Genomic DNA, 72,089 nt, shown 5'->3' on the forward strand with positions numbered 1-72,089 from the left:
TGAGTTTGAACTTTTGAACCTGCTGAATGCTTTCACTATTGCAAAACTCGTTTTTCTGCAGAACAGCATTAAAGCAACTGTAATGCCCCAAACAAGCTTATATGAGAAAGTTGATTTCTAATCCAAAAGTTATCCAAAGAAAATCAAAAGGCCTCAAATCCAAAAAAGTGCAGGCAAATGTCAACCTGAGGAGTTATTCTGATAAAAATCATCATTTTCAGAAGGTCTATGCTGCTTGCTAGTAGATTTCTTGTGCAGAATTGCAATTTTTGTAATTTCGTGAGTGCGAGAGTGTTGCTGCCCGCCGCACCTACATGTTCGCAATTGCGAACTTACACTGCACGCCGCAAAATTGTATCACCAAGAAAAAAAATCCGCTGCGTGCGAATTTGCGGATTTTCGGTAAATTCGCGAGCGTTCGCGGATTGCGAATTTACCGAAAATCCGCAAAATCCGCGAGCGGAGCGGATTTTCCACCCATGCTTACTCCTCAGGTTGTCATTTGCTTGTAGTTTTTGGAGCATGGACCACTTACTGTTTCTGAATCTATGTACCTTGTTGTTTGAGGGTGGCCTGACCATGTGGGCGGCTTGGTGGCAGCCATTTTGTCGAGACAAGCATTGTCCTTTTGCCATAGGAATGTATTGTCTGTTTCCTCTTTCTTTTCATGTTTTTGGGGGTGGCCAGGCCATGTGGGGGCGGCCATTTTAATTCCTGGTACTAGTAGCAGCCTCTGTGTTTTTGCCATAGGCCTCCAAGCTTGTGGCCTACTGTGCCAGTAGGTAGGCCCAAGGGTACTACTAGAGTCCTCCTCATCATGGGTGCATGAAAGTTGTTCAACTGTTATAGGGGTGTTTAAGTTGTAAGTGTAACATCATGTAGGTCATGGATGGCTTTGGATTAAATAGCAAAATGTGTTTTTGGTGTTGAATTGCAGGACTTGGGTGTGTGTTGAATAATATGGCTTTTTCCTGCGCACTAGGTAACTCTAGAATTCAGCTCACGTAGTTTTGGTAAGTTTGTACAGTGCTACAACGCGACCTTACAGTTTTTGTCTTCTTCGCGTGCTCAATGTGCGTGCTCGGGCGCGCGATCACGACATTTTGTTCAGTTCGCGCCACCGAACACTCCGAATTTGCATTCTCGCGAGCAATATCTCTCGAGTTGCCTAAAACGTTCCTGAAAATGTGGATGCTGTTCATTTTGCTAAAAGAAACTCCTCAGGTTGTCATTTGCTTGTAGTTTTTGGAGCATGGACCACTTACTGTTTCTGTCCTCTATGTATCTTGTTGTTTGAGGGTGGCCTGACCATGTGGGCGGCTTGGTGGCGGCCATTTTGTCAAGCCAAGCATTGTCCTTTTGACATAGGAATGTATTGTCTGTCTTCTCTTTCTTTTCATGTTTTTGAGGGTGGCACTGGCCAGGCCATGTGGGGGCGGCCATTTTGTGTGACCTTCCATCCTGGTTTAGTATTTTTTCTGCAGGCCTACAAAGTTGTGTGATTTTTTTCTGCCAGTAGGCGGCCTCGAGTCCCAGAGATAGTCAGCGGGAATGCTTGATGTAGCGGTTTCAAATTTGTCTGTTGAATTTAACATCATTTAGGGCATGGGTGGCAATGCACTGAATTTTCAAATGTGGTATTTGGGGTGTAGTTAAGTGTTTGGGGGAAAACTCCAAATGCCTTTGTTGTTTGTGTTGTTGTGTAGCTTTCAAACTTTAAAGCCATGGGGATTTTCTTTTTTGCATTAAGCTGTGATGTAGGCATCCTCATTTTTCTGGCCATATAGGGAGGGATATAGGCCTGCTTGAGTTTATTTTTTTGTGGCCTTTACCCATATACCTGTGATGAGTGCCCATGTGGAGCTGTGGTGGTAGTAGTAGTGTGCTGTTTTGTTTTTGACAAATTGGCCTGTGTCTTGCCATTGTTCCTGTTGGCTTACTACTATTCACATCCCCCATTGCTATCTGCTGCAGGTCACTGATGCTGCATCCATCCAAAATGATGCACAAATTAAGGATAAACAAGTTCCACTTCCACTACATTTGCATTTTAATTCTTTGCTATTCTTACTCTTACTGGATGTACTAATACTTCTAGTAGTAATTAAAGCAAAAAAAAATCCATATTCGACTGATGTTGTTCTGCCTTCTTTGATTGTAGGTGCACAAAAGACTGAAGAGGAGGTGTCTGTCATCATTCATCGCCTGTTCTACTGCCAGACGGACGTCCTTCTGTACTACGTCACGTGTGGTGTGAGTGACCAACCTGACCAGACATCATTCTCAGCAACTTGTGCAACTGAGTGCTGCTGCTGACATCTGAAGAAGATGGGCCCAAAGAAAGCAGGTACCAGGTCCTCCAAGACCAAGAAAGTTGCTGAGAAGAAGTAAGAACAGAAGAAGGAAGTGACACTTAAGTCTGGTGTTGACCTGAAAACCTTTTTTGGGAAAAAAATGTACGCCTGCAGCAGCAGTGACCGGGGTCCGAGCTGGGGCCAGCACCTCCACATCAGTGGGTCCAAGCTACCACCCCAGGCCCAAGCAGATGAGTGGGGAAGAGGTACCCAGCCTAATGGTGGAAAGCAGTGATACTGAGCCTGACCTGAACTTATCTCAATCTCAAAGTAGTACACATTCCACGCAAGAGGGAACACAGCAGAAAAGTGGTGAACAACAACCAGCGCCCTCAATAGTAGATGTTCAACAACCATCGCCCGCAATAGTAGATGCTCAACGAAAAGAACAACCACAACCACCGCCTGTAATAGAAGTTGTTCCACAACCACCGCCCGCAATAGTACATGTTCAACAAAAACAGCTACCACAACCACCGCCTGCAATAGTTGTTCAAGAACCACCACCGGCAATAGAAGTTGTTGTTCCTCCCGAAGTCGGGGCAGTTCAGGAAATTGAGCCTGATGCAGAGCAAGAAGAGGCAGCACCTCCTGCAGGAGATCTATTGTTTTCCAAATCCCCACCAAGGAAAAGAAGGGTTAGTCCATTGAGTTCTTCGCCAAGCATCCCTTCTGATGATCTTGACCTCAATTGGGAGCCAGAACATTCTGAGCATGACAGGGAGATACATCCCAAGAAGGCCAGGCTAGGGAAAAGGAAGGTTCCAGGAAGCCTACCACTTACGGAGTGCAATGTTCAGCAGCCAGATAATGGTGATGGTGATGATGAGTCAGACCCAGTCATTACAAGCATTACTCCTGGCCCTGAGCACATGGAGACCAACATTTTAACCCTATCAAGAATGGCTGCAACTAGGGATGTAGTAGCACGCATACCACCAACACAGGCCACACCAAAACTACCTCCAGCTTCCATTTTTACATTTGCACAAAGCCGGCAGCGTCCTACATCCAGCACAAGTTCCACCTCAGCAGAAGTAGGTAGTGGTACTACTGCGCAGCCACATAGTGAAGTTCACCACACAACCTCCAGTTCATCCGCCATTGGAAGTGGCACCTCTAGCAGGAGACAAAAGTTAAGCTCCCCAGTGTGGGACTTCTTTACAGTTAGCGCAAATGAGGACAACAATGCTATATGCTCCATTTGTCATTCCTCTGTTAGTCGTGGTAAGCTTGGTACAAACTATGGTACCGGAGGCCAAATGACCCATATGAAAATACACCACCCAATCCAGTGGGAGGACCACCTACGTATCATAAAAGCAGGAACCATTAATGTTGGTGGGGAAGCAGTAGAAGGTCCACAAGTAACCGGACAGGAAGAAGAGGGAGACATTCTATCTGGTAGTGGTACACTAAGTACCCCTGTCCCACTCCCCAGCACTGCAGTGGTAGAACCCAGAACCTCCGGATCAGCAACATCTCTCTGGCACCAGAGTAAGAGTAGTAACCCGGACACACCAAGGAGTACGGGTGCGAAGTCTGCGACACGAAGTACTGCTTCGGGCATATCTGAAAGAAATACCAAGCAGCGTTCCATTCTTAGCATGTTTCGGCAGGAGGGAAAGTACGAGCGCAACCACCCAATAGCACGTTTGTATAATGCTAAGCTTGCTAAAATGTTAGCTCTGGACCTTCGCCCTTTTTCTTTTGTTGAAGGGATGGGTTTCCTGGAATTTGTGACAACCCTCTGCCTAAAATGGAATGTTCCCAGCCGCTACTATTTTGCCAGAGTTGCTGTTCCAGCACTACACCACGACGTGCTGGAATTGCTTGGAAAAGCCTTGCAGCAGAGTGCTGTGCATAGTATCCACCTGACAACAGAAATGTGGAGCAGTTGCCAAGCCACAAATTACATGTGCATCACTGCACACTGGATCTCTTTTTCAGGTGTTAGAGACAAGATATCTACAGGCATTGACACTACTGAGATTTTTAATGATACTCGCAAACATGCTACTGTAGCCATGTTTGCTATGGAGAAATCGCATACTGCTGCAAACATTTTGGATGAGTTCAACAGCAAGGTCTTTGAATGGCTGCAACCAAGAGGCCTCAATATGGGTTTTGTTGCCACCGACAATGGCAGTAATGTAGTTAAGGCCATGGAAGATGGTCGCTATTTCAGGGTCCCGTGTTTGGCACACTGCATTAACATTGTGGTTCAAGACTTTCTGAAAAATGAAAGCAAAGTCAGCAACTTACTGACCATTTGCAGAAGAATCTGCACGCATTTCAATCATTCTTTTAAAGCCCGGAAGCAGCTACGGGTCATTCAACGTGAGTGTAACATGCCAGTCAAAGCACTCATCCAGGAGGTACCAACACGATGGAACTCTACGTATTACATGCTCGAACGACTATTTGAGCAGTACATACCACTTTATGCTTATGTCATGACAAGAAGATCAGGGGATCCTACTGTTAAAGCCATGACCGCTGAGATGTGGCAATGGGACCTCATTAAATGCCTGACTGAGATGCTACTTCCTTTTGAGGTCTTCACACGTGCAGTCAGCAGGCAGGACTGTACTCTGAGCCAAGCAATCCCATTGTTGTACATGCTTGAGCAAGAGCTGAAGGAGGTGTCTGAAACATACGAAGGTGTGGAAGGAAAATGTGTAGCATATAATTTTGCGAAGTCCTTAGCAAGCCGCTTATCTGAGAATAAAAGGATTTAAAGTAAGATTTTGTCACATCAACATTACATTACTGCCACAATTTTGGATCCACGGTACAAATTATTTGTGAACAGTAATGCAGTAATTCCTTTTTCAGAAGGAGAAGTACAAAACTGTAATAGCCAAGGAAGCCACTGATTTAGAAAACGAACGGCTCTCAATTAGAGGCCTGCCAGTGCCAGCCCAGGACAGTGCAAGTACTAATGAGCATCCTACAGAGTAAAGTTCTTCTTCACAGCATGCAAGCAGTGCGTTTGCTTCCCAGCAGTCACCAACACAAACAATAACAGCAACCGCACCAACAGGATCTGATTGATCAGACACAAGCAAAAAAATAGCTGCTTGGTTTCTACATAAAGGGATGGAGAAGTCCGTTGCTGTCGCAAAGCAAAAAGAGGACGAGCAAACCAGAGCACCAATGAACATTGAGCGGATGGTCCAGGCCTATCTGGATGACACAACAGAGGTGTTCATGGAGCAAAGCCCATTGGTGTATTGGTATAGGACAAGAAGCCAATGGCCAGTGCTCAGCAGGCTGGCGATAAAGTATCTAGCTTGCCCTGTTGCAAGTGTCTCTTCTGAGCGTGTGCTCAGTGCTGCTGGTGCCATTGTGACTGTGAGAAGGACCAGTCTCTTGCCCAAAAGCGTGGAGAGGTTAACCATGATAAAAATGAATCAGCACTTGATAACACCAGACTACAAACTCCAGAGCCTGAAGAGGAGAGCGAGTCGGAAGAAATAAGTAGTGGGTTACAGGACCTACTTTTGTCAGAAGAACCACCAGGGTTTGAGGACGAGCTCCTCTTCCCTGACAACTAGGCTTGGAAATGGTTACATTCTCCCTTCCTTTATTTCTCCCTTCCTTATTTGTGTGTATCTGTCTCTCTGACTCAAACTTGAAAACCAACACCATCTTCCTTTCTCTTTTAAGTACCTATTGGAGTTGCACATCTGGGCATTTACTGTGCACTCCACTCATCAGAGTACTGCTCCATCTTCCTGACTCACCCTAAATGCATTTCCATCTTGCCATTCTTTGGATGGAGATGGACAATAGTGCAATAATGTAGCCTCTAACAGTCCCTCCATAACAAGTGAAACGTACGTGACTACAGCCATCTTCTGTTTTGTTTCCAATCTGAAATGCATCCCTGTCTTAAGGCTACACCTCTGTCTGCAGGCATATACAACTCTTCAATGTCGGAACTTGAGCAGGGTTCCAAAATTAAAGTAAACTCGTCCTCACTTTCAGAAGGCTCTGCTGCATCTGTGATCTGACAGCCACAAAGAAGAGAAAGACAGGTATATGAAATAAATGATGCCATACATTGCATTGGCTGCTTGCTGACTCAGAGCAAATGTGCCTGAAGTAGAAGTATACTAGTAGTTTCAAAGTGCTTGTGTCCCAAGTGACGGTCAATGTTTCCATGTTGTTTAATAATATCTATCCAATTGTACTCCTACTACTGCAGGTGCAGTCTGGACTTAATCGTAGTCACTCACTACAGACTTAGTCGCTGTTTTTGGTCTGTTGGAGAACACATACACATGCCACACCGGATGATGATGATGATGACCACCATACCATCTTTGCACGCTGTCAGTCACTTTGATCAGAGATGATTGATGGAATATGTTCAGGAAGTGGAATACAAGGTAAACACACAACCAATCAACAAGTAGCACAGCAGACCTAGGCTACATGTGTGTGCAGTGGTGGAATGGAATAGTGGTATGATTGACTGACATTGGTGCATTGATTTACATTAATCACTTGTTTTGGAAATACTAGGTTGATGTATGTGCCTTTTGTCTGAAACTCTGAAAAATGTAGGTAAATTGAGTTTGGGCCATAGACTCACGTCCCGGTGTTGTGGTGTGGCCCTGTAACTGTTCCTTGCTGGCTCCTATCTTGTTGTTCTTTTCGATGATTGCTGTGCAACTAGAAGAGTAGAGTTAATCAATGTCTCAAGCAGCCTCAGTCTGAAAATTTTCTCGCTCACGAGTCTTGTCTTTTTTGCACTACACCGTAATTGATTTTTATGTTTTCATTCTGTTAACTTATTTTGTAATACCCCATTTCTTCTTTCATCAACACTTACAGGCCGGCCTTTCACCCAGCGCTATTATACGTGGAGCAACAACTCACACTTACCTTACCAATCCTCCTCATCATCATCCTGCTAGAGGCGCCCAAGAATGATATCATCAATCAATCAGTCACAGCAGTGTCCATGGAAGGGAGGAAAAAATGAATGACGAGATACAACTACACATTTGGCCCTGGATAATACATTAACTTTAGTATCATTTTCATATTTTTCTTTGATTCCTTTTTCCTCTTCATTTATTTTATGCTTGTGCTTGGTAATTGATTGTTCACTTAAACTATATAAATTTTGTTTGCTAGCTTTCAGCCCGCTACATCAGGTATTACGGTTTCTCAGAGGGCATACAGCCTAGGCAAAAGTCATATCATATCATAAGAAGTACTTCCTTTGAATTGTGTAGTAGTAGTTAAGTAATTACCACTTATTATTAACCATCAAGTTAATAATAAACCTTCATCGTGCATCCATTTTGTTGTTCTTAATTGACTTTACATTTATTGGGGAATTGTGGATCAGCAATCATTGTCTTCATTGTTTTGCTTTTGTTCTCTCCATGCGTACTGTTTTTCTTTGTCAAACCTTTCCCCTAACCCCCGTTCCCATCCATTCATCCAACCCTAACCCTCTTCCCCCGGGCTGTGTGGTTTTATACTGAGGTGTGACGTTACTACATTAAATCTACACCAACAATTGATCACTCGCTTGCTGGGGCAGATGTGGTGAAACCATCAAACCAACACTAATGAAATCAAATGTCAACGAGGCAGGGCAAGGATCTTCTTCTGCTTGCCCACCCAAGCTCACTTTATGTAATAGTGTACAAGGCAATTAATTTCCCAAAGTGACCCAACGAATAAATGTAAATCATTGCTGGCATTGTTTGAATTTAAGTTTAGAGCATTTAGGTTTACGGTTTGTATTGTGTTTTAATGAACTACAGTTATCTTCTTCTAGTTTTTCAGTCCCCGACACCATTGATTTCTTTGAGTTCGTTTACCAGTTGCAATATTGTTTGTATTTTTTGTCCGTATTATGTACTGTAATTTTCTACTTCTCTCACATTCTTTCTCAGGCAAATGACTGTCTCTTTGTTTTTGTTTTCCAATGCTAGTGCCAGTGTCTAGGAGTCTAGTCTACTACAACCACGGCATATTCTCCGTTGTCTTTGGAAACCATGCAGCCCTTGCGGTGCCAAACGTAATCATCATCAATCACAGGTAAGAAGAGAAGTTTGCTGGGAGGTATAATGGAGGAGAGGCTGGTAGTACTAATAGGACAAATATAACTGAGTGAGGGGCACAGCATCTATCTGTTTGCATGTAACACATGTGGTCAATTAATAAAGTATTTCAATCAAACACTGGCCGCTGTCCTGCATCTAGAGTAAACCTTGTGACGTACAACAGTAACCCCACCACAAAACAACATCATATCATATGTGTAAGTTGAAAATAAATACCATTTATTCATGTATAAAAATAAATATCCTCCTATCCCACCCCTATCCCCACCCTAACCCCAACCAATGACCAAGTCCAAAGAATATCCCACAAAAATAACCCCAACACCCAATTCCCACCCACCAACAAAAGTATTAAAAAAGGGGCAAATCAACAGGGTCCGGGTCCATTACAGTTGGCAGGCTTTAAGGTGTTTGTCCACAATGATCTTTACGCACTCCTCTGATTGGTCCTCCAGCTTGGCCACCCGGAGGAGAAGTTTTTGCCGAAATGCACGGCACCTACATTTGCATCCATGCTGTGTAGGGGTGGCAGATGTTAAATGCCGGCGGTGAGCGGCTGCCTGGCCGTGGCGCCGTACTCCTGCAGGTGGAGCCTTGCTGGGGCCAGACGTATTGGAAGAGGCAGCAGCTGCTGCCTCCGCCTCTTCCTCCTCCTCCTCAGCCTCAGCCACCAGCTTGCGGTACTCCTCCACAATGGCCTTCAGTTTCCTTTGCCGGGCACTGGCTGCCAACTCCTTCCGCGATGGTTTTGAGGAAGGAGTATGAGTATCTATAAAAAAAGAAACAGAATTGTAACTGAAACTCTTCATAATTAATTCAACAGTACATTGTGGCATAGTAGCACTACCAAGCACAGTACATACAATTGGTGTCAACTTTTAGTATCTATCTAATCTGTCCTCCTGCTTCCCCTGCCTGTAGCATTTGTTGAAGTTTCTTCGGCCAATTATACTTGCCCTAGTACTGGGTGGCCTTGAGTACACATAAGAACAAAAGTCTTTTTTGTATCTCCGTTTATTTTTTCAAAGTAAGACTCTGCTTCCAGGAACAGTCTTCACCTATGATGAATACAAATACATTTAGGGGGCATCCACCCATTAAAAGTAAATGTCTTATCATTCTTTATTATCAGCTTAGCTGGTTTCACTTTCACCAGCAACCACCCATGCGTCCACTCCTTCCTTGCCTTGGGTTTCACTGACACAAACTCCGCTCATGATTCTTGCTATCCACTGTATCCATGCACCCATATTCTTTTGCCCAACCAGGCCTGCATTTTCTTTGACCTTTCAGTTCTACCCATCCTTTAACAACCCATGCATCCGATTCATATCAGCCATGTGAACGAACCTTCCAAAGTATCCTTCTATGGTAGTTAGTCTTATTATTACATCTCTTTAGTCCTTCCTCCTTCCACCCTAGTTCACTTCTTTCCCTTTTTGTTCAACACATCCCTCAAGGTCATCTGATCTGACTTTTAGTCTTCTCCATAAGTTTCACAGCTGAGTTGGAGTCTGATGGAAGAGGCCTTGTTTACTCAACTCAAACTGGCAATGCTACAAAGGGTGTCTTCTTCAACCATTGTATATTGTCCAGTACAACTTCAAATTCATACTTTTTTGATAAGTCTCATAGCACAGTGATGAAAATTGTCCCCCTTCCACCTAGTAATGCAAATAAGTAATGAATATAACTTACCACCGCCCACCGCAGAACTTTCCTCCCCCACTGATGCTCCTGCAGGTGCCCCAGCCTCTGTCCCCTCCTGGATGGCAATCGCGTCGCCGCTGCCCCCGTCAGATGAGAAGACAGGAAGATTGCCTTCTACGAAACAAGGGATTTGCAGAGCTTTCGAAAGATGCATGTGTAACCACTAACAGTATACGTTCAACGGTGAGAGGTCTCCCACAATTCACACGTTTCTCTATCGTGCACTAGATGTACAAAATGTACAGTATTTAATCTTCTTCATTTTGCATGGTGGAGCAGGATGTTTTTCATGGAAATACTTACAAGTTGCAACAATACAAAGCTTGTTATTAAAAAAAATAAGATTTTGAACTTGCACATAGACTCTGTGGTATATTTTCAGTGTCTGGGGTGTTGTGGACTGAAACGAGTGAGTGAGCGAAAGGGTCTTCTTCTGTTCTGGCCTGGGTTGTGTAAAATCATTGGGGATATATATCTAACTATCTTCGTGTGGGGGTGGGGAGTGGGACACATGACTATGACCGAGACACTTAGGTAGGTAGACTAGACGGTCATTGGATTATGTGTTCTTCTGACTGAGTTCTGTGACCAGGGTGTAAGGTCCAACCTCCCTATCACCAACATCAACAACATCCTATTTTCTTGTGCATAGTTCTGTATGTGATTGTGTATGTGCAGAGAATAATAACCACAACAGTAGTAGAAGTATACTAACTGAACAAAAATTAGTAGGCAACATCTGGTTGTGCATTTTTGTTGGTGGGAATTGACAAAGACTGGAGATTACAGAGGACAACGCAAAAGACAGGAGTGGACCCAGTGGCTACTGCTATTCTATCACAGCTTTATTCAAAAGAATACCTTAACTAAAGAGTGGTCAACAGGGCAAGCTTAGCTACACACAGTCTAATAGTAGTAGCACAGAGAGTCTTGGGGCAGAGGCAGTTTGAAGGAACTGAAAGTCAGAGATGGCATTGGATAGTTACCAAAAATTTGAAAAACAAATTTAAGACCAAAGAAGGTTTTGCTAACATTGAATTAGGAAGGAGGATTAATAGGTTGGAAAAAATAAGATGCGTTAAAAAGTTAGGGAAATATAATTGTTAATAATATAGGCACTGTAGGACTTACTGGGGCCAGCAGCAGGATCCTCGGTAGAGGAGCGCTCCTGTGGTTGTCCCGCCAACTCGGACCCTGTCTTCTTGCCCTTGGGTGGTGCTGATCATGTAAGAAATAATAAAGAAAGAGAAACATAAAGTGCTGTGAAACAAAGACCTCATTCAAAAATCCTCTCAAACATTTTAGGGAACAACAATTCCAATAAAATTGACTTCGAAATGACTACTGGCTTGCAAGATCCACAGACCGTCTACTTATAGAACACTGATCAAATGTGCCATAAACATTCTGATTGCAGAAAACTAACAAAGCCAGTACCACCTGACCTACACCACCTATTCAAGAATCCAGATGGGCCAATTGCTCAGTAAATCGGCATTTAAATTTTATTTTTGCTCGCAAACATGCATAGATGATGAGATGGAGGACACATGCATAAATTTGTACATACACATAATTGTTGGTTGCTTGCGTCAGAACTGCTACTGACTCACCTGACCATGCTATTGCTCTTCTAACCCTACCACTCAGTAAACAAACTCAAACCGGTTCTATGGAGGGGTGGGATAAACAAGAACTAAAAATATGAACTAATACTATCCATCCACCACTATTTCACTTAAGGACAATGTAAGGACTAGACTCTAGCAATAGCATCAACTAACTTCAGTTCTCTAAAAACTCTAACATCAATAATCAGCAGCTCAAGCTAGTGCTAAGTTACAAACTAGTAAGAGAAGTGGCAAGCAGCACCTGTGTCATACAATAACAGAAGAATTTGAGACGGAATTGATCTGCAAAGTAACTAAGCGCACCAGTAACCGTGTTACTTATTCGACCAAAGAATTATACACAATACTTATACTACTATAATATATATTAAATTATTAATATTACTAGCTCCTCACCAAGCCCCACGACATCAACACCTATCAGGTCCAACAGGTCCTGCTCCCTGTCCAGAATGTATGCCCACCAGTGGGCCAGCTATTGGTGGGTGTGCCGGATTTTCGAGCGCCGGTATACTGCCCGGCGCACCTTCGCCCACCGGCGGTGACGCTCCTCTAGAAGGTAACCGACCCTGGCCTGCCGCCTGCTGCCAAGGTCAAGGGGAGGTGGCCTTGGATGAAAATAAACCAGGACGGCCGCCTCCCCGAAAAGATTCCGGGCTGCACCGCTGCAGGTCGCATTCTGCCCTTTGAGCCGGTTCTGCTGCTCCCCTTTGCCGTTGTTCTGGGGTGGAGGTGGAGGTGGAAAAGAAAAGTTAGAACAAAAGGAAAAAAAGTTAGGGGGAGAAGTAGGAGCTTAAATAAAGAAGTAAAATAAAACAGTAGAAAAGCTAAAAAAAGGTGGAAAAGTAGAAATAAAATGCAAAATATAAACTTAGGGACAGAGAGAGATAGATGAGAAGTAAAAAAAGTAAGAAAAACTGTGAAAATAGGTAAAGATTGAACAGATATAAGGTGGATAGAAAACTAGGCCCAGAACCATAGCATAGAGTGTGAAAAACAAGATGGCCGCGCCCATCGCGACCACGTGGGTAAGTTCACGCGAGATTTCACACGAACAAGCACTTTGTCAGTGTGAACAAGTAGTTGTGTTCCCGAACAGAACGTGCACCGCGCGTACGCGTGATTCACGACCCGGAAGAGGAAGTAGGGGACGCGGGCGGGCGGGACAATTAAAAAAACAAGATGGCCGCGCCCATAGCCCACCACATGGGTAAGGTCGCACGCTACAATCCCCCGAACACGCAGACAGCGCCCCGAACTCGCACTACGCGCTCCCGAGCAAGAAAAATGGCTCGCGACCGGGACCAGCAAGCTACTACGCAAGCTTGCGAAGCCCGCGTAGTGCGAGAACGGCTTCGCGCAGCTTCGTGTACCGCGACTACGCGTACTACGCTCACCATGGTGCTGAATGGATCAGTAGAGGAGTGCAAGGAGAGGGACAGCATGTTTGCTGGAAGTGTATAGATACTGACTGGGGAACTGAAGGTGTGAAAGACAAGTGTGTAGGTGGATAGAGGACTGCATGCATAGTGGATAGGCATTTGAAGCAGCCCATGTGCTAAGGTTTGGCTCAGAGCATGAGTACTTGGGTACTGTCTGAATGATTAGTGTACTGCAAGGAGAGTGCCTGAGTGAATTCATAAGTGTGTGCCTTTTGGCACAGTGAATGGATTAGTACATGGTGCTGAATGGGTCACTAGAGGAGTCCAAGGGGAGTGCCAGGGTGTTTGCTGGAGTGTGTAGATACTGACTGGGGAATTAAAGGTGTGAAAGACAAGTGTGTAGGTGGTATAGGACTGCATGCATAGTGGATAGGGGTTTGAAGAAGCCCATGTGCTAAGGCCTGGCTCACAGCATGAGTACTTGGATACTGACTGAATGATTAGAGTACTGCAAGGAGAGTGCCTGGGTGAATTTATAAGTGGTTGGGTTTTGGCACAGTGAATGGATTAGTACATGGTGCTGAAAGGGTCACTACAGGAGTCACAGGGAAGTGACAGGGTGTCTGCTGGAAGTGTATGGATACTGACTGGATAATTGAAGGTGTGAAAGACAATTGTGTAGGTGGTTAGAAGACAGCATGCATAGTGGATAGGGGTTCGAAGCAGTCCATGTGCTAAGGCCTGGCTCACTGCTTGAGTACTTGGAAACTGACTGACTGATTAGAGTACTGCAAGGAGAGTGCCTGGGTGAATTTATAAGGGGTTGGGTTTTGGTGCGGTGAATGTATTAGTACATGGTGCTGAATGGGTCACTGGAGGAGTGCAAGGGGAGTGAAAGGGTGTGGCTGGAGTGTATAGATACTGACTGTGAAATTGAAGGTGTGAAAGACAAGTGTGTAGGTGGTGAGAAGGCAGCATGCAGAGTGGATAGGGGTTTGAAGAAGTCCATGTGCTAAGTCCTGGCTCACTGCATGAGTACTTGGATACTGACTGAATGATAAGAGTACTGTAAGGAGAGTGCTTGGGTGAATTTATAAGTGTTTGAGTTTTGGAATAGAAAATGGAAGGGTACATGGTGCTCAATGGATCAGTAGAGGAGTGCGAGGGGAGTGACAGGGTGTTTGCTGGACTGTATAGATACTGACTTGGGAATTGAAGGTGTGAAAGACAAGTGTGTAGGTGGTTAGAGGACAGCATGCATAGTGGATAGGCGCTTGAATCAATCCATGTGCTAAGGCCTGGCTCATGGCATGAGTACTTGGGTACTGACTAAATGAATAGAGTACTGTAGGGAGAGTGCCTGAGTGAATTTATAAGTGTTTGGGTTTTGGCGCAGTGAATGGATTAGTACATGGTGCTGAATGGGCCACTAGAGGAGTGCAAGGGAAGTGACAGGGTGTTTGCTGGAGTGTGTAGATACTGACTGGGGAATTGAAGGTGTGAAAGACGAGTGTGTAGGTGGTTAGAAGGCAGCATGCATTGTGGATAGTGGTTTGAAGCAGCCCATGTGCTAAGGCCTGGCTCACAGCATAGATTACTTAGAAACTGACTGAATGATTAGAGTACTGTAAGGAGAGTGCCTGGGTGAATTTATAAGGGGTTGGGTTTTGGCGCAGTGAATGTATTAGTACATGGTGCTGAATAGGTCACTGGAGGAGTGCAAGGGGAGTGACAGGGTGTTTGCTGGAGTGTATAGATACTGACTGGGGAATTGAAGGTGTGAAAGACAAGTGTGTAGGTGGTTAGAGGACTGCATGCATAGTGGATAGGGCTTTCAAGCAGCCCATGTGCTGAGTCCTGGCTCACTGCATGAGTACGTGGATACTGACTGAATGATTAGAGTAATGCAAGGAGAGTGCCTGGGTGAATTTATAAGGGGGTGGGTTTTGGCGCAGTGAATGGATTAGTACATGGTGCTGAAAGGGTCACTACAGGAGTTACAGGGAAGTGACAGGGTGTCTGCTGGAAGTGTATGGATACTGACTGGATAATAGAAGGTGTGAAAGACAATTGTGTAGGTGGTTAGAAGACAGCATGCATAGTGGATAGGGGTTCGAAGCAGTCCATGTGCTAAGGCATGGCTTACTGCATGAGTACTTAGAAACTGACTGAATGATTAGAGTACTGTAAGGAGAGTGCCTGGGTGAATTTATAAGGGGTTGGGTTTTGGCGCAGTGAATGTATTAGTACATGGTGCTGAATGGGCCACTGGGGGAGTGCAAGGGGAGTGTCAGGGTGTTTGCTGGAGTATATAGATACTGACTGGGGAATTGAAGGTGGGAAAGACAAGTGTGTAGGTGGTGAGAAGGTAGCATGCAGAGTGGATAGGGGTTTGAAGCAGTCCATGTAACTCTTCAACATCGTGAAAGAGCTCTCCAACCCCAACGCCGGAAACAACGACATCACCCCATCGCAAGAACTCTGCAACTCCCTCGCCTCCTACTTCCACAACAAGATCGCGGACATACACAACAGCTTCAACACCCAACCGACGAACGCCACGTCCAACTCGACCGAACCACCGCCCCCCACCACCACCCTCCGCGCCTGGACTCCGATCTGCACCGAAGAAACCGTCCGCATGATGAACTCCATCCACTCCGGATCTCCGACCGACCCCTGCCCTCACCACGTCTTCAACAAGGCCGACGCCGTCATCGCACCCCACCTGCGGGGCATCATCAACACCTCCTTCACCACCGCCACCTTCCCTGAGAGCTGGAAGCATGCCGAACTCAGCGCTCTACTCAAGAAACGAACAGCGGACCCCACCGAACTCAAGAATCACCGCCCCATCTCGCTGCTCCCGTTCCCAGCCAAAGTCATCGAGAAGATCGTCAACAAGCAGCTGGCCGCCTTCCTCGAGACGAACGGATCCCTCGACCCCTCACAGTCTGGCTTCCGAGCCAACCACAGCACCGAGACCGCCCTCATCGCTGCCACCGATGACATTCGAACCCTGATGGACAACGGAGAAACAGCGGCCCTCATCCTACTAGACCTCTCCGCGGCCTTCGACACCGTCTGCCACCGCACCGTAGTGCAGCGCCTCAGCAACGTCGGAATCCAGGAGAAGGTGCTGGAATGGATCATCTCCTTCCTCGACGGAAGAACACAGAGAGTCCATCTACCACCGTACAAGTCAGAGGCCACCGAAGTCATCTGCGGCGTCCCTCAAGGATCCTCGCTGAGCCCAACCCTCTTCAACGTCTACATGAGCCCCCTCGCGGCCATCGCACGCCAACACAACCTCAACATAATCTCCTACGCCGACGACACCCAGCTTATCCTCTCCCTGACCAACGACCCCGCCGCCGCCAGAGCCAACCTTCACGAAGGAATGAAAGAGGTAGCCGAGTGGATGTCGACCAGCCGCCTGAAGCTGAACTCGGACAAGACGGAAGTCCTCATCCTGGGATACTCGCCCTCCGCCTGGGATGACTCCTGGTGGCCCCCCGCCCTGGGCACCGCACCCAAACCGACAGACCACGCACGCAACCTGGGCTTCATCCTGGACTCCTCCCTCTCCATGACCAAGCAAGTCAACACCGTCTCCTCGTCATGCTTCAACACCCTGCGCATGCTACGGAAGATCTTCCGGTGGATCCCCACCGAGACCAGGAAGACTGTCACCCAGGCACTCGTCACCAGCCGTCTGGACTACGGCAACGCCCTCAACGCCGGAACCACCGGCAAGCTCCAGAAGAGACTCCAACGGATCCAGAACGCCTCAGCCAGACTCATCCTCGACATCCCACGACACAGCCACATCTCCGGACACCTTAAAGACCTGCACTGGCTCCCGGTCAACAAGAGAATCACCTTCCGTCTCCTTACCCACGCACACAAAGCTCTTCACGACCAAGGCCCGAGCTACCTCAACAACCGCATCAACTTCTACGCTCCCAAACGACACCTCCGATCAGCCAGTCACGCCCTCGCCGCCGTCCCCCGCATCCGAAGAACGACAACAGGAGGAAGGTCCTTCTCCTACCTGGCCGCCAAGACCTGGAACTCCCTCCCGACTGACCTGCGCCTGACCCAAGACCACCTCGCCTTCAGGAAGAAGCTCAAGACCTAGCTGTTCGGGTAGCAGCAGCACCCCCCCCCCTAGCGCCTTGAGACCCTCCGGGTAAGTAGAGCGCTCTATAAATGCCTATGATTGATTGATTGATGTGCTAAGGCCTGGGTCGCTGCATGAGCACTTGGGTACTGACTAAATAAATAGAGTACTGTAAGGAGAGTGCCTGAGTGAATTTATAAGTGTTTGGGTTTAGGCGCAGTGAATGGATTAGTACATGGTGCTGAATGGGTCACTAGAGGAGTGCAAGGGAAGTGACAGGGTGTTTGCTGTAGTGTGTAGATACTGACTGGGGAATTGAAGGTGTGAAAGACAAGTGTGTAGGTGGTTAGAGGACTGCATGCATGGTGGATAGGGCTTTCAAGCAGCCCAAGTGCTGAGTCCTGGCTCACTGTATGAGTACTTGGATACTGACTGAATGATTAGAGGACTGCAGGGAGAGTGCCTGGGTAAATTTATAAGGGGTTGGGTTTTGGCGCAGTGAATGGATTAGTACATGGTGCTGAATGGGTCACTACAGGAGTGCAAAAGGAGTGCTGGAAGTGTATGGATACTGACTGGAGAATTGAAGATGTGAAAGACAAGTATGTAGGTGGTTGGAGGGCTGCATGAATAGTGGATAGGCGTTTGAAGCAGCCCATGTGCTAAGGCCTGGCTCACTGTATGAGTACTTGGGTACTGACTAAATGAATAGAGTTCTGTAAGGAGAGTACCTGGGTGAATTTATAAGTGTTTGAGATTTGGAACAGAAAATGTATTAGTACATGGTGCTGAATGGATCAGTAGAGGAGTGCGAGGAGAGTGACAGCGTGATTGCTGGAAGTGTATAGATACCGACTGGGGAATTGAAGGTGTGAAAGACAAGTGTGTAGGTGGATAAAGGACTGCATGCATAGTGGATAGGCGTTTGAAGCAGTCCATGTGCGAATGTTTGGCTCAGAGCATGAGTACTTGGGTACTGTCTGCAAGATTAGAATACTGCAAGGAGAGTGCCTGAGTGAATTTATAAGTGTTTGGGTTTTGGCGCAGTGAATGGATTAGAACATGGTGCTGAATGGGTCACTAGAGGAGTGCAAGGGGAGTGACAGGGTGTTTACTGGAGTGTGTAGATACTGAAGGTGTGAAAGACAAGTGTGTAGGTGGTTAGAGGACTGCATGCATAGTGGATAGGGGTTTGAAGCAGCCCATGTGCTAAGGCCTGGATCACAGCATGAGTACTTGGATACTGACTGAATGATTAGAGTACTGCAAGGAGAGTGCCAGGATTAATTTATAAGTGGTTGGGTTTTGGCGCAGTGAATGGATTAGTACATGGTGCTGAATGGGTCACTGGAGGAGTGCAAGGGGAGTGACAGGGTGTTTGCCGGAGTTTTTGTATACTGAATGGGGAATTGAAGGTGTGAACGACAAGTGTGTAGGTGGTTAGAGGGCTGCATGAATAGTGTATAGGCGTTTGAAGCAGTCCATGTGCTAAGGCCTGGCTCACTGTATGAGTACTTGGGTACTGACTAAATGAATAGAGTTCTGTAAGGAGAGTACCTGGGTGAATTTATAAGTGTTTGAGATTTGGAACAGAAAATGTATTAGTACATGGTGCTGAATGGATCAGTAGAGGAGTGCGAGGAGAGTGACAGCGTGATTGCTGGAAGTGTATAGATACCGACTGGGGAATTGAAGGTGTGAAAGACAAGTGTGTAGGTGGATAAAGGACTGCATGCATAGTGGATAGGCGTTTGAAGCAGTCCATGTGCGAATGTTTGGCTCAGAGCATGAGTACTTGGGTACTGTCTGCAAGATTAGAATACTGCAAGGAGAGTGCCTGAGTGAATTTATAAGTGTTTGGGTTTTGGCGCAGTGAATGGATTAGAACATGGTGCTGAATGGGTCACTAGAGGAGTGAAAGGGGAGTGACAGGGTGTTTACTGGAGTGTGTAGATACTGAAGGTGTGAAAGACAAGTGTGTAGGTGGTTAGAGGACTGCATGCATAGTGGATATGGGTTTGAAGCAGCCCATGTGCTAAGGCCTGGATCACAGCATGAGTACTTGGATACTGACTGAATGATTAGAGTACTGCAAGGAGAGTGCCAGGATTAATTTATAAGTGGTTGGGTTTTGGCGCAGTGAATGGATTAGTACATGGTGCTGAATGGGTCACTGGAGGAGTGCAAGGGGAGTGACAGGGTGTTTGCCGGAGTTTTTGTATACTGAATGGGGAATTGAAGGTGTGAACGACAAGTGTGTAGGTTGTTAGAGGGCTGCATGAATAGTGGATAGGCGTTTGAAGCAGTCCATGTGCTAAGGCCTGGCTCACTGCATGAGTACTTGGGTACTGACTAAATGAATAGAGTTCTGTAAGGAGAGTGCCTGGGTGAATTTATAAGTGTTTGAGTTTTGGAACAGAAAATGTATTAGTACATGGTGCTGAATGGATCAGTAGAGAAGTGCGAGGAGAGTGACAGCGTGCTTGCTGGAAGTGTATAGATACTGACTGGGGAATTGAAGGTGTGAAAGACAAGTGTGTAGGTGGATAGAGGACTGAATGCATAGTGGATAGGCGTTTGAAGCAGTCCATGTGCTAAGGTTTGGCTCAGAGCTTGAGTACTTGGGTACTATCTGAATGATTAGAGTACTACAAGGAGAGTGCCTGAGTGAATTTATAAGTGTTTCGGTTTTGGCGCAGTGAATGAATTAGTACATGGTGCTGAATGGGCCACTAGAGGAGTGCAAGGGGAGTGACAGGGTGTTTGCTGGAGTGTGTAGATACTGACTGGGGAATTGAAGGTGTGAAAGACAAGTGTGTAGGTGGTTAGAGGACTGCATGCATAGTGGATAGGGGTTTGAAGCAGCCCATGTGCTAAGACCTGGCTCACAGCATGAGTACTTGGATACTGACCAAATGATTAGAGTACTGCAAGGAGAGTGCCTGGCTGAATGTATAAGTGGTTGGGGTTTGGCACAGTGAATGGATTAGTACATGGACTGAATGGGTCACTAAAGGAGTGCAATGGGAGTGACAGGATGTCTGCTGGAAGTGTATGGATACTGACTGGAGAATTAAAGGGGTTTGAAGCAGTCTATGTGCTAAGGCCTGAGTCACTGGATAAGTTCTTGGGTACCGACTGAATGATTAGAGTACTGCAAGGAGAGTGCCTGGGTGATTTTATAAGTGTTTGGGTTTTGGTACAGTGAATGGATTAGTACATGGTGCTGAATGGGTCATTAGAGCTGTGCAAGGGGAGTAACAAAGTGTTTGCTGAAAGTGTATGGATACTGATTTGGCAATTGAAGGTGTGAAAGACAAGTGTGTAGGTGGTTAGAGGACTGCATGCATAGTGGATAGGGGTTTGAAGCAGCCCATGTGCTAAGGCCTGGCTCACAGCATGAGTACTTGGATACTGACTGAATGATTAGAGTACTGCAAGGAGAGCGCTTGGGTGAATTTATAAGTGTTTGGGGTTTGGCACAGTGAATGGATTAGTACATGGTGCTGAAAGGGTCACTACAGGAGTTACAGGGGAGTGACAGGGTGTTTGCTGTAGTGTGTAGATACTGACTGGAGAATTGAAGGTGTGAAAGACAAGTGTGTAGGTGGTTAGAGGACTGCATGCATAGTGGATAGACGTTTGAAGCAGTCCATGTGCTAAGGCCTGGCTCACTGCATGAGTACTTTCGTACTGACTAAATGAATAGAGTACTGTAAGGAGAGTGCCTGGGTGAATTTATAAGTGTTTGAGTTTTGGAACAGAAAACGGATTAGTACATGGTGCTGAATGGATCAGTAGAGGAGTGTGAGGGGAGTGACAGGGTTTTTGCTGGAAGTGTATAGATACTGACTGGGGAATCAAAGGTGTGAAAGACAAGTGTGTAGGTGGATAGAGGACTGCATGCATAGTGGATAGGCGTTTGAAGCAGTCCATGTGCTAAGGTTTGGCTCAGAGCATGAGTACTTGGGGTCTGTCTGAATGATTAGAAAACTGCAAGGAGAGTGCCTGGTTGAATTTATAAGTGGTTGGGTTTTGGCCTAGTGAATGAATTAGTAGTAGTAGCATGTTCGCACTGTGCAAGATGCGTTTTCAATGATTGCACAGTGTGAACAAGCATCCGGCACTGTACAATCATTGAAAACAGCATTTTGCACAGTGCGAGCTGCAGTTTTCTGCTGCTCGAGTAGATTTTTACTCGAGCGGCAGCTTTCTCAACGCGAACTGGTAATTTCTCATCGCGAGCGGTTGCGAGCATGCGCAACCACTCGCAATGAGAAACCTGACCTCCCCGCGTTGAGAATCTCACCAGGATGTCATTTTGCTTGCTCACGGTCGCGAACATGACGTTGAGGACCGTGAACAAGCAAAAAATGACTGCTGCACTACGCTACGCTGCACTACGCATGTTCGCACTGTGCTACGTGCAGCTCGCGTAGTGCGAAGCTGCGCAAACTTCGCAAACTACGCGAGCGTAGCGTAGTGCTTAGCCCAGTGTTAGTCTTGATTTTAATCATAGTGTTAATTGCTGCAAGCCTGCAGGATGGTTCAAGACAATATTCTTTATAACATTTATGATCTCCTCCAATTTACTAGGTAAGAGGAAAAAAGGAAAAATCATATGGCAGTAAATACAAGCAAATCAGAAAAGAGATATCCTAAAGGAATGTATGCAGGTCTTCGGTATTGTTCAGGGCATAAGAAAATTTGCTGTTTAAGTTCAGGATATATTTTGTCTCCAATTGTCTTAATAATTTTTCTATCTCTCCGTGGTATAGGGACTGTGTCAATGACATAGTATGTAAGACAATTAATGTCTTTATTGTGCACGGATTTAAAATGTCACGCGACCGTATAGGGCGGGTCGCACTTTATATTGGCTCTAATGTGCTGTAAAATTCTCACGTGCACCTAGAGCTTTGTGCTTCCCACATATCTTAGCCCACAGGTGCACGTGAGAACATATACTGCGAATTCTGCACGACAATTGAAATTTCCCCTGATTGTCAGTTCCTTTTCTGTGAAGGGTGTATTGTATTTCGTGGTGTTGACACCAAAGTTGCATGCACGGCAGGTGGCACACTTAAAGAACCCTTGTTTTACTGGTAACCATGTTTTTACTGGGCCTCCTTCTATTTTGGTTTTTGTTAAATAAGCCTCCATAGTTTTACATTTCCTGAAGGTTATAGTTGGTTTATCTGGTAGTCTTTCCTTCAGGATATTATCAGTTAAAACTCTGGGCCAATTTTTGGTTAAAATTGATCTGATGTTGCGCTCTTGTATGCTGTAAGTTGTAATCAATCTGGGTGCCTCATTACCCTCACTACTCTCTCTCTCTCTGCTTCCTGGCTACTTGGCAGTAATGCTTCCCTGGGTTTATTCCTGGCTTTTAAAACTACTTTGGTTAGGATATCCTCAGTGTAACCCCTTCTTTTTAATCGTTCTAGACTTTCACCCCGGCATCTTTCAAATTCTTCAGATGTGCTACAACTGCTTTTTAATCGCAAGATTTCCCCATAGGGAATACTTGCGATTAAGTGTTTCGGGTGCGCACTGATGGCATGCAATATTGCATTGCCAGCTATTGGTTTCCTAAAGGCACTAGTTGTTAACTTTTCTTCTGCTGCCTGTAGGCGCACATCTAGGAATTCAATTGTTGTTGGACTGCTGTGTGTGTAAAGTGCAAGTTATAATCATTCACATTGATCTGTTCTATAAACTCCCGTGCACTCTTGCTGTCCCCCTTCCAAATTATAAAAACATCGTCATAAAAACGAAGTCAGCGAACAATCCTCTGTTCAAAGGTGTCCTTGTATTGTACCATGAGGAACTGCCTCTCCCAGAGCCCTACATGTAAACACGCATAGCACGGGGAAAAGCAAGCCCCCATTGCGACACCTTGTTTTTGTCTGAACATGTCCTTGCCAAAGGAGAAGAAGTTGTTGTTAAGGCACCATGTGATTAGAGATATTACCATCTTATTATGCAACACATATTCTGCTGGTCTAGTGTTTAAAAAATGTTCAACATCCTTCAAGCCCTGTTCATGTTGGATACTGGTATATAATGATTCAATGTCCAGAGTTAATAACATCAAATCTTCATGCCACGTAAATATATATAAAGCACCTTTCCACCTCCTCAGAAAATGCCGGGACACTCAGCGGCGGTGCGAGTCAGGGTCCGGTGTAGTCCCTGTTTTCAAATTAAGTTCCACCGTACATGAATGTACTCACGCACTCCTTCCGAAAAGAACAGCACAATCATGGAGCTTTGAAAGAGTTCATTTCATGAATTCCAAGCCGCAAAATACCCTATGTATATATATTTAGTGAACAAAACAAAGGTTACAGGGACATTATGGAAAGGCTCAGATTTCACTCATACAAAACCATAGAAATTCCACAATTATAGTTACCAGAGCTCACTATAAGGTACACCCCCACAATGCACTGCTATTTACCTCACATATTACATCACTCATGAAATGGTCAGTGACATCACTGTAGACATCATTCATGTCATCTCAAATGACATGACTGATGACATGACTGATGACTACATCCAATGTGTTTAAGTTTTTTGCAAGAGTTTATGATTGTTAAACGTGTATACTAAGCTACTTCAAAACTTAAATGAATATACTAGGTATACTACTAATGAGTGATACTATTTCTACCATAAATTATGTGAGTGGTTGTGCGACTGTGTGAATGGATGTGTGAGTGACTGTAAGGGTGTGTGAGTGGGTGTGTGAGCAACTGTATGGGTGGGTGAGTTGGCATGTGAGTAGCTGTATGGATGTACACATGGATGTGTGAGTAGCTGTTTGGGTGAATGAGTGGCTGTTTGAGTGGCTGTATTGGTGAGTCAGTATATTCTAGGCAGGGTAATGGAGATACACACTTTAGATAACCCCTGCTCACCCCCTGGGTAGCTTGGCACAAGCAGATAGACTTATCCCAAAGGCAATGTGTAAAGTATTGTACTCAAAACAGACAGTAACACAGTGATAATACAACAAATGAACACCACACCAGTTTAGGAAAATAAAGTATCTTTATCCAAACTCAACAAGACCAAAGATATCCAACATACATGTAATAAGAATATGACTTTAAAATGTTTTCAAACAACTTGGCCTATAGAAAACTATGGATGCGTGATTTCTCTCAAAGTACCTACGATGCATGGAAATCCGGATTGCGGTGGCAGTCGAGTAGCGCAGCATGGGTTTCTTCAGCTGTGATCCCGTCATGTGTCGGTTCTTGCAGCGGCAACTGATGCTGAGTTGGTTTCGGCAGCGGCGCAGCAATGCGTAGAGATTCTTCTCGCACAGAGGTGCTGCACTGGAAAAGCAGCCGCAAGAAGAGCTATGCATCAATTTTCTTGTAGTTGCGTTGCTTTTCCAGCTACCAACAGCAGGATAAACCTCCAGAGGCCCAACACAGGCACCTCTTGGCAAGTCAGAACTACCAGCAAGGAAGTTCAGGGGAGCTGGGGTTGTAGTTTTTGTGGCTCCGAGACTTCCGAACAGGAGGCAGTCTCTACTCAAGCCCTTGGAGATCCTCTTCAAGCAGGGGGATAGAGCACACCGGAAAGTCCTTGCCCTTTTCTTGGCAGAAACAACTGTTACAGGCCAACCCCAGACAGCACACAGCAAAGGGGCAGTACTCCTACTCCAGTTTCTAAAGCTCTTCCCATTGGCAAAGGTTCTTGATTCCAGAAGTAGTCTAAAGTTCAAGGGTTTTAGGTCTGATTCTTATACCCCAAAATGTATTGGGTCTCGGAGCCCAGTACAAACCATTTCTGTCCTCAATGGTGAAGCATGACCGCAGGGTGTAGAGACAGCATTGTGCATGGGAGACAGGCCCTATTCAGTTGCAAAGAAATCTCCTCCAACTACTCTAAATTCAGCCATGGTCTATTCAGCCTAGGTCGGAGTCATCCAGAAAGGGCCAGGTACATCTCAACCCCCCCTCCCCTCCCCTCAGTGGCTGTCTACAGTGAATGCACATCCCCAGCCTCTGACACTCAAAACCAGACAGTCAATACACAAACAGGCAGAGACACTCAGAATGGTTAAACAAGAACATGTCTACTTTCTAAAAGTGGCATTTTCAAACACACAATTTAAAAACAATCTTAACTAAAACATGTGTTATTAAATTCTGAGTTCAGAGAGCCTAAACTTTATTTCTCCATCTTGTCCCAATGGTAAGTTATATTTATAAGATGTTATAAATAAACTCCTATTCTACCCTATGGGGCAAGATAGCCTTTCACCAGTGAAAAACGAAATTGGCGGTATTTCACTATCAGGACATGTCACATACACCCAGGGGGGTACCTTGGGCCTACTAATTGGGTGCCTTACATGTAGAAAAGGGGAAGGTTATGGCCTGGCAAGTAGATGCACTTGCCAAGTTGGCATGACAGTCAACAACTGCACACAGACACTGCAGTGGCAGGTCTGAGTTAACTTTTCAGAGCTACACATGTGGGTGGCACAGTCAGTGCTGCAGGTCCACTAGTAGCAGTTTACAGGCCCTGATACCCTCCCGTCCACTTTACTAGAGACCTCCTACCAGTAAATCTAATATGCCAATCAGGGAGAACCAATTGTAACAACAATTTACCCAGGGAGCACCTGCACTTTGACACTGATCAACAATGGCAAAGTGCCCAAAGCATCTAAGCCACCAAAAACAAAATCCAGCACAGCATCAAAAATACGAGAGGTAGAGGCAAACATTCAGGGGAAACTATACCAAAGATGCCAAGTCTAACAGTGCAGTGAGTGATTGGCTGTGTTGAGAGACTGTATGTGTGAGTGGGTTTGTCAGTGGCTGTATAGGTGAATTAGTGGATGTTCGAGTAGCTGTATGGGTGAGTGTGTGACTGTGTGACAGGCTGTTTGGGTGTGTGACTGGTTGTATGAATACTTTTTTGTGAGTGGTTGTATGAGTGAGCCAGTGGGTGTGTGAGTTGCTTTATGGATTAGTTAGTGGCTGTGTGAGTTGTTCTATAGGTCTGTGAATGGGTATGTGAGTCGTTGTGTTGGTGTGTGAGTGGGCGTATGAGAGGTTGTATAGTGGTGTGAGTGGGTGTGTAAGGTGTTCTGTGGATGATGTCATAAGTGACCCGGACAATCTCCCTCCTGTTGGAGGATAACGGAGCACCTGGAGAAGGTGAGACTCTGGGTTAAGATACAATGATGACGCAATCTACATAACCACCCCAGTGGAGAATCAAGATATAGAGCCATTGTGCTAGAGTGGTTAAGGGTCTCCATCACAATCTCTCTGAGAATCTGGACAAACCATTTATGTGATTCATTCTTTTCATTATCATACATAGCTGGGAAGCCAGATGAATTTCTGTTTCCTTTTCCCTCTTTTATTATTCTTGGTTATAAGTAATGTCATCAGTGATGCAATTTAAGATGTAATTTGTGATGTCATCAATTATGTCACTGAATATTTCATGAGTGATGTAATATGTGAGGCCATAAGCAGTGTATTGGGGTGTGAGTTATAGTTAGCTCAGGTAAATATAACTGTTGAATTTCTATTGTTTTGGACAAGTGAAATCTGAGCCTAATTATAGCTTCCCTGTAATCTGTGACTTTTTTGGTGAATTTCTATGGTTTTTCCTAACTCTATATCCTACCTATAACATCCCTGTAACCTTTGTATTTTTAAGTGAATTTCTATGCTTTTTTAAATTGTATTTCCTAACTAGTATGTCTCGGTAACCTTTGGTCTTTTCGGCGAATTTCTAAGGTTTTTTAAAATTGTATTTCCTTATTGTAATCTGTAGATGTTGAAAGAGGATTTGTGAGTGGCTGTATATGTCACTGCCTGGGTGTGAAAGTGGCTGTAAGGGCCAGTGTGTGAGTGGTTGTATGGGACTGTGAGTGGGATTGTGAGTAGCTATATGGGTTTGTAAGTGGGTGTATGTGTGGCTGTATTGGTGTTGTGAGCAGATGTGTGAGTGGTTGCATGGGTCTGTGAGTGGTTGTGTGAATACCTGTGTGGGTCTGTGAGTGGGTGTGTGAGTGCCTGTGTGGGTCTGTGACTGGGTGTGTGAGTGGCTGTATGGATCTGTGACTGGGTGGGTGAGGGGTTATGCGGGCGTCTGAGTAGGTATGTGAGTAGCTGTGTGGGTGTGCAAGTGAGTTTGTGAGTAGCTGCATAGGTTTGTGAGTGGGTGTGTGAGTGGCTGCATGGGCCTCTGAGTAGGTGTGTGAGTAGCTATGTGGGTGTGTGAGTGGCTGTATGTTTCTGTACAGTAAGTAAATAAAGGGGACATGTCCTCTGACGAGTTCTCAGCAATCCTGCTGTGTGGACACCTAATTGGCGTAGCATACTGCAGTCCTGAATTCCTAGATGCAAATAAACAAATTTAGATCCCCAGTGCTGTCTGTTAGTCCATTCTCATTTGATGCAATTTTGGGAGAGGGGTAGGGGAATGCTTGATCATTGGGGTGAAATACTGGGGGTTAACTCGCAGGGATTCCTATTACCAGTCTTCATCTACAGAGGGGTCTATTTTACTGTGAATATTTGCTCAGTGGTAGCGTGATAGCGCTACCTCTCCATACTGTCGCCCTTCCTTCCCTGGGTCGTGATCCCAGTCCCTGTTGTGCTTGGCTCCCTATCTGTGGCTAGTACTGCCGCTTGCTCACCCAATTACTTGATCCCTGCTGCGGTTGTGTGGCGAACAGGGGACCTCCGTGCAGCTGAATGTAAGATATGTTCTGCCTATCCTGTGCTTGGTACTGAGGAGGAACATTATATCCTGTTGCATATGGTTTTGAGGCAGCTGGCCTATATTTTATCATTTTTGCTGCTTTTTCTACTCATGTTATGCCTTTGTCCGGCATGCCTCTACCAGGTGTAGTAGCACTCTCTAATGTCTGGGAGCACCCAGCCTCCCTGGCCTCTACCACCATAACCAGTTCGTGCTTCCAGAATACCTGTTTGGAATCTTCTAACGTTTTGCAGTGGAGTCCCCATTGTGACTGGAGCTATTTGCACAGCTGTGGCTATTGGTGTCCCCTCAAGTGCAGTCTTTTTCAACTAATGCTGCACTCATTTTACTGTGTCTCTTTAGGTCTGCTCCTGCTTCTCTCTATCTTTTTCTTGCATTTGTTTATGGTAGTGGAGTATATGAGCTTGTATTTCCTGGCAGGGTTTGGTATCGAAAGCATCTACGCTATCGAGCCTGCTTCGTATCTTAGTGCGTAACCCTTTGATCAGAGAACTATTAAAAAATGTGAGTTTTGGGTCCGTGTTGGTCCACGGCTGTCCGGTTTCTTGTCCCCATCTTTCCTTAATTCTATTTAGGAAATTGCTTATGCTTTCTTCTGAATTTATGGTCTATCTTATTGGTTCCTTTCTTCAGCCCATAGTGCTAATAGGTCACAAAATGAGTAAACAAAAATCTTGCCTTCCTTTTTGGTTATTCTCTCCCTTTAAGTCAGGTCATCTTTGCCGTGCACCCGTGCAGTGCAGCGTGTATCCTAGTTGCTGCTTCCCTCATGTGCATGCACAGGTGCCATTTTGTTTTTCCTGCATCGTGGGTGGGTAAGTGCCAGGCTACCTTGTTCTTGTATCTCTTGGCAGCCCCTCCCCTTTGTCAACTTAATGATGTGTCTCTGAGTCCTGCTAGTAGCTTCTCATCTACCTCTGACTTTTCCCAGTACTGTGCACTGTACGTGACCCTGCTTTCCTCATGTAAGGAGAGCGCTGCTCCGTACTTTTGCTCTCACTCCTGGTTGTGTGCCCTTGAAATCTCGAGCATCATCTTACGCCTCTCTTGGGGGGCGAGGCTTGGGCGCCGATGGAGCAGACGGCATGAGCCAATAGCTCCGCGTCCGATCCCGGTTATTATCCTGTAGCAACATCCTACCGGTAGCTCATGGTAATGGAGCTTTTATTGGAAGTCCAGGGGCATACTCTGAGCCCAGAATTGCTGCAGACCGGGGCTCCACGGGGCTGTGAGAGCACCTTGAAGTGCCGGAGGAGCGGAGGAGGGACCCGCAAAACGGCAGCGGCTGTCGGCTGCTCGGACTCATCACCGCAGAGAGACCTGCTGCTGGATTAGTGCGGGGACGGAGCTGACAAATGCCGGGAGCGCAAAAGGGAATTCAGCCGTGCGGGAGAGACGTCTAGGGAGCGCTGCATACCTGGGCCTGCAACCGGACGATCGTCGGCTGGATCCTGGCGCCTGTGAAGTTTGGGCGACGGCGTGCTGCACCTGCCGGCAGTGGCTCTGTGGACCCTAGGACTTGTGGGGGGCCGGCGCGGCCTGCGGCACAGAGACTGGAGACCATCTCTTGTGAAGCAGGGGACGGGCCCCGGTGTCCTACGGACAGTAGAGGCGTACGGAGAGCGAGACGGGAGCCCTGAGGATGGCGAGCGGCTGGCGGGCGTGTTTCCTCCGTGGCCCTGGTGAGTGTGGGGTTGCGGGCCTGCGCTTGATGCTGCGGAGGCGGGGCAGGCCCACATTGCTGCACGGAAGGAGGGCGCGGGGACGCGGCTGCAGGCATAGGGATGGCTGGGTCTCGAGGTGAGGAGAACGCTGACCTGATCTGCCAGCCTGAGCCCGGTCATTGCTGAGAGCCCAGGAAGAACACAGCCATAGGAGTGTTGAGAATGCCTCTCCCTTTCAATCTGCTGGCGCCCCAGGCCAATGAGGATTGCACATACCCTGGCAGCATGAGAGCAGAACAATAATACACGGCACTTTGAATAGATTAGTGGCTGGAGTGCACCCGGTGCGAGAAATGGTTCTGGTGGCCCACGAGCACGGCGCAAGGAGCGAGGGTACACACGTGCTCTTGGGGATCCCTTGCCCCTGGAGGTGATCTGTGGGGAAGACGTGCACAGTGCTACTTATTGTGCAGGCGGCCTGAGAGGGGCGGTGAGTTTCTGCTGTGCGCGAACAAGTACCTCCGGATATCAACTGGTGACATATTGCTCCTGCAACAGCCTGTGATGCACTGAGAGCGGTGATTTGGAGAGGACGGCTTTTCTCTGTGGAACAGTGAATGCTCTGTCACTCAAAATGAAGACCAAAAATAAGGAGGCGGATGCGGTGGGGCAGGAGGACACCCAGGATAACGGGGATGATGCTGGGAGCACGGTGTCTGAAAGGAGTCTGAACAAATGCTTAGATAAAATCCTGGAGGCCATCACATCGGCGAAGGAATCCTTGCACAACGACATCACGCAAGTCGCGACCACTCGAAACTGGTGGACAGGGTAAAAGAAACTGAACTGGTGGTTCAAAACCTGAAGCCGGCGGTGGTGACAGTAGAACGTAAGATGGAGGATGCTTTGCACCGACTGGCAACGCTGGAGAAAAAGGCAGAGGATGCTGAAAGTCGAAACCGGGTCAACAACGTAAGGGTGGTTGGCCTACCGGAAAAAAATCGAGGGTACGGACATGATAACCTATTTAGAGAATTGGTTCAAGACACAGGTTGCCCCAGAGGGCCTATCCTCTTTTTTCAATCTTGAGAGGGCGCACAGGGTCCCGGCCAAGCCGCCCTTGCCGGGCCGCCCACCCCGACCTGTCGTGGCTAGAGTCCTTCACTACAAAGACAGAGATCTCTTGATTCAGAATGTGCGTGCAAAGGGGCCTTTTAAAGTGAAGAACGGCACTGTCATGATCTTCCCGAACTACACACAGGAGACACAGAGGCACAGAGCCTCGTACTTGACCGTCAAAAAAGAGCTCAGAGATGAGGGGATCCAATATTCGCTGTTATTCCCTGCCAAATTACGAGTCATCATGGACGTTACGACACAGTTCTTCCTGACGCCCGAGGAAGTTTGGTCCTGGCTCGAATCCTATAGGGCAGGAACAGATCGAAGGGGAAGGGGAGACAGAGGACCATCTAAACCGCCGTGGATGCGCCAATCACAACGTATCCCTAAGAGGAACAAGAATCAACAGGCCCTACAGCTCACACAACTGGCTGCTGACAAGCAGGGTGCTCTAGCGGTGACGGCGGCGATAATGGGGTCACAGAAGGAGGACTTGGTCAGGGGGTCGGAATCAGAGGACGACAGAAGACACTCGGGCACTGACCTGTCAGATGTAGACAGCGCCAAGGGACCGGAGGTGACACCCAGAACGATATGTAAACTGCATGGCCTTCTAGGTGAATCTCTGCCCGTGGACAGAAATTAGAGGAGCTGGAGTACCTGGTAATCTCTATGAAGATTATCACTGTACCATGGTACAAAGCGGGATTGCGGTGTGGGGGGCTTGGGCGGGTGCTGCCACCTGTTGGGGTCGAACCACGCTCCCATTGCCCTTAAGGCAACCTGTAGTGGATACTGCAGGATAGACTTGTGTGCATTGTTGTGGTGGTTTGGATGGGGACAGATACCTTGCTATTAGGTCCTGGTCTGGGGGGGAGGGTCATGGGAGTTACATGGGGTGTTCAAAGTTTGGGAGTTAATGTTTCTGGTGTGGGCTGGCAGGGTTTGGAGAAGGGGACAATTAGGAGAAACATCAATGGGGACATTACCTGAATTGAAATGTATCACATGGAACGTACGTGGGCTGCATACCATGTCCATGCTTCACAGGGTGCATGCATATTTGGTGCGACGTGGAATTCAGATTGCATTGCTCCAGGAGACCCATCTTACCAAAAAAGAGTGTATTGCGCTGCAGAAGCGCTGGTGGGGTCAGGTGTTTGGTACAGCCTACTCAGCATTTGCTAGGGGTTCTTGATATGGGTGAGAGCGGGGATTCCCTTCCAGGTCACGAGTCAGGCTATTGATCCAGAGGGCAGATATGTGACAGTAGCAGGGAGACTGTATGGCCGAGAGGTGGTGCTCCGCAGTGTTTATGCCCCGAACACAGATCAGTCCAGATTCTTCGACACATTATCCGGCGTATTAGCACATTACTTGGCGGGTCCGGTAATTCTGGGGCAGATTTCAATTCGATTACTGACATCACATTGGATAGGTCGCACTCACCATTAGTTGAGTCCCCGGTACGCAGAGTAGCGAGGCAGAGGGTGGATTGGCAGGACAGATGGGGGCTGATTGACATATGGCGAGGACACCACCCTGAGGAGAGGGACTATTCTTTCTTTTCCGTACTCCATGAACTGCACGTTAGAATTGATACGATCTTATGCGACCGCATGATAGCTTCTCTGGCGACACACTCAGAATACCTGGCTAGGACCATTTCTGATCACAATCCCCAGCTGATATCCCTTCAATGGCAGCGTGTGAGGACCGCGATCCCCACTTGGCGATTAAACCCGGAAATGTTAGAAGATCAGGTTTTTGGCTCTAAGGTTCGGAAAGGTATCGAACACTTTTTCACTGTCAATAAAGGGACGTCATCACCTAGAGGAATAGAATGGGATGCTTTCAAGGTGGTGGTGAGGGGGATATGCATTAGTAAACACTCTGGGGAAAGGACAGTGGTTCTGGCAGAGGTCAAAAACGCAGAGGAGGCACTGAGGAACATAGAGAAGCAGAGGCCAGGGCAGAGGGCACTGCAAGCGCAGCTTTCAGAAGCTAAGGAATTAGTGGCGGCAGAGATGGAAAGATTGCGGTGCTATGCTTACAGACAATACACGGCGAAGGTGCATGCTGAGGGGGATAAGGTAGGCACGCTGCTAGCAAGGCTGGCGGACCTGGTACCAAGAGGATGCCCGGTTTTGAGTGTGCGAACAGAGACGGGATTGACGGTTTATTCCCAAACAGCGATCCTCTTGCGCTTCTTGGATTACTATACGACCCTTTACCGGAGCCACCTGATGGCGGGGGCTGAGGACATACAGAACTACCTAGCAGGGATTCAGTTCCCACAGCTGGAAGAAGAGGATTCTGAGAATCTGGGTCACTCTATCACATTGGCTGAGGTTAGGGGGGCAATTAAGCAGATGGCGAGAAACAAGACACCAGGTGTGTACGGACTCCCGATAAAATTTTATGTCAAATATATTAACACTTTGGCACCCCAATTGCAGGAGGTCTATACCGAAACGGCGGAGCAGGGCCACCTGCCCGGGTCCATGAGGGAGGCGCTGGTCATCCCCCTGTTGAAACCTGGGAGAGAGAGCAGTGACGTGACCTCCTATAGACCGCTGTCCATGCTGACGGTGGACTATAAAATTCTGAGCCGCATATTGGCCATGAGACTGCTGCCACATATGACGGCGCTAGTCCATGAGGACCAAGCTGGGTTTATTCCCACTAGGAATACCTTGACCAATATCCGCCGCCTCGTAAGAGTGTTAGGGTGCGACCTGAGTGAGGATGTGATGCCAGCCGTGTTGTCTGTAGACATAGAAAATACGTTTGATAGTCTGGAATAGGAGTACTTAGATAGGGTACTGGAAAGGTTCGGCCTAGGTGCTCAAATTCGAAGATGGACGAAAGTCCTGTACTCCTCGGCTACCGCCAGGGTGCGTCTGGGTTCTGTAATATCAGCCGAATATCCGGTAAAGAGAGGAACGAGACAGGGATGTTCACTTTCACCCCTGTTATTGGCGTTGGCGATTGAGCCTCTGGCTCTTCTGGCTAGGGGGTGACATACGGGGGCATCATGTGTGGAGGTATTCAGCAATATATTTCATTGTATGCAGACAATCTGTTGATGTTCATAGAGGACACATCTGTAGCACTACGGGGAGCCGTAGACATGCTTACAGAATTTGGGACGCTATTGGGCCTTAGAGTTAACTGGAACAAAACGTGTATTTTCCCACTGCGGGCAGATATGCCCCAACCGCCACTGGTCGCAGATATGGTGTGGGAACGGTCGTGCTTCACCTATTTAGGAGTAAGGATTTATCAGGGTGCCGATGACATGTTGGAAGGGAACATAGGACGCTGCATAATAGCCCTGAGGAGCTGCATGGCGTTTTGGGCCACCCTCCCACTTTCAGTGGTTGGGAGAGTGGCGCTGCTCAAAATGGTGGCGTTGCCGCGACTGCTCTACTATTTCCGAACACTACCACTGTGGATTCCACCTAGGTTCTTTAGGGAACTGCGAACGCTCGCCATTGACTTTCTGTGGGGGCGCGGGAGACGACGGGTGGCGCTGGACACGCCGCAACGGCCTAAATCGGAAGGGGGAATGGCGGTTCCTGATTTGGAACTTTACTATCTGGCAGCGCAGCTACAGATCCTTACACAGAATGTCGCAAGAGAGTTTAGGGGCCCTAATCAGAATCGGGGGCGGGGATACAAAGGCATGTCCTGTCATACATCGTCAGGCAGCAACAACTTGATGTGAGGGACTTGACCCTGGAGGAAAAGACCCTGAGGTTGTGCTGGAATAAAAGCCAAAAGAGGGCAGGGGTGGCACATCCGTATGCACCTGAAATATCTCTGGGCATGCTGACAGCGTTACCACATGAGGGGGATTGGTCTCCCCTCATGGAATGGGAGGAGATGGGGCTGCAAATGATTGGTGACTTATATGCTGATGGTGAGTTATTGCCCTTTCGAGCAGTACAGGATCAATTCGGTCTTCCGGACGGAAGTTTCCTTTTGCATATGGCTGTGACGTCGGAGATAAGGAAACACTGGAAGACTGGGCAGTCAGAACCACCGACCGCGATGGCCTGCCAATATGTGGTAATGGCGGCGGGAACGTTTAAGGCGGTCACTTGCCTGCATTCTCAAATGCTTCACGAAGGACTAGAACCCCTCACGGCCCTAAAACAAAAATGGGAGGAGAGTGTGGGGAAGCCCATACCGGATACGACATGGGGGCATATCCTGAGAAGGACGTGGAAGGGGTGCAGGAATGCTCGATTTCAACAGGTGCACTCCTTTGTAGTGCATAGAGCTTACCTTACCCCAGGGAGTATTTGGATGTATTTCCATGTAGAAGATGCGAAAGGTGCTTGCTGCCTGAGGTGGAATTGGATCATATGTTATGGGACTGCCCGAAATTGGGGCCGTATTGGTCTGAGGTGGGGGCGCTTCTGAACGAAGTAACTGATAGGCAGGTGGACTATGACATGGCGACCTGTCTCCTGCTTTGGTTCCCTCACAGGAAGAAAACGAAAGTCACCAGTAAATTCATTGATCTAGGTCTTATCTTAGCCTAGAGGGAAATCACCTGGCATTGGAAATCGACAGAGAGTCCATCTAGTAGGCGATGGGCTGCCGAATTTCATAAATGGGCCCATAGTGAAAGTACTGTAAGACTTAGGCAGGCATCTCGTACTGCTAATGTGAAAAGTTTGGAAATGGCAAGAGCATGGGAGGGACTGGCGCAAACACTGAGCGACTTCCAAGCTAGCGAGAGGGACTAGGGAATGAGAATCTTGCCTAGGACTCCATGTGATGCGCTGACAGATGAGTATTGCTCCTTAAGCTCTTGTCCGATTAAGAATAGCCCTGCATTATGGTTGGGGGAGGGGTAGCTAGGGGTCCTGCTGATGGTACAGGAGATGACTGACTACTCAGTGCCTAGTGTGAGGACATTTGAATGGTGTGTTTATTTAAAGTGTTCCCCTAATTAGGGGTCGGCACACTGAGTTTGGCTCTTTAGGGGACACACATGTGAGGATGTTCATTGGTTGGGGAGGGCTACTGCAGTACGATGGCAATGTTTACCCACAATTATTATTTGCGTGATGGGACAGGTTATTTGTTGGGGTTAGGGATTGGGTAGATACAGAAAAGCAGATCTTAGACCACCTTACTGAGCAGATGTCATTGTTTCCTTTGCTATGCCATTTTTTAATGCTTCCTAGCTGTCGCCGCCCAGCCTCCCGGATGTGGGCTAAATGGCTGTGTGATGCTTCCTCTACAGTCTGAGTGTGATGTATGTAGGGGGTGGGAGAGACGGGCCAATCGATTGTACATTTTCTGAATCTGCAATAAAAACACAATATACAAAAAAAAAATCATCTTATGCCTCTCTTTCTTGAACCATCTGGCCTTTCTCCTACGCTCTAAGCTACGCACCACTTTCATCAGCCTGGCTTCACTTTCAAATTCCCTCACCATTTCCTCTTCAGCTACCTTTGAAAACCCTGTAGCCCGATCCTCGTCATCGGTTCTTGGGCGACTGGAACTCCCTTCATCTCCCGAGCTTGCTGAGTCGCTATTGAGAACTGCTATAAACTTTCCTGACACTCGTCTACTCTTGCCTGAACCAGTGGGCTCTTGTGTTTTACCTTCTTTTGCGGTGTCACATGGTGAGCATGGTGGACATGAAGTCGAGCTTTTGGGGACCTTTGCTAGGAATTTGGGCTGTGCTGGAGGCGTCTGGCTCACTTGCTTTTGAACTTCTCTAGCGTAGACTAACTCCTTTTTTCAGTGGGGGCTTGTCTGCTTCTACAATTGTTGGATTTGATTATCCTAATGCAGGGACTGATGTGAGTACATTCTTCCCTGCATTGTAGTGTAGTTCCTAGTTTCCCACTAGGCCCTGCGCATTGGAATAACATAAACAGTAGTATCGACGTGGAACTGCTTATATTCCAGGCCTCCACTGACTATGCTAAACTTAATTGGGTTGTGTTACCAACTAGCTCAGAGGTCACTGGAAACTTTCTTCTCTGCATAGGAAGTGATCAGCTTCCTTGGCACAGACAAGAAGGGATTCAGTTTTCCAACAACCGTGCAACATGACAACTTTGCTCCTCAGATCAAGAGTCGATCTCTAGGGTCGTGTGAAACAATAGACATGTATTTCACTCAGTCAGTCTAGTGCAGTTTACTTTCACGAGATGTAGAGAATAGAGAGACGGGCGTTTGTCAATAAAGGGTTAACATTTATTGAACAGTCTTTCTTCTCGTACAAGAGAAATGTATTGCCACAATTACAAGAATTGTTACTATAAAAAGTACGTACAGTAAGATAAGTATTGCGAAATAGAACTGTAAAAGCATTGATATGGTTTCTTAGCCATACAATGGTTTAAAAGTAATAAAACATATATACAGTCATATATACATTAGGCTAACATACTCAACTGGTGCTTCTAACTAAGCCTACCCCAGTGTGCCTGACCTAAGCCTAACAAGTGAAAGGGGAGTAAGTAAGTAGCTTTAAGTTAAGTTAGTTTTGCCAAGGTTTGCTTCAAGAATTCTCATCTAAGGGTTTAGTCAACACCATACCTCTGAATAGAATGATGGAGGATTGGTATCTCCTTCAGGGGTCACTCTCGATATCCCAGTCACCCGCGAGGGTAGACCGGAAACGCCGGAGCTGGATTTCTCTGCACGAGAAAGGCAGCGGCTCTCTTCAGCGCGTCGAGGAAGGAGGGAGGACAGCGTCCGCGGGCAGCTGGAATCTGCTGGATGTCTTCGCAGAGGGACGGCTGTTCAGCTCCTAAGCGTACTGTACCATCGTTCGCGCTTTAGCAGCGATAATGGTATCAGCAGCTTCACCACCACAGGGACAGCAGGCTGCAGCAACAGGGTGCTAGCTTCACCAACACGGGGTCGTGCAGACAGCTTGCATCAGTAGCTCGTACAACAGCAGGCAACAGCTCCTTTGCTTAAGGCAACGTTGGTAATATTTATACCTGACAGGTGCCGGGTTTGACGCAAGTTTGCTGGACATAAGACGTCAATTAAAGATGTCACTAGGAAGTGATAGTTATCAGTTGCTCATTAGAGTTCCATTACTAATCAAAACACAGCAAGGGGGATTTCCAGGTTTGCTGAGTTTTTATCTTGTTGAAGAACTCGGAGTGTTATCTAGGAATATCAGATAGTGACTACTGCTCTGTCATTGCACTAATTGGTCGCAAAGGAAGTGGCAGAGAGAACTATGCTGGAATGTGGCTCTGTTCGTGTGAGGCCAGAGATGACTTTTCAGAAAATCGCACTTGAACGGTTATGCCAATATAGGGAATAAATGGATTTATAGCCGAATAGGGGCATAAGGTCACAGTATCGATCAGGAACCTAGATAAACATGCAACACCCACTCCACGGGTTAATGTCCATCAAAATTACTAAAACTAAAGCAATTAGATGCATATGTAACATTGCCCACCCCAAAATACATAAATGCATTCGAAATAGGCGTACTTGTAATACATGAAATTTAGGTACTGTACGTTTTTTAAAGCATAGAAAGCATTCAAAAAATTATTGCATATGAAATCAATGAACGATTATGCAAAAAGAATTACACATGAAGTATCTCTGACAGAAGAAAAGCGAGATAAATCATCACATAAAAATGCATTGTAATAACATGTGTGCTAGAGGCTGGTGTAATATTGTCATGTCTCTAGATGTGATTAGAAATAGAAGTGTGAAGCTTCTGTTCTCTAAGAATAGTTTTTACGTTAAGCAAAGAATTGTTCGTGCCAAAAAATGGTCAATATTAAAAATGTCCAATTCAAAAGAATTAATGCGTGAGCGGGGAAACAGAGTTCCAAAGCTTATTGCAGTTTTTGTTGATCAAAACTGAAGGCCGAATTCAGAGTTCATGGGAACGCTGTGTGTCGGAAAGCTTCATAAAAGTTATTGTTTCTCTACGGGTGAGAACATCGTATCAGACAGGCTCTCAAAAAATTGGTCTACAAAATCAGATGACAGTTCAACCAAATTCGATAGCGTTGTAACTTGGCAGGTGTGAGAATGATTGCTGTCATCGTATTCAGGAGCAGCAATGCTCACAGATGGCTGTACCTGGGTGATGCTGCTTTTGTCGCTTGCTCCACTGTTATCACCTAGTCGTAGTACAGGAGTCTCCACAAATGCTGTCATCAGGATTGGTAGCCGCTGGGGACAACACAATGCGTGAGCCGTTATTGGACTGAGCAAAGTATCGACGTCCATTGGTACTGCTGATGGAAGTGAAAGACAGATGTCCAACACGCATTCATCTCCGCAAAGCATACATCTTAGTACTGGTAAGATACAGTTCTGCCATATAGGTCTGAATGAAAGGAACCAGGTCATGTTTAGATCTCTCAGCCTGGCCAATCCAAGGACGTTAGTTATCCTGTCCCGGTAGCGCATTGCTAGGATTGTCTCTTCCATTCCCATGGGAGCTATGTCTGAGTTTCGGCTTGCCATAACGAAGCAGGAGGGTCAAAAATAAAATCCCTGCTATAAGTCCCAAAAATAATGGTATTCCGCCAAAAACAGAGTGTACAAAATTAGGAACGATTCCCAAAATTGCCTGGAAGGGTGTTAGCAGTCCCGTAAAGACTGTCTTAAATATGCCTGAGATGCTTGTGGCACTAGACATGTTAAGGAGTTGGTCGAGCATTTGTACGAAATGCACGGGGCAATTTGTTGATAAAAGGTCATGAACTTCAGTAGCTGTCCTTGCAACTAGAAGATCATACGTCTCTTTAGATGACGTTATAGGCACTGTTGTCTGTAAAAGTACAGATTTCATTTTGCTTAATGTATCAATTCGTATAGAATAGAGATTCAGACGAGGCCAGATGGGAGTCACTGTGTCCGGAGGCCCACTCGGAAACAATGCTTGCATACAGCATTTGACCATGGATGTTACTTCTACTAGATAACTTTTCCCTGGCACGAGGCCACAACATCTGTGATCCATTCTAAGAATGTAACTCCCGTTCGAAAGTTGCATAAAGAAGGGCTCTATCTGAGTTGCAGGTGTGACTAGCTGGTGGCATGAAAGGTTGTTTGAATTTCCATCACATGCTCCGTGTAAATTAATACCCTGATACAAAAGTATACCGCTTAGTGAATGTTTACAGTTGTCACCACTAAGAAATACATTTTTGTCGCTGTCACTATAGCAAGAATGAGTGTATGGTAATTTCCATTCAGATTTTACATATCCTTTACCCAATTGTTCATACTGGCCAGCAGGTATGTATTCAAGGCACTTTTAAAATCGGAAAGTTGTTATTGGAATAGTGATAATTCCGTGTATTATCCATTCAATGACAGGACTCTCTGACATTGTCAATGGTAATCTCTCGAGTTTTTCGATGCTCAGGATTGTGTAGTCTGCTCCTTTCTGTGCCAAACTGATCTGTTTATCAGTAAGGTTAAAAATGGAAAATAATGACGTTGTGTTGATTAAACGCCAAGGCACATAGCCTGAACGAAGATTTTGCAGCGTCCAGCCTAATTCTATAATAGAACTATAATACTATAATAGAACTATAATAGATCGCGCTAAACTCCCCAGGCGAAGGCCGGGAGCACCTTTGTTTTAAAACTTTTAAAAAATTGTATTTACTTGTGTTATTCTGATATCTGTGTAGTGAAATACTACTTACCATCCTAAACAGCCCGGGCAGCGTTCCTAGCGCCGGCTGCATCGTCACCATTCTCGCCAGTCCGCCGAGGACGCAGGCCACGCCCCCTTTTAAGCCACGCCCCCTTGACACCCTTTAAAAGCGCAGGCTTGCAGGGCGCCGCCCCAGATCGCGCTAAACTCCCCAGGCGGAGGCCGGGAGCACCTTTGTTTTAAAACTTTAAAAAAAATTGTATTTACTTGTACCCTGGAGCACTTCCCTCCCCTGGACCTTGACACCCTCGGTAAAATGGCACGGCAAGTCAAATCGGGTTCCCCACACGATCCAGCCCCACCAGAAGTTCTGATGCAAGCACACGAAGCCACCTTGCCTGTCATCCTGGAACTCCTCAATACATCTATAGCCACAGGTATTGTTCCTACAGCATGGAAACAAGCAATGGTACGGGCGCTGCTAAAAAAACAAATCTGAACCCTGACGATTACTCAAACTATCGCCCCATCTCTCTCCTCCCTTGGGTCGGCAAGGTGTTGGAAAAATATATAAATGTCCAACTGGTCCAGTATATTGAAAATCATTCTCTACTGGACACATCCCAGACAGGTTTCAGGCCAAAACATGGCACAGAAACCGCCTTAGTAGCAGTTGCCGAGGAAGCTCGAAGGGCTCTGGATCAGGGAGGATCAGTGGCAGTGATCCTCCTTGATCTCAGCGCTGCTTTCGATACGGTCAGCTATGCCACCCTGCTGAACCGTCTCCGGGACATCGGAGTCGCTGGCGATGCCCTAAGGTGGTTCGGCTCCTTCCTGTCCGACAGATCATTTCAGATCTTCGACGGCGACACAATATCATCCAGCAGGCCCCTCAGCTGCGGAGTACCACAGGGCTCCTCTCTGAGCCCTGTGCTGTTCAATGTCTATATGAGACCGCTGGCGGGAATCGTCGATCCGTACGGCATCAAAATTGTGTCGTACGCCGACGACACTCAGCTAGTGGTATCATTGGCTCAAAAGAACATCAGCAACCCTCAGGGAGGCCTGCTGAGTTGCCTGGAGGACATCAAGGAGTGGATGACTAGCTCCTCCCTCAAATTAAATGGAGATAAAACGGAGCTCTTGCTTTTAGGTCCAGCATCGCCAACATCTTTTATCTCCTTGTGGCCCCAAGCCCTGGGCCCTCCTCCCACCCCCAAGGAAAACGTTAAGAGCCTAGGAGTGTGGCTGGATAGCAAGATGTCCTTTTCCACCCAGGCTACCAAACTATCCGCCACCTGCTTCGGTATCCTCAAAACCCTAAGGATGGTCCTTCCATTGCTGCCTCCAGAAGCCAAGAAAGTGGCAGTTCAAGGCCTCATCCAGTCCCGCCTTGATTCAAACAATGCTCTATACGTGGGAGCTCCCGAGATGACTCTCCGGAAACTCCAGATAGTGCAAAACTGCGCAGCATGCACCCTGTTAAAAATTCCCCGAGCCCAGTCAGCTAGAGCTGCACTGAAAAGTCTTCACTGGCTGCCAGTAAAACACAGAGTGTCAATCAAGGCGCTGTGCATCGCACACCGGGCATTCTGGAAAACAGGCCCCGCTATTAACAGCAAGCTTGTCATCCCCTACCTCCCAAACAGGAATCCTCGCTCCTCTGATGCCCTTCTGGCAGTGGTTCCCCGCGCAAAGAGAGCTAGATCCGGGGGCAGGTCGTTCTCAGTGAATGCCGCAAAACTTTGGAACGCCCTCCCCCTCTCACTCCGATCCAACCAGGACCTGCTGTCATTCCGTAAAAAGCTGAAAACCCTACTATTCACCCAAGCCTCAGAGCTCTAATGTGTCACGTCACCTGTCCCGCGATCCTTACACCCAGCGCTTGGACGCCCTCGGGCAGCAATCGCGCTTAATAAATCGATTTCCAATTCCAATCCAACGTAATTGAGATTGGCCATGTTGTAACATTAGCACGTCTCTGTCTATCACATCAAAGGCAGAGGATACAATATTGTCCAACGAATATATTCTGGAAGACAGAGTCATTAACCCATTGTCTACCACAGAAAGTGATTTCTCCAAATTAATACGATCAATTTCTCGTATTTTTTCAGCAGTTTCAATTTGTTTGACTTTCCAAGCCTCGTTGTAAGCAGCATAGATGCTGGTCGCTATGAAACGCTTTTGACGCTGTTTGCGTGGTCCAAGAATGAAATCGCGCAAATCAGCACCATCTTTTAGTAAAGACAAGTGTTGCTTAATTTCAGCCAGTGTGGATGATGTTAGCCATTCAAGGCAGAGCTTCCCTACACTGTATGTTGTTATAATCCCTGGATGCTGTCTCTGGGAGTATCTTGAGTCTAATCTGGTCATTTTTAAACCCTGTGTTTTATTCAGGAATCTATCTTGACAGCTATTTGTGTCTGTAGGCCAGATTAACCACTTTTTCCAATCAGGATGTGTTCTGTTGAAATGTAAAATTTGTGACACGTCTAACTCAATATCTGTGGTTGCATTTTCAGCTATTGGCTTTGGTATAGACGGTGTTCTAAGGTCTTTGTTCTTAGCTAGGCCAAGACAAGATGTTTGGTGTATTGTGTCATTTAAAAACAACATTTGTTCTGGTATCATGCAGGTTCTAAATAGTGCTTCAATGCCTTGCACCTGCCAATCTTTTGTACCCCAAATTGTTTTCGTTTCAATATTATTTTTCCAATAATCAAAACCAAATGTCATCATTTTGTCATAAAATGCTTCTGAATATATCAATTTAGAATTTGTCAGCATTGTTTTCATTCCTGTTTTATCTAACAGTTTGTAATAAAACGTTTCTGCATTACTTGTGTTAAACCCTGAGAAGTATTTGAATTTCTCAAAAAATGCTTTAGAACTGCTTTTAGGTGGTGTAGAACAATGTTCCCATTGATTATACATAAAAATATTTCTAGGCTGTGCAGATTTATGCAAGTAATAATCCCCATAGTGGGTGTAACAGAATAACTGCTCATAACTAGATGAACCTTGTAAATAATCATGATCTGTGAATCTAGCTAACATTACTAAATCAGACATCATGTCATTAATACTGTTAAAGTCCCAATCATCAGAGAAAGTACTCGGGGTTACAAAGTCACTTAAGGAAGCCTTTAGTTGATGAGGATACTTCAGGATTTCGACCGGACCATATATCTCATAGTCTGTTTTCTCCCATACTACCCCACCAGGTATTGGAATTGCTGTGACGTTTACTGTTGACAGTTCTCTTTTCTTCACGTGGGATGATCTGTGTGGTTTCAGGACTAGGTTGATGTTCTGACTTGCTGTGTCCATTGTAATATATTTTCCTTCAATGAATTTTCCCAAACACAGTACCATGATGAGCCAAAGCAAGAGGAAAAATACACCTAGACCAAACCAGAACTCTAGCCAAGGGGAAATAAGGTAGATTTCCTTCAGTTGATGAAAGAGTTCCGTTGCTTTTACTTTAAAAGTCTTTTTTGATTCTGGCATCACTTCAGGGTCGTTTTGATCTTCAGAGAAGTTGTCGAAGTTGATGAAATAACCAGAGGCAGTTCTGTCAATTGATGGGATTGTTCTTTCAATCTGTCTTTCGGTAGCACTTTCTGATGCCACATCATTGTAGACTGGTGTTGTTTCTTGACGAACTGTTTCAATCTGTGTCTCAAGAGGCACGGGTTCCATGGCATTATTGCATAGTCCTTCATTGTGCACTGCAGGCTGATCGAATGTGATGAGTCTTTCAGTTTGAACCTCTTGGATTGTTGCAAGTTTGGGTATTCTGTTGTTTCTTGGGAGTCCACTGGGCCTACTGTTGATTATAGGCCACATGCTTGTGGTTTTACCAGATCGATAGACACGACTCTGTTCTCCTTTTTACCGGCAAGGGGCGGTAGCACAACTGATCTTGTTCCGGTGACTGCCAAGACAGGTACTGCTTTTCTGTAAGAAGGCCCAAATTCCTTCTTAACCGCGATCTTTTCTCTGACTAGATCCCCAATCTTTGGAATCCAGACAGGCCTTGCTGGGGCTGTTGCTGGTGGTGCCTCGTCAGTGGTACTTGGCTGTTGCTTTAACTTTATGTTGCTTAATGATTTTCTTGTTTCATTCAGTTCCTGTAAAACAGCCAAACGATCTTTGATGTCAAAGTTTGTTGCTTCTTTTTGTACCACTGACATCTGACTATCGAGGTCCTGAACACGCATACTAATTCCGAACAATAGTTCGTATGGGCTGAAACCTTTTAGAGAATTTCTTGGCATGTTGTTAAGACTAGTCTGGACACTTATTAAATGTTTGACCCACCCAGCGCCTGAACCTAATACCTTCGCTGTTATAGATTGCTTTATGCCCCGGTTTTTTCTTTCTACCATACTATTCCCTTCCGGGGTATGACGGACAAGAATACCGCAACCCAATTCCCATGCTAGCCATGGCCTCCTTATAGGCTCGAGAGCTGAAAGCAGGACCCTGGTCAGAATGGAACGTGGTAATTGCGTATATGCCGATATGGACTCGCAAATCTTTTATAACCATTCCAGCGTCAGCCGAGCACTGGAGGCCTCATTATTTAAGTGTTATTAGCCTTAACTGTTAATAGGACGCAGGATGGGGTGTAGGCAGCGTTACGCTCTTTCTGACTGGTAGCCGGTAGCAAGATTCGCTACTGCGATCCCTATTGCAGTTTTCACAGTTGTTTGCATATATTTGGTGTTCTACACTCATTCCCGGCCACCAGAATACTGATTGTAATTCAGTCAGTGATTCCTTGATCTCTCTGTGCCTAGGACCCAAACCCATATGTGCGTCTGCTATTAAAAATATTCTCCTGTTCGTGTTTGGAATTACTCTGTCCCCCACTCCAGGGATTCGAGCAAAAGGAACGGAGTTTGCATCGATTATGTATGCATAATTGAGTGGATAGTTTACGGGTAGTGCTGCACAGTCGCCTTTTACGGTCGTTTTTACTGCCAGCATGATTTCCCCGTCTATGTTTTTATCTTGTTGAAGAACTCGGAGTGTTTTCTAGGAATATCAGATAGTGACTACTGCTCTGTCATTGCACTAATTGGTCGCAAAGGAAGTGGCAGAGAGAACTATGCTGGAATGTGGCTCTGTTCGTGTGAGGCCAGAGATGGCTTTTCAGAAAATCGCACTTGAACGGTTATGCCAATATAGGGAATAAATGGATTTATAGCCGAATAGGGGCATAAGGTCACAGTATCGATCAGGAACCTAGATAAACATGCAACACCCACTCCACGGGTTAATGTCCATCAAAATTACGAAAACTAAAGCAATTAGATGCATATGTAACATTGCCCACCCCAAAATACATAAATGCATTCGAAATAGGCGTACTTGTAATACATGAAATTTAGGTACTGTACGTTTTTTAAAGCATAGAAAGCATTCAAAAAATTATTGCATATGAAATCAATGAACGATTATGCAAAAAGAATTACACATGAAGTATCTCTGACAGAAGAAAAGCGAGATAAATCATCACATAAAAATGCATTGTAATAACATGTGTGCTAGAGGCTGGTGTAATATTGTCATGTCTCTAGATGTGATTAGAAATAGAAGTGTGAAGCTTCTGTTCTCTAAGAATAGTTTTTACGTTAAGCAAAGAATTGTTCGTGCCAAAAAATGGTCAATATTAAAAATGTCCAATTCAAAAGAATTAATGCGTGAGCGGGGAAACAGAGTTCCAAAGCTTATTGCAGTTTTTGTTGATCAAAACTGAAGGCCGAATTCAGAGTTCATGGGAACGCTGTGTGTCGGAAAGCTTCATAAAAGTTATTGTTTCTCTACGGGTGAGAACATCGAATCAGACAGGCTCTCAAAAAATTGGTCTACAAAATCAGGTGACAGTTCAACCAAATTCGATAGCGTTGTAACTTGGCAGGTGTGAGAATGATTGCTGTCATCGTATTCAGGAGCAGCAATGCTCACAGATGGCTGTACCTGGGTGATGCTGCTTTTGTCGCTTGCTCCACTGTTATCACCTAGTCGTAGTACAGGAGTCTCCACAAATGCTGTCATCAGGATTGGTAGCCGCTGGGGACAACACAATGCGTGAGCCGTTATTGGACTGAGCAAAGTATCGACGTCCATTGGTACTGCTGATGGAAGTGAAAGACAGATGTCCAACACGCATTCATCTCCGTAAAGCATACATCTTAGTACCGGTAAGATACAGTTCTGCCATATAGGTCTGAATGAAAGGAACCAGGTCATGTTTAGATCTCTCAGCCTGGCCAATCCAAGGACGTTAGTTATCCTGTCCCGGTAGCGCATTGCTAGGATTGTCTCTTCCATTCCCATGGGAGCTATGTCTGAGTTTCGGCTTGCCATAACGAAGCAGGAGGGTCAAAAATAAAATCCCTGCTATAAGTCCCAAAAATAATGGTATTCCGCCAAAAACAGAGTGTACAAAATTAGGAACGATTCCCAAAATTGCCTGGAAGGGTGTTAGCAGTCCCGTAAAGACTGTCTTAAATATGCCTGAGATGCTTGTGGCACTAGACATGTTAAGGAGTTGGTCGAGCATTTGTACGAAATGCACGGGGCAATTTGTTGATAAAAGGTCATGAACTTCAGTAGCTGTCCTTGCAACTAGAAGATCATACGTCTCTTTAGATGACGTTATAGGCACTGTTGTCTGTAAAAGTACAGATTTCATTTTGCTTAATGTATCAATTCGTATAGAATAGAGATTCAGACGAGGCCAGATGGGAGTCACTGTGTCCGGAGGCCCACTCGGAAACAATGCTTGCATACAGCATTTGACCATGGATGTTACTTCTACTAGATAACTTTTCCCTGGCACGAGGCCACAACATCTGTGATCCATTCTAAGAATGTAACTCCCGTTCGAAAGTTGCATAAAGAAGGGCTCTATCTGAGTTGCAGGTGTGACTAGCTGGTGGCATGAAAGGTTGTTTGAATTTCCATCACATGCTCCGTGTAAATTAATACCCTGATACAAAAGTATACCGCTTAGTGAATGTTTACAGTTGTCACCACTAAGAAATACATTTTTGTCGCTGTCACTATAGCAAGAATGAGTGTATGGTAATTTCCATTCAGATTTTACATATCCTTTACCCAATTGTTCATACTGGCCAGCAGGTATGTATTCAAGGCACTTTTAAAATCGGAAAGTTGTTATTGGAATAGTGATAATTCCGTGTATTATCCATTCAATGACAGGACTCTCTGACATTGTCAATGGTAATCTCTCGAGTTTTTCGATGCTCAGGATTGTGTAGTCTGCTCCTTTCTGTGCCAAACTGATCTGTTTATCAGTAAGGTTAAAAATGGAAAATAATGACGTTGTGTTGATTAAACGCCAAGGCACATAGCCTGAACGAAGATTTTGCAGCGTCCAGCCTAATTCTATAATAGAACTATAATACTATAATAGAACTATAATAGATCGCGCTAAACTCCCCAGGCGAAGGCCGGGAGCACCTTTGTTTTAAAACTTTTAAAAAATTGTATTTACTTGTGTTATTCTGATATCTGTGTAGTGAAATACTACTTACCATCCTAAACAGCCCGGGCAGCGTTCCTAGCGCCGGCTGCATCGTCACCATTCTCGCCAGTCCGCTGAGGACGCAGGCCACGCCCCCTTTTAAGCCACGCCCCCTTGACACCCTTTAAAAGCGCAGGCTTGCAGGGCGCCGCCCCAGATCGCGCTAAACTCCCCAGGCGAAGGCCGGGAGCACCTTTGTTTTAAAACTTTAAAAAAAATTGTATTTACTTGTACCCTGCAGCACTTCCCTCCCCTGGACCTTGACACCCTCGGTAAAATGGCACGGCAAGTCAAATCGGGTTCCCCACACGATCCAGCCCCACCAGAAGTTCTGATGCAAGCACACGAAGCCACCTTGCCTGTCATCCTGGAACTCCTCAATACATCTATAGCCACAGGTATTGTTCCTACAGCATGGAAACAAGCAATGGTACGGGCGCTGCTAAAAAAACAAATCTGAACCCTGACGATTACTCAAACTATCGCCCCATCTCTCTCCTCCCTTGGGTCGGCAAGGTGTTGGAAAAATATATAAATGTCCAACTGGTCCAGTATATTGAAAATCATTCTCTACTGGACACATCCCAGACAGGTTTCAGGCCAAAACATGGCACAGAAACCGCCTTAGTAGCAGTTGCCGAGGAAGCTCGAAGGGCTCTGGATCAGGGAGGATCAGTGGCAGTGATCCTCCTCGATCTCAGCGCTGCTTTCGATACGGTCAGCTATGCCACCCTGCTGAACCGTCTCCGGGACATCGGAGTCGCTGGCGATGCCCTAAGGTGGTTCGGCTCCTTCCTGTCCGACAGATCATTTCAGATCTTCGACGGCGACACAATATCATCCAGCAGGCCCCTCAGCTGCGGAGTACCACAGGGCTCCTCTCTGAGCCCTGTGCTGTTCAATGTCTATATGAGACCGCTGGCGGGAATCGTCGATCCGTACGGCATCAAAATTGTGTCGTACGCCGACGACACTCAGCTAGTGGTATCATTGGCTCAAAAGAACATCAGCAACCCTCAGGGAGGCCTGCTGAGTTGCCTGGAGGACATCAAGGAGTGGATGACTAGCTCCTCCCTCAAATTAAATGGAGATAAAACGGAGCTCTTGCTTTTAGGTCCAGCATCGCCAACATCTTTTATCTCCTTGTGGCCCCAAGCCCTGGGCCCTCCTCCCACCCCCAAGGAAAACGTTAAGAGCCTAGGAGTGTGGCTGGATAGCAAGATGTCCTTTTCCACCCAGGCTACCAAACTATCCGCCACCTGCTTCGGTATCCTCAAAACCCTAAGGATGGTCCTTCCATTGCTGCCTCCAGAAGCCAAGAAAGTGGCAGTTCAAGGCCTCATCCAGTCCCGCCTTGATTCAAACAATGGTCTATACGTGGGAGCTACCGAGATGACTCTCCGGAAACTCCAGATAGTGCAAAACTGCGCAGCACGCACCCTGTTAAAAATTCCCCGAGCCCAGTCAGCTAGAGCTGCACTGAAAAGTCTTCACTGGCTGCCAGTAAAACACAGAGTGTCAATCAAGGCGCTGTGCATCGCACACCGGGCATTCTGGAAAACAGGCCCCGCTATTAACAGCAAGCTTGTCATCCCCTACCTCCCAAACAGGAATCTCCGCTCCTCTGATGCCCTTCTGGCAGTGGTTCCCCGCGCAAAGAGAGCTAGATCCGGGGGCAGGTCGTTCTCAGTGAATGCCGCAAAACTTTGGAACGCCCTCCCCCTCTCACTCCGATCCAACCAGGACCTGCTGTCATTCCGTAAAAAGCTGAAAACCCTACTATTCACCCAAGCCTCAGAGCTCTAATGTGTCACGTCACCTGTCCCGCGATCCTTACACCCAGCGCTTGGACGCCCTCGGGCAGCAATCGCGCTTAATAAATCGATTTCCAATTCCAATCCAACGTAATTGAGATTGGCCATGTTGTAACATTAGCAAGTCTCTGTCTATCACATCAAAGGCAGAGGATACAATATTGTCCAACGAATATATTCTGGAAGACAGAGTCATTAACCCATTGTCTACCACAGAAAGTGATTTCTCCAAATTAATACGATCAATTTCTCGTATTTTTTCAGCAGTTTCAATTTGTTTGACTTTCCAAGCCTCGTTGTAAGCAGCATAGATGCTGGTCGCTATGAAACGTTTTTGACGCTGTTTGCGTGGTCCAAGAATGAAATCGCGCAAATCAGCACCATCTTTTAGTAAAGACAAGTGTTGCTTAATTTCAGCCAGTGTGGATGATGTTAGCCATTCAAGGCAGAGCTTCCCTACACTGTATGTTGTTATAATCCCTGGATGCTGTCTCTGGGAGTATCTTGAGTCTAATCTGGTCATTTTTAAACCCTGTGTTTTATTCAGGAATCTATCTTGACAGCTATTTGTGTCTGTAGGCCAGATTAACCACTTTTTCCAATCAGGATGTGTTCTGTTGAAATGTAAAATTTGTGACACGTCTAACTCAATATCTGTGGCTGCATTTTCAGCTATTGGCTTTGGTATAGACGGTGTTCTAAGGTCTTTGTTCTTAGCTAGGCCAAGACAAGATGTTTGGTGTATTGTGTCATTTAAAAACAACATTTGTTCTGGTATCATGCAGGTTCTAAATAGTGCTTCAATGCCTTGCACCTGCCAATCTTTTGTACCCCAAATTGTTTTCGTTTCAATATTATTTTTCCAATAATCAAAACCAAATGTCATCATTTTGTCATAAAATGCTTCTGAATATATCAATTTAGAATTTGTCAGCATTGTTTTCATTCCTGTTTTATCTAACAGTTTGTAATAAAACGTTTCTGCATTACTTGTGTTAAACCCTGAGAAGTATTTGAATTTCTCAAAAAATGCTTTAGAACTGCTTTTAGGTGGTGTAGAACAATGTTCCCATTGATTATACATAAAAATATTTCTAGGCTGTGCAGATTTATGCAAGTAATGATCCCCATAGTGGGTGTAACAGAATAACTGCTCATAACTAGATGAACCTTGTAAATAATCATGATCTGTGAATCTAGCTAACATTACTAAATCAGACATCATGTCATTAATACTGTTAAAGTCCCAATCATCAGAGAAAGTACTCGGGGTTACAAAGTCACTTAAGGAAACCTTTAGTTGATGAGGATACTTCAGGATTTCGACCGGACCATATATCTCATAGTCTGTTTTCTCCCATACTACCCCACCAGGTATTGGAATTGCTGTGACGTTTACTGTTGACAGTTCTCTTTTCTTCACGTGGGATGATCTGTGTGGTTTCAGGACTAGGTTGATGTTCTGACTTGCTGTGTCCATTGTAATATATTTTCCTTCAATGAATTTTCCCAAACACAGTACCATGATGAGCCAAAGCAAGAGGAAAAATACACCTAGACCAAACCAGAACTCTAGCCAAGGGGAAATAAGGTAGATTTCCTTCAGTTGATGAAAGAGTTCCGTTGCTTTTACTTTAAAAGTCTTTTTTGATTCTGGCATCACTTCAGGGTCGTTTTGATCTTCAGAGAAGTTGTCGAAGTTGATGAAATAACCAGAGGCAGTTCTGTCAATTGATGGGATTGTTCTTTCAATCTGTCTTTCGGTAGCACTTTCTGATGCCACATCATTGTAGACTGGTGTTGTTTCTTGACGAACTGTTTCAATCTGTGTCTCAAGAGGCACGAGTTCCATGGCATTATTGCATAGTCCTTCATTGTGCACTGCAGGCTGATCGAATGTGATGAGTCTTTCAGTTTGAACCTCTTGGATTGTTGCAAGTTTGGGTATTCTGTTGTTTCTTGGGAGTCCACTGGGCCTACTGTTGATTATAGGCCACATGCTTGTGGTTTTACCAGATCGATAGACACGACTCTGTTCTCCTTTTTACCGGCAAGGGGCGGTAGCACAACTGATCTTGTTCCGGTGACTGCCAAGACAGGTACTGCTTTTCTGTAAGAAGGCCCAAATTCCTTCTTAACCGCGATCTTTTCTCTGACTAGATCCCCAATCTTTGGAATCCAGACAGGCCTTGCTGGGGCTGTTGCTGGTGGTGCCTCGTCAGTGGTACTTGGCTGTTGCTTTAACTTTATGTTGCTTAATGATTTTCTTGTTTCATTCAGTTCCTGTAAAACAGCCAAACGATCTTTGATGTCAAAGTTTGTTGCTTCTTTTTGTACCACTGACATCTGACTATCGAGGTCCTGAACACGCATACTAATTCCGAACAATAGTTCGTATGGGCTGAAACCTTTTAGAGAATTTCTTGGCATGTTGTTAAGACTAGTCTGGACACTTATTAAATGTTTGACCCACCCAGCGCCTGAACCTAATACCTTCGCTGTTATAGATTGCTTTATGCCCCGTTTTTTTCTTTCTACCATACTATTCCCTTCCGGGGTATGACGGACAAGAATACCGCAACCCAATTCCCATGCTAGCCATGGCCTCCTTATAGGCTCGAGAGCTGAAAGCAGGACCCTGGTCAGAATGGAACGTGGTAATTGCGTATATGCCGATATGGACTCGCAAATCTTTTATAACCATTCCAGCGTCAGCCGAGCACTGGAGGCCTCATTATTTAAGTGTTATTAGCCTTAACTGTTAATAGGACGCAGGATGGGGTGTAGGCAGCGTTACGCTCTTTCTGACTGGTAGCCGGTAGCAAGATTCGCTACTGCGATCCCTATTGCAGTTTTCACAGTTGTTTGCATATATTTGGTGTTCTACACTCATTCCCGGCCACCAGAATACTGATTGTAATTCAGTCAGTGATTCCTTGATCTCTCTGTGCCTAGGACCCAAACCCATATGTGCGTCTGCTATTAAAAATATTCTCCTGTTCGTGTTTGGAATTACTCTGTCCCCCACTCCAGGGATTCGAGCAAAAGGAACGGAGTTTGCATCGATTATGTATGCATAATTGAGTGGATAGTTTACGGGTAGTGCTGCACAGTCGCCTTTTACGGTCGTTTTTACTGCCAGCATGATTTCCCCGTCTATGTATTTATCTGTACGCTTTTTTGTGGCTACGGAAGCCGGTTTAGTTGCTTCCGCTGTGGCTGTATTAGCCAATGAATTCCCTGCAACGTGAACGCCATCACGTTGAAGACTCTGTACGTGAATCACGTGAGTCTTTTGTAGTTCTTTATTTAAAAGAGCTACCTCGTTCCAGAGCAATTTATGCTTTATTGTGGCACCTGTGTCATCTTTGTAGTCGTTTTCGATCCAACTCTGCAGTTTATTGTTGTAAGAGTTGACGCAAAAATGAGAATCGCACACGATAAGTGTCGGGAATTCGCGTTCTGCATTTTCGAGCGCCATCTTTAAAGATCTGATTTCAGTTCTTTGAACCGAACAGTATTTTACTGACTCAGTTTTTGTTACTTTCGGTGTAATTTTACCGCACAGCCAACGACATTTAATGATCACACATGCTGCATCGTAGGATTTTCTCTCTACGTTGAAATGCTGTACAAAGCTATCTGTATAGATTATACAGGCGTACTGTGGGAGAGGTAGAATTTCGATTGGCAGAGGATATTCTTCTTCATATTCTAAATCATTCAGTTCTTCAAATTGCGGGGCGAAATAGTATTTCACATCTTCCGCTCCTAGAGAATCTATACACTGTATCCATTTCGGATCCAGTGACACTGTAGGCAGGTTTACTGGGCTGAATAGCGCTTCGAAGGCGGGTTCCGCTGTAAGGATATTAATCCGTTTGCCGTGTGCTAGTTCTCCTTCATTTGCTAATGCGATTTGCACTGCGTTCACAGTTCTTTCTGTGTGACTGAATGTTTTTTCTGCTTGTGTGTACAAGTGAGATTTAATTGAAATAGGTACCTTTTCTCCCTCATTAGAGGTTAGGTACGTGAATCCGCATCTTCCTGGGATGACTCGGATTACAAGATCGATCGTGTTGTCACGTGTATCTAATTTTATTTTTGCTAACATGTCTGTTTGCAGTGATCTCAAAATTTCTGTGTGTTTTTGAGTCCAATTGATTTGTTTGAAATCAGGTTTAATTAGTTCGTAGAGAGGTTTAACCCTCTCTGCGTAATTTAGGATGTAAGTTCTTCCGAAATTCAGAAAATGTAAATTCTTCAGCGTTTTTGGAGCTTGGAGTACAGCGCACTTCTCTAAGAAGTTGTCCGCTAGGCTTTTCCCTTCACTTGATAATTCGTACCCTAAGAATAGTACTGTCAGATGGGCAATTCGGGACTTCTCAAAGTTGAATTTGTAACCCTCTGCTGCGAACCCAAGTATTATGGTGTTCACTCTTTTCAAGTGAGTATCCAAGTCGTCGTCTGTGAGATAAATATCATCTACGTAAGATAATGCTTCATCATCATAGATTTGTAGTAACTCTGTTACCCTAGCTGAGAATAGTCCTGGGCTGTTCTTGAACCCCTGTGGGAGTCGACAGAATTTTTTCTGTGACCCAAATGCAGAGAAAGCGGTCAAATATCTGCTTTCCGGTGCAATGTTTTGACAAAAGAAGCCATTAGAAATGTCTAATGTCGTTTTGTATTTTTTCCTAACTATGTTATTCATTAGGGCTGCACTATGCGAGTTTTGTACTGCAAAAGTTTTGCAACATGTATTAAGGTGTCTGTAGTCCAAAACTAGACGATATGAATTGTCTGGCTTGGAGACAAGAAACAAAGGATTGTTCATTTGAGAGGTGCATGTTTCAATCACCCCCTGGTATTCAAGTTGATCTAAGATCTCCCTGACCTGTTTTTTAGCTTCTTGCTTAATGGGATACTGCCGTTGGGCAGTTGGTTCACTTTTTAATTGGATTTTGTGAGGAGGTGAATCCTCATCCCATCCTACATGATTTTTATACAATGCAGGTGCCTGGGCTACTGCCCATTTCCTTGCATAGGTATATTTTTTGTGAATCGGAATGTGATTCGAGAAGGCTGGCATAATCACTTCTTCGCCACGAGGGCACTCCCTGACAAACTCTGGGGGCCAATCTTTTTCAGCTAACAGAATATCATAGCCTTTTGAGAGCTTATCCCAAAATAGACCTTTTATTTTCCTAGTCTTATCACCCTCTATACGCAATGTTATTTCGTATATTTTATGGGGCTCGCTAAGTCTGGCGTCGGCAGTTTCAACCTGAATGTATTCATTCGTGTCCACTGTCTCCAGATGACTCATCAAGATCTTGCGCGCTATACTGATTTCTGCTGCACTGTCCAACATTGTCAATGCCCACTCCCCGTTTTTCAACTGTGTCCTCAGTATTCTCGGCATGGTTGATTACTCTAATACTGGCTACCTTCTTTTTCTGAAATTGAGATTTTTTACTCTGAGCAGGTTCCTTGTCTTTGGACTTGGTGTGCTCTCCTGGGTCTGACCGTCCTCTTCTTTCCGAATTCTGTGGAAGAGATCGAGAGGGACGTGTATCAATACTTTGATATCTATCAGGTTTTTTCAGATTATCCCTATTTCTAAGGTTATATCTTTTCTCAGAGGGCTCCCTCTGGGGAGACCGGCGTTCTCGAGTCGGAGTTCTTTCCCTCCGTCGAGGAGACCTTCCTCTGGACTGGAAAACAACTTTTTCCTTGGGAGTGGATTGTTTATTTCCATCCCAGCTCTTTTTAGGAGTGTTTAAATTATTTTTACTAAATAATTTTACTAACTCTCTATAAGCTTTTGTTAATTCTCCTATGTTAACTAAGAGATCTTCTTTTGACATTTTTTCAATGTCCGGATGTGGTGTGTAGCTGGCTAGAACCGGCCACGTGGCTCCTGGTCTACCTAGTGGACCGAGCCTAGTTATGTGATCATTGTGTTTTAGGGCGCCATTAAACCAGAGCAGGTGCTCTTGAAATTTAAGTGGAATTTCAATCTCCTCGAAAGAAGCATACTTTTCCGGAGGTTTCTCTATTTTGTAATAGTGAAACTCTTTTGTTATTGCGTTTACCGCTGGAAAGTTTATCCATGAATAGAATACCTCTGTCTGCCGATACTCGTGAGCCTCTATCACGAAAACGACCGTACCACCCTGAGGTGTCAGGCCGTTTTCTATAAGTTTTAAAGTTATAGATCTTCTTAAGTGGACCGGGACGATAATAGCATCCGGGTCTGTGTGTTCGGGACCTTGCTGAGTCGCATCTGCTGCAGCCCCAGTGGTTCCGTTATTTTCTGGCATTGTAAAAATGCAAGGTTTGCAGAGTAGGTCTCCAAGGAGACAAAGATTAGGTGCACAATATTTTGGAACACTGTATCCTTCAACGTTGAATAAACCAGAGCTTTACATAGGAATCTCTAAGGTCGGGAGGATTTTAACCTTTCACCCACTCCAGACGTCTATTGGAGTATTTACGGGAGAAAGGGGTGTGAAATATGCACGACTGAGTTACTCTAAAAGTCTTGCGTTAGTTTATCGCCTTACCAAACGTTAGGGCGCCATGTAGTGTAGTTCTTAGTTTCCCACTAGGCCCTGCGCATTGGAATAACATAAACAGTAGTATCGACGTGGAACTGCTTATATTCCAGGCCTCCACTGACTATGCTAAACTTAATTGGGTTGTGTTACCAACTAGCTCAGAGGTCACTGGAACTTTCTTCTCTGCATAGGAAGTGATCAGCTTCCTTGGCACAGACAAGAAGGGATTCAGTTTTCCAACAACCGTGCAACATGACAACTTTGCTCCTCAGATCAAGAGTCGATCTCTAGGGTCGTGTGAAACAATAGACATGTATTTCACTCAGTCAGTCTAGTGCAGTTTACTTTCACGAGATGTAGAGAATAGAGAGACGGGCGTTTGTCAATAAAGGGTTAACATTTATTGAACAGTCTTTCTTCTTGTACAAGAGAAATGTATTGCCACAATTACAAGAATTGTTACTATAAAAAGTACGTACAGTAAGATAAGTATTGCGAAATAGAACTGTAAAAGCATTGATATGGTTTCTTAGCCATACAATGGTTTAAAAGTAATAAAACATATATACAGTCATATATACATTAGGCTAACATACTCAACTGGTGCTTCTAACTAAGCCTACCCCAGTGTGCCTGACCCAAGCCTAACACGTGAAAGGGGAGTAAGTAAGTAGCTTTAAGTTAAGTTGGTTTTGCCAAGGTTTGCTTCAAGAATTCTCATCTAAGGGTTTAGTCAACACCATACCTCTGAATAGAATGATGGAGGATTGGTATCTCCTTCAGGGGTCACTCTCGATATCCCAGTCACCTGCGAGGGTAGACCGGAAACGCCGGAGCTGGATTTCTCTGTACGAGAAAGGCAGCGGCTCTCTTCAGCGCGTCGAGGAAGGAGGGGGGACAGCGTCCGCGGGCAGCTGAAATCTGCTGGATGTCTTCGCAGAGGGACGGCTGTTCAGCTCCTAAGCGTACTGTACCATCGTTCGCGCTTTAGCAGCGATAATGGTATCAGCAGCTTCACCACCACAGGGACAGCAGGCTGCAGCGACAGGGTGCTAGCTTCACCAACACGGGGTTGTGCAGACAGCTTGCATCAGTAGCTCGTACAACAGCAGGCAACAGCTCCTTTGCTTAAGGCAACGTTGGTAATATTTATACCTGATAGGTGCCGGGTTTGACGCAAGTTTGCTGGACTTAAGACGTCAATTAAAGATGTCACTAGGAAGTGATAGTTATCAGTTGCTCATTAGAGTTCCATTACTAATCAAAACACAGCAAGGGGGATTTCCAGGTTTGCTGAGTTTTTATCTTGTTGAAGAACTCGGAGTGTTATCTAGGAATATCAGATAGTGACTACTGCTCTGTCATTGCACTAATTGGTCGCAAAGGAAGTGGCAGAGAGAACTATGCTGGAATGTGGCTCTGTTCGTGTGAGGCCAGAGATGACTTTTCAGAAAATCGCACTTGAACGGTTATGCCAATATAGGGAATAAATGGATTTATAGCCGAATAGGGGCATAAGGTCACAGTATCGATCAGGAACCTAGATAAACATGCAACAGCATATGATGGGGGACGTGCTGACACCCTGCTCACTATCAGCATTGTGGGGCTATCGGGTTTAGGCCCACATGCATCAAAATAAGATTTAGAGATTCTGATGTAGCGAGAAATAAGGAATCGCTATTAAAGAATCGTTAAACCGAATGCACAAAAAAAATCAGTAAATATTTGCGATTCCTTAAAAATCGCTAAAACATTTACTGATTACTTATTTACCGTATCTGTATTTGCGAATTCGCAATTACAGAATCGGTAAATGCGAAAGCGCCAATCATCTCATGTAGAAGACATCACAATCAGGAAGTGATTCCCAGATTCCACACACATGTGCACAGGGAAAGACTGAGGAGGAGGAAGACTGTTGGTGGTCAGCCTGGAAATCACTTCTTCCTGCCGCTGAGACAAACAAACACCATGGACACAGCAAAAAAAAGCACGGATTGAGGTTTAAACCGTATTGACCCGCATTCTTGACTCTATTTACAGAGACTTCTTTTACCATTCCTCCGAGTCAACTAATACCGGGCAATACTCACCGAAACTGAAATCATTTATATCGCGTGAATGTCAAAGGTAACTGAGACACTTAGCAGTTTTCCAGTTATATAAGTTCTATCAATAGATAAAGTCCGCAATAATTACGACATTTCTAGCAATCATCATGCTTATGTATCCCTACCCCTAATATTGCCTTTTATGCACTCTTTTATTTTGTCCTACCAGCAATATTGTTATCAACGTTTTTAGAACTGTCTTCCTCTGCGCCACATACATTGCCGGCTCCATCTGGAAATACTCAGGTATTTATGTTGCGCACCCGTACATAATACTAAAACTGTGTTGGGTCAAAATAATACGTACTATCTACCATATATATAAATACAGTTACAACGTTGACTAGTTATCGCTCGATATTCTCTTTCCTTTTTCCATATCGTCCGCTTCTGCCAATCTACCAGATATGTGAGTGTACTTGGAAACCATATAAAGCCACATCTGGACAAGACATCGTTTATCCCTAGTATCGATTTCTACCTATAGAACACTACTGTGGAGATCAGGTAAATACATATCCATGGCCTTCTATAAGAATAGTTAGTAACCAAATATGTTACAACCTACAGGCTCGCTCACACTGAAATTCCCCTTCTCCCATCCCTTCTTTGCCTCCCATACTAGTATCCAATTCTCCAAAACTGTAGGGCTATCCACATGTCTTGCGCAGTGCATTTGACCCATTCTGGCGCAGTTTTTAATAAATATATCTTAGTTTTTGTTCCTATCTCAGTTATGTCCCCTCTTGTATTACCAGGACTATCTCCATCTTGAATCTATACTAGTCTTATCAAAATTGCAGAGGATTTCACCTTCCATCATTGTTACTGCATGGATAGAGCGTCCAATGTTGTAAGTAATTTATCATGTATTGTAAGCATTTTTTGTCTGCATTCTATCTAAAGATATATGAGGAGTCGATCCACCTCATATTTACAACCTCCACCAATGGGGTGATAAAACGTAAAGTTTGAAATATAGCAAGCATATGGCTGTGAATGAAGAGGTTATCAGTTATGTTCTTCTAAGATACAGGTTGGGACCTGTTACGAATGATCAATCTATGATCAGTTCCTGTTTAGTCAGATACTGTACAATCGCTAGACACCTTTCTGCTAATCATTGCCACTGAGTGAACAAATTGTGATGGAGGGTCAGTTAGATAGTAAGGAATGTCGTGTTTGATGTGTTGATATTGTTTAAGATTTTTTTTAGCCATTTGCAACAACTACTAACTACATATTAGCTGACAGTTGAATAAATGATTATATATATATATATATGGACTATATTTTAATATACATTTCTCTTTCATATATGTATTTTCAGGATTTATTCTATGTCTCCTGAAGAAGGCGGTTCACTGCCGAAACGCGTGTCGAGTTTTTATGCTCTTTTTTACTGTTTGATTTATTACGTGTATTTTTGTGTATAAATTTCATTGTATTGATTATGAATTTTATGTTGTATGATTATTAGAACTGTATGTAATTGTAGCATCTTTTACCCTTATCATATGGTTTGACCTCTTGGTCATACACTATATGTTTTTTTAAACAAATACTCATTAAAAATATATATTTTATATAAACATTGTTAATTCCTCGATTATTCCTTCTTGACCACTGATCTATCCCGATTGTTCACACTGTACGTTTAGACGTCCTGGGATTTTTCTCACACCACAGCAAAAAACAAACCAGCAAAAAGGAGAAGGCAGGAAGAGGAAGATTAATATCAGCGAGAGGGAATTGGAAATACTGACGGAGGAAGTTGTGCAAAAACATGACCAGCTGTTTGGTAAACTATTACTGCATGTTGCAGAGTCAGTTAAGAGGAAGATCTGGCTTGGGATACATGTCATCACCAACCTACAGAAGAGATGGTATCACCTTTACAGCCAGGCAAAAGAGAGAGTGGCTCAAAGGCTGGCCTCTGCAAGTAAAACAGGAGGGGGAACATCCACTCAGTCTGCAAACAACCCACTGGACGACCTGGTGGAATCCACTCTGCAGTTAGAAGCAGTTGTCGGGATCACGCAGATTGACACCTCAGGACATGCGGGGACTTCCCAAGGTAAGAGCACAACCAAGCATATTTTCATAGAAATGTAACCCAAACTGCCCCAAATGCAGAGTGTAGCAGACATGAGTCCAGTCCATCTCTGACCTGCAACCCCCTAATGCATTGTGGGAGTTGTATGCATACAAATGTAATGGCAAAGCATGGAGGGAGTAGCACAGCTCAACTGCATCAGAGTATAGCAAGGCATTGACAACAGTAGACTTTCTACATCACAGAAGTCAATTTATTAGAACCCTGTAAGTGCAATGTCACAAACGTGCACATTTTATTTTCATTTTTCTAAAAAAAAATGATCTTGCACTGCTCCCCTCACAGATGCAGCACGGGAGAGTGATGTGCCAGACATCCACGATTCTGAGGGACATACAGAACAGCCAGATGAGGAACTAGAGATGCAAGCATCCTCACCTCTACCTGTTCCCACTCATCGCAGGAGAAGAGTCCAGCCACTGCTGGATTTGGATAGTGATGAGGACACCCACACAGGAGCACACCCACTGGGCACTGCCCATACACCACCACCCCCCACACCAGAGGGAACAACCACGCAACGTTACAGTCCGTTCCGCAGGCGAAGGCCACGTGCATTTCTGAGGTCTGCTGGGGACGATGGTGAAGCACCCTGCAGTGTGCTGGAGTCCAAGATGCTGAGGGTCCAGCTCCTGCAACAAAAGAATGTGCGTATTATGCAGGAAAAACTGGGAACAATGGTCACACACATGGGTGGTATACATAACTGTATGAAGGAGCAGACAACTGCAGTTGTTGAGGGGCTCAGGGCACACGGTGAGTAACTTGACCATGTAGCAACAGTCATTGAACAGATGTGCAGGGTCATCCAGGCTGAGCATGTCTCTAATGCCAGGAGGCAACAAGATCCTATGGAGCGCATGCTCGGATACCCCAGGGCCATCAACAGGCTCAGTACTACAACAGCTCAGCTTTACAGGCATGCAGTCGGCATGCAGGTTGAGATGACCCACTGCTGTGGGGATGTGGCCAGATGCCTCATCCAGGTCACCACAGCTGTGGAAGGGCTACAGACAGCAGCAGCCAGTGGGAACCTCATGCAGGGAGGGGGGGGGGACAGTGAAGAGGCCTCCAGCCTTAGCAGCCTGCTTGACCCTGTGGCAGATAGCAGGAGGCGCAGTAGCAGAAGTCAGGCAGACACAGAAGCCACCATGTCAGAAGTAGCTAGGCCTACTACAAGGGCCACAGGAGGGCGGCACAGGAGGAGTTAAACATTTGGACATTCAAACAATCTGGTGAGGCAACCAGATAGAGTTGCGTATTCACACTGCAGTTGTAGTACCAAGGCAATGAAAAGTAATTGTCTGTACATGGTATGTGTGCATTAACACAACCACACAACTGTCACATTAAACCTTCAAGCAAATAGTGTGTTGTCATGTGCTTACTCACCTCAGAAGTAATGTTGTGTGATTTCAGGCTCTTCTTTGTCTGCCCTCTGCTTTATTTGGGCCGCCTGCTGCATGGGGGTGGTTGTGTCGGCTGTATGTCCGGTTCTGTCTTGCTATCAGAGTCAAGGTATGCATATATTAGTGGCTATGTTGTGCAACATAGCACACGTTGCCACAATCTTAAAGCATTTCTCCGGACTATACTTTAGTACACCCCCGGTCTTGTGTAGGATGCAGAATCGTGATTTTAGCACCCCAAATGTCCTTTGTATCAAATTTTGCGTTGCTATGTATGCACGATTGTAACATTGCTCCTTTTGTGTGCCGGATTCAGGTATGGTATGAATATGTAAGACATCACAGGGTATGTGCTATCACCTACAAGATGTGAGAGATGAACATACATTATTCACTGCTATGTGTCACTATGGTGAACGGTTTTGAAATACAGCATTACATATATTTACCTAGAAGATATCCTTCTCCAAACTCCCCTGTAAGTAGATGTCTGTGTATACTACTGTGCCTTAAGATGTAGGCGTCATGTGCACTGCCAGGGTAACTTGCCACTATGTCAGTGATGATTGTTTTGGAGTTGCATGTTACCTGCATGTTGTGTGAATGGTAAAATTTCCGGTTGCAGTAGATAAACTCATTCACTGCAGGGGGACATATGGGTACATGCGTCCCATCGATACAACCAATCGCACGTGGAAACTGTGCAACCTGATAAAAATCTAATTTGGTTTGCATCAATTCCTGTGGTGTTGTGGGGAACCTGATGTGATGCTGTATCCTCTGCAACATGGCATTTAGGAAACTGTTAAAAAAGCACGATAGGGCACTCTGGGAGACGCCTACAGCTGCTGCAATTACTCCCTGGAAGGTCCTTGAAGCTAGGAGATACAGGGAACACAGGATCTGCACATGGGTGGGTATGGCATGTGTCCTGCGGGTCTGCCGCTGCAGTATAGGGTCTAACTCAGCAATTAGATCGAGGATTGCTGCAGCATTCAGCCTAGCGCTTACACTATTTTCAACAAACAGTTTGACTGAACATTTCAATAAAAACAAGATGGAAATGCATTTGTAGTATTACAACAAAGGGCAAATATGCAATATGTTAGAATAGCATCCGCAAAATTTCAGTTTCTTCGAACAATACAGTTTAAAAAAAACAATGAATGCACCCTTATCGCATACATAATACAGTTCAATGATGGTTAATAGACAAAATGACTTTGTTAAAAAATGTTGTAACTTCACTAGTTATTCTCTAGCAAGAGAAGACTAGCGTGGAACATGTTCCTAAATGAGCTCGGTGGTCCGCCATTATCCGCTCCTACACAAAGGTGATAATAATAGAAACCGTATCATGGTAAATTGGCAATCACCTGCCCCTCTTATCCCCAATTTCCTGAATCCAATTTTTTCCTATGTTCGAATTTTGCCCTGTGATGGCAAAGGGTCAAGCCAAATGCACCTCCCACACTCCTTCCAGATACTGAGGGAGTTAAGAAACCTCTTAGAACAGGGAAAACTTTGAACTAAAAAACTATGATACTGAGATGTCAACTTTGCCCATCAGGAGATCTTTACCTTAGCTAGCATACTAAGCTATCGAGCAAAGATGACTTCCGAGGGAATGCCTCCAAGTATGCCTTATGATTGATTCAGTTAGTGTTGTAGATGATTCTAGGGATCTAGTAAATATTCCCGATTTCATGCCCTTATGTGGTTATATCAAATCATACCCTTATATAGGAATAAGAATCATACCCATATTAAGACATAGCAAATGCAGTCCATATACGGCAAGGCTACTCCCATAGACTCCTAGAAAGCACAACGTGTTTTTAAACAAACCAAGCCTCCAGCAACCTGGGAATTCCCCCTGCTTCTGTATTGATTTCTCCTAGAACTCCTGGAGTCCTGCAAGAACTGCGAGTTCTTAGTGACGTCTTATGTCCAACCTTACGTCAAACTCGGCACCTTCCAGATATAAATATACCAGCATCTGCCTTAAGCAACACACGGTGTTTTGGAGCAGATCGGCAATCTACTTGCCCGACGCCCTCCTGATGCGAGTGCCGAAGGAAGTTGACCCTCCCTGCTGACGCACTGAGAGAGACGCTGTGTTTTCTCCTGTCGAGAAATCCAGCTCCAGTGTTTCCCTGTCACCCTTGCGGGTTGCTGGGAGATCGAGTCCTGAGAAAGAGATACAAAACATCCTTCATTCCATAACCAAGGTACGGAGCTGATTAGACCCACAGAGAATTCTTGATTCAGATTCTTGGCAAAAACGGTAACTCATCTACTCCTTCCCTGTACTAGGCCTGGGTTAGGTACACCGTGGTAGGCGTATCTTAGAAACACCAGTTGAGTATGTTTCGTCATTATTTTATCATTGTATGTATTTTATCCATTTAAGTATCTTATGGCTTAGAAACCATATAAATGCTTTTACAGTATTATTTCATAATACTCATTTTACTGTACACACTTTACTTTATGGCAAGTATTGCAATTGTGGCAATTCACTTCTCTTGCATGAGAAAGTAGACTGCTCAATAAATATCCTTTTTATTGAAAACGCCCGTCTCTCTATTTCTCTGCACTTCTGGTGAAACTTAGCATGCACGATTGACTGATTGAAATAGCTATCTTTTGTTTCCGCAACTCTGGAGATATACTCCTTATTCTGGGGGAGCAAAGTTGTCATGTTTATGCGGTTGTCAGAAACGAATCCCTTCTTGTCTATTCAGCAAAGTTAACACCTTCTTGTTTACTTGAGAACATTTCTAGTGACCTCTGAGCTAGCTGGCACGAAATATTAAGTCTAACATATTCAATAGAGACCTAGTGGACCTCAGTCCTACGTCTACACTATCGTTTATGTTATTTCAATGCGCAGAGCCTATTGGGAATATAGGAACTACACTACATTAGGACATATAACATAGGTAATATGCCAGACCCTTTCATTCCAGAGCGCTTAGGTTATCTTGTAATGCTTGTTCCTAGTTTACCAAACTCCAAATGCTTTAGACTACATTTTAGGCTCAGGTGTAGTCTCTTACCCTTTGTGACGGCTGCTTCAGGACATCCACCCCGGGATTCAGCAGACGTTCCAACCAATTGCGGCATATGCCCACCATTCTTGTTATGCAATCATGAATCCATCCAGGCAGGGTCTTCTTCCTTCGGTTGCAGTCTGGTTTGAGGTCCCAATCCCGTCTAAGGTGGCTTGGCAAAATGTTGCTTGAGTTTAAAATCCTTCAAAAAATAGAAAACAAGAGGCATTTGGCAAAACAGGAACTGTTTGTTTAATTAAACATTACAGCTGTGAGAACAGGTACAGGGCCAGGCACGAAGTCTGAGGACTGTCTCAATTTACAACTGCTGTGTGTCCTTTTATACACAACACAACAGGCTCTAAAAGTTTCCGGCGTTCCATATATGGTGATGAATGTTGGTTGCAGCCTTTGGACTCATAAATTAGTTGTCTAATGGTTACCACAGGTGGACTTCAACCACGTATGGACACAATGCGACCAGTGGATAGTGTGTCCAGATATCTGGCATGGGGAGCATGTGATCACTGCACGTGCTAAGTCCTAATTGGCTATATGCTTCTAACTCATGTGACATTGACACTTTATGGTGTTTTTAGAGGCGCATGTGTCCCCACTGGCCATGTGTGATGTATTGGGGCAATCTCCCTTTACCACTGTAATGTTGCTGCTCCTATCTGTGGGACCTGCAATCTACGCACACTCCCACCTGTGACCTATCAATCAGCAATCCTGGGCCTAGGTCTCAGGACCTGCTTAACTACATATTTGCGAGTCGAGGTTGATGTTGAGTTCACAATGGGCGATTCTGTTAGTAAGGCACAGGGTTAATTTTTATCGATGAATGCATTGATTTACATATTAACAATTTTATGTATTAAAATTGTCTATATTTTTCTAAATTGTTGTGGGATTTTTCTAGTGTTGTGATTTTACTTCATTGATGTTTGTGTGCTGTATACATGCTTTGCACAGTGCCTCTAAGTTAAGCCTCACTGCTTTTGTGCCAAGCTATCAGAGGGTTAAGCATAGCTTAATTTGATCATCTTTGCTGCTCTCCTTGACCAGGATTGTGGTTGGTGCTTGAGAAGGATTTACACCCCTTTATCAAAAACTTAAATTCTACATCAGCTATGTGTCCTGGTGAGTGCCTGGCCAGTAATGTAGAGTCCAACATGTCCTGGATCTTCTTGAGGCCCAAGAGTCCCACTAACAGAACCTCAAGGGCCAGTGTCAACAGTAATTTCCTGTACACTAGAGGAACCACACGCCTCCTTCTGTACAGGATTCATGGGCTTCCTCTAAAGCAGCCTGTCCTCCCAGCCAATGTAATGCCTTCTTACCACTCCCTTGGCTATTTGTTCCTTGGTTTCCTTCCAAAGTCCCACAAGTGCAGGGCACTCAATTGAGCCTGGGGTAACTCCTCCCAGCTGGCCCTTCTAGCAGCTAAGTAACCCTGCAGCTCTGTCGGTGCCCCAGATACGTTTCAGTATAAACAAAACAAAGTGCCAATACTACTCAATGAGTCAGCCTGTTTTTTATGTGCAACAACATTAAACTGTTGACATATACAAAGGACAACCAAAAGTCAGATTCAATCAATTTAATTTTATGGTTATTTTATGATAGAAAAGTATTATTTTGATTTCATGACAAAGTTGTCAATATTCATATAAACACGGGGAGGGAACAGGAATAAAAATCTTTGCTTAGGGTAGAATAAAGAAGCAACAGGGAATTATAAGCGCAGCAAAAGAAAAGTGTCTGAATATCAGTGGTTAGTCATACGAAATCCTCAATCATCCAACATTGCAGTCACAATCAAAAAAACACACACACAAAAAATCTTTCACACTGTGTCAGACAAACTGGTCAAATGAAATTCAAGAAAAAAGGAAAGAGAAAAGGAAAAAGAACAAAAGACCTTTTTAATACCCTCACCTAGAGTCAAAGAATCTTATTATTAGTTTGAGGGGTGGGGTATTAATCAAATTGTTTCAAACATTTTTTGAAAAACACATATCAATCAAAATTGCAGGCCATCAGCATTTTTCAACAATCTATGAAAAGTCACAAACAGTATTCTCGTTTGATTGGCCTGAAACACAAGAAAAGGGTCTGCGCGTTTCGAAGCCCCTTAATAACGGGGATTCTCCTCAGGACCTCGAAGGATTGAATCCTTCTCTTCTTCATGAAAAGAGGGGGGAATTTATACAGTCCAAAATCCACGCAAAATAGATGGCGAGAGCATAAATAGTACTGCGCCAGTAAGCTTGTTTCAGAGGTCTAAGTCTCGTATTTCTTAACGGATCACAGTCGTTTCATGTCCGATGTAAAGTGCCACCCAGTACCTTAATGAAACCGGGTCTCCTCTCCTACGCGTGGCGTCTTCTGATCAGCCATCAGCCAGATACGTTTCAGGCATCTCATCCTCCTCTCCTTCTCGGACAGGGGTGATAGGTGCTACTGCATGTGCCTTCTCAGAGTCTGACCAACCTGTCCACTACCCTTTGCTGGTCTATGCCAATCTGAGATGATCACAGTCTGTTCCTTGGACTGATGTGCACCTGGCCCACATGCATCATTGTGTCATTTTGCATTTCTTAATTTGCGAAAAATAAGGAATCGCAAATTAAGAAGTGCAAAATGCTATGCATCATTTTTTTCGGTATTTCTTTGTGATTCGGTAAAAATCGCAATTTTGACCGAATCCCAAAGAAATACCGAATTCTTAAGTTAATTTTCGCAATTCCCATTGATTCCTATGGACCAAAAGGCCCATAGGAGTCAATGCAAATTGCGAGTGGCACTTAGAAAATTTCATTGGTGCAGGGGGGGGTCCAAAGGACCCCCCCATGCACCCCTGAAATGTATTTTTCGCATCATGTTGCACACACACATGTCCTAAGGACATGTGTGTCCGTAACATGAATGTTGAAAAAAAAGCATTTTCAACATTTTAAACACTTTTTCCAAATTTACCGAGTGGTTCAACCACTCGGTAAATTTGGCACCCTATTTGCGAATTTTCACTTTTTAAAATAATGATGCATTGCTTTTAAGAAATCGCACATCTGCGACTTCTTAAAAGCACCCGCAATTTTAGAATTCGCAAACATGTTCCGAATTCTAAAATTGCTTCATGCATCCCAAAAAGCACTTTTGCATTCGCAAACGGCCGATTTTAAGGAATCGCACCGTTTGCGAATGAAAAAGTGCTTGATGCATGTGGGCCTACGTGTCTCACAAGGAGTCAGAGAGACTCCTAATTCATTAATTTTCAGAAGACTGTATTTCTTTTGTGACCCTTTGGAAGTGGTTCGATTGTTGGGATAGATGCTTGAGAGGGACAGCAAGCAGACATCCATCCCTGCAACATAACTCACAGAATGCCAATTTTCTTTTTTAAAGTGCTCTGTCCCTTAATTGCACAGGGACTGTTGTAATGAACAAACGTCATATAGACAATCTCATTTGGACTGGTGGTATGCAGCGGTTCCTTGGACTGCCGCCTGCTCACCACAATGCCAAAAGTCCACATTCACAAGGTGAAAGCCCCCCATGGGTACCGCTTCCACCTTATGAATGAATACCACCCCCTTTATCGTGTAGGTTTTTAATCAAAGGTTTGCAATGGCAATTTCAATCACAAACCACTGACACATTCCATAGAGAAATACAAAATGAGGTGACTCCCATTTCATACACCCTTTCCTTTGCAATTCTTTATGCCAAAAGTGTGGTTTGTCAGGGAGAAAGACATTTCTGACTCTGGATGTGCATTTAGTGCATTTTAACTTGCCTTTATGTTGTTGCAAACCCTCTGATTAAGAATTGCAGTTCTAGCAACCGCAAATAGGCTAGACACATCGACCCACATACCTCAGAAGTGGAAAGACAACAGAAGTGCCTCACCACACAAAGCTCAAGCTCTCAGGCACCCATAAAGAAGATGGATGCTAAGCATCTACAGCCAGATTCATCAAACTAAAATTGGCTCGCAAAGGGCCAGATTCTGAGAATCTCGCCCTTTGCGAGCGCTATTTTTGCATTTTGGGATTCATCATCCCAAATGCAAAAATCGCTATTCTAGAAATCGCTAAATTGCGATTAATTGCATTTAAGGAATCCCAATTTGAGATTCCTTAAATGCAATTCATGAACCATTTTAAAATTGCGAATTCGCAATCTGGGGCCGGCATTTACCGCGAAGTCTAACTATGTGGTAAATAGCACAAACTAAAGTGCATTTTTCAAAGTTTCATGTTGCGCACACACATGTCCTAAGGGCATGTGTGTGCGCAACATATGTGCACGCATCAATTTCAGGGGTGCAACAGGGTGTCCTTTGGACCCCCTGCACCCTTGAAATCGCAATCTCAATTTGAAAATCGCTTATTGCGATTAGCAAATTGAGATGGTCTTCCCATACACTCCTATGGGCCTCAAGGCCCATAGGAATGAATGGGGAGATATTCCCAAATTGTGACTCGCAATTTGCGAGTCGCAATTAAGGAATTATTAGAAATTGCTATTTTTAAGTGATTTCTTGATGAATAGCATTTTGCTATTCCTTAATAGCGAATCGGTATTTTTCGCTATTAAGGAATCGCAAAATGTGTTCTTGATGAATCTAGGGGCTACTGTTTTGCCAAAAAAAAAGATGACACAGGAGGGGAGTGGTCTCAATGAAATGGAAGGAAGACGCCCACTGGCTGAATAATACAAAGTCCCTAACACAAATGGTTAGATCATTCCTGACGAGTTTAAGTACCTGTACAAGGAGGAGTTTTTTTCAGTGAAAAAAAATATACTATCAATAATATAAATAATGAAAAGTGCGCCACCCAAGATATTTGTGCCCCATATATTTGAGTTTTATATGGTAAAACATTTCAACATTCTAATTTTGTACAAACTGCAATTTGTCTTGATTTTGCGTTTAGCTTTGCTTTGACGTTTAAGTGATAGTGCAGCTCTTTAAGCACTTTCACCCTAACCGAATAGCTATTAAAAAAACTGCGGGTAGATTTCTGTCACACTACAGAAGCATAATTCCTAGAAATTGTCAGCGGTAAGGTTCCTGTTTAGAATGAATCACCCTCTAGTCAGCTGTTTCTTTGACCAACGCATTTCCTTTGCAAAAGGCGACAAATAGTGGTTTCAGCTGATACTGAGGGCTTCTTCTGCAGAAAAATATTATATTTACAAGTAGTTCACTAAGAGCTCTGTAAACAAATGCATTCGTACACCAACTGGTTTGTGAATTGACATGTAATTTGCAATGGGCAGAATGTAAAAAAGAGGCATCACAAATTTTCCAGTTATAGAGAGTCGCATATTAGCCTGATTAATGAATATTAATTAGGCAGGAGGATATCTGTGACCATCTGCGCTTGACTGATAATGCAGGGATGGGGGCCTACAAGGGACAACAGACTTCCATCCAAGCTTTAGAATCCCAAATAAGAAAAATTAATTTTTAAAGCAACCTTCTTCCTATAAAGGAAAAATGCAGCTTAAAAAACAAGTTTCCCATTTGAGAAGAGATCTTAGGGTGGGAGGCTGTGGTAAATTCCTTGCTTCTCCCGAACATCATCAGACGCGATTAGCAGAGCTGTCTGATCAATGGATAGCAACTGCAGTAGCAGTCTCAAAACGTTGGTACATACAATTTTGAATGGCAATTAGGAGAGGGCGCCCCTTTCATGGCCTATTCTAAATCCAATTTGTAGTTTTTTCAGAAAAAGGGCATTTTGCAAGTCGGAAAGGTTTTTCAAAAGATTCATTGCATCAAGTGTGGTAGCTTGGGGGAGAGGGGGGTCCACTTCGGGCAGTACTATTTTTAGGGGCGGTGGAGGTGAGCAAGTCTTGTCTGTTGACTACCACTATCAGTGCTGAATTTGAGCACTGCCACCTAATCCTCAGTACTGGTGCTTATAGCACCAGTTAAGGTCATACTCATTTGGAAGGCAGGTGATTTTCCATAGAATCACAGGATGTTGTGCCATGCCGAGACTCGAACCTGGTTCCCCAGCTCCGAAATCAGCAGCTGTAGGCATTAGGCCAAGTCCTTTCCAGAATAATAAGTGCCGGACCTCTAGCCAGGAGTCCGTTTGCCCCAGCACATTTCTTCTCTTAGCACTGCCTCCTGAGGAGAGCCCCTGCTCTTTTTATTTTACAAATTAACCACTGACCACCATTCCCCCAACCCCCCGGAACAAGGCATCCGTCGGCCGCCAACATCTCCCCCCCATCTCTTACCTCCACTGGGCGGCAAACTTAGGGTCCGCCCTGATTATTAAATTATATTTTTTAGGGCATGCACAGCAAACTTTGAGCACCAATCCTAGTCTACGGTAAGGCCCTGTGACAATCCTGTGCCTCTGTGGAAGCACCGCGCTTCCTTCAGCTGCATGCTGCTTACTCTGAGCCTAGGCCTGAAATGCAAACGGGCCTTGAGCCACTCTTGTTTCCAGCCTACCTTCATGCTACCAGCCAGTTGCTCATTGCCTTCAATGCACCAGCCAAGCGCAGGGCCTTCAGTAGCACACAACATGCTCTAGATGTACATCTTGATTTGTAGCCAGGTCCTGTGCTGGCATCTGTGTCATTGATCCTACTTAGCACGTCCTTTAACCAAAGGCATTGGGCTTAGGGATCCAAGCTTGGCATGCTGCGTATGGTGGCTCAGTGGACTAATACGCACACTTCCAAAAACTGTGTTTGACTTCATAGCCATAGGTTTAAATCCCAGTGGGTCCACTCAGCCTTTCATCCATGTGAGGCTGATAAAATAAATACTCTTGGGTAACAATAAACACCTGTTAGTTAGCAACAAGATGCCTCAAATGATTAATATGAACTTTACAATAGATATGTTGTGTTGCCAGTTTCGTGCCACTGAATCATGCATAGCCAGTCGTGGGCAAGCCAGTCCCCTTGTTCACAGTGCTCAT

This window comes from Lissotriton vulgaris, chromosome 1_1 (assembly GCF_964263255.1).
Source record: "Lissotriton vulgaris chromosome 1_1, aLisVul1.2, whole genome shotgun sequence".
NCBI lineage: Eukaryota > Metazoa > Chordata > Amphibia > Caudata > Salamandridae > Lissotriton > Lissotriton vulgaris.